Below are 70,976 nucleotides of genomic sequence, written 5' to 3' on the forward strand. Positions count from 1 at the left end.
CAGACAGGCCTGGTGGGACAAAAGGAAGCTCGTGAGCATGCCAAGGAGACAGGTCACACCAATTTTGGCGAGGTGTGAACACTTTTTTTTTTCTCCCTCTCACAAATGCAACCACCACCAACCCTGTGCCCTACGTCAATAGGGATGTAACGATATACTCATCTCCCGATTTGATATGGTTCACGATACGATTTTCTTTTTCTGAGCTCAGTTTCTTATTTAAAATGAGCTACAGTCAAATTGTGACCAAATAAAATGATCTTTTTTTTGTGGGGAAAAAACACTGTTTCAGTTTGTGCCCTCTTATAAAAAGTGCAACTTAAATGGTCATCTTAAACAACAAAATATCTCCTTTCTCTAGAAACGATCTCACCAGTTCACTGGTGTAATTCAATATCTTAATTAACAGAATATCAAATCGTGACCAAAAAAAGAGGTCCTTTCTTTACAGAAACACTGTTAAACACTGTTTTTGTGCAACTGAAGTAGTTATTCAGTCACATAACAAAGAATAACTGGATTTGTAAAACCAAATCCTGCATCAAAATAATAAAATCTCTATTGATATAACTTTGCGTGGCTCTAGATGTATCAGCCCTCCGGAGAACCTTAACCACAGGAGCTCTTACCTCTTGGTAGAGTTTTGGCACCACCAACTGACTGAAGTGCTGTCGTGACGGGATGTGGTATCTTGGCTCCAGCGTCTTCATCAACAGCCGAAAGCCCTCATTTTCAACGACGGAAAATGGCCTCAAATATTTTCCAATAAAATAACCACTTGCCCTGGTATTTTCTTGCGTTTTTATGGGGGAGAGGGTTGCAAAGCCTCTTGTCAGGGTAGTTGGGCAATTGTCGCTCAGGAGGTGGCGTAACGTTACTTTGCCTCTCATTGTGGTGGCGGCTCGTATGCTGCTGCATGTCGCCGGTATACTGTATGTTAGCAGTCTTTTGCAATATTTACATGCTGTTTTGTCTGTCCATTTCTCACCGGTTGTATTTGTGTATACATGTATGGGGAATCCAAAATGCAGCCGCACAGGTGATTTCAAAACGCTCGGTGCAACCTCTATTTCAAAGTTGTTAACTACCGTCGCCACGTCTTCCCTGGTTCTGTGCTCTGCACCCACGTAGCGACCTGAGTCATGTGACTTGGCGTTGACGTTGAACAAATTAATCACCAACCAGTGACTTTTTTTTTTTTTAAATAACGTGACCTATTTCTAAAAAAAAAATGAAGAAAAAGGACTTCTCTCACATTCGCAATTCATTTTTTCTGTCAACCGGTGCGAATCATCACACATTTGTACCGATTGTAATTCGTGTCACGATGCATCGTTACATCCCTATTTGTCAATCTGCTTGTGTGATCCTCTACCTCACATTGTCCAGTGACATCTATGGAGAATTTGCAGACACTGTGTTCAGCCTCTAACCTGTTCAGTATTTCTTTTTAACAGCTGTCAGTTCTCAAAGTCAGAAACACTACTGCAGTGCTCCGATGTCTGTAAACGGTCATTATAGTCTGTTAGGGATGGCTTAAAATCTCTAACTGGGTCGAGTAAAATATGCAAACCATTCTTCGGATTTGTGTTAAAGCTCTTTCGATTGCTGGGTTGTATTGATAACAAACCAAATAGATGTCAGTTATAAAATGCTTAAAATTGCAACCACTTACCAGTGACTGACTAAACTAATGTGATTAAACCCTGCTATCTAGCTCTCGAAAGAGTTTTAAGCAACCACTAAGAATTATTTGCACTGTGATGTGATCCTATTCACTGTTGTCTTAAGTGCAGCACACAGAGTATGACTGTTATTCATCATGTTGGTTATGTGTCATGTTTTTTTTAAAAATCTACTAATACTTAAAACGGATGATTTGATTACATTTTAATTTTCTGAATTGTTGAGCAGAGTTGGGCTGTGTTGATCCTTAGCTGGATTTATCTTTATACAAATGTGACAGATCATTGCATTTACGAAGCAGTGGCCATTGAGATTGCGGTTTGAGAATGAGATGAAGTTATGCATTTTGAAATAAAATATCATGTTGCAGTATGTGGTCAAAAATTACACTAATTACTTATGTGGGTTTTTTTTCACCTTTTTTTCCTTTTTTTTTGATGGTGCAACATGGTCAGCGATATCAGTGATCGTATTTTAGATTAGACAAAAAAATGATGGTGCTGAAAACAAAACTTTTCACAAAATCCGTAGCTTTGTTTATCTTCATGGGTACGACGGTTTTTCAGGAGTGTGATTTTACTTCCAGTGTGTAATTCTCAAATGTCCTCATGCTGTTATCATTTAAGTACAGTTTTTTTTGTTTTATATTGCTGCATATTTTGAAAAAATACTAAGCATGATGAGGTGTTTGAGCGTTATATTTCACAACACAAATGATGGTGAGAGGGGAGTGTGGTGACTAGAAATCTGAAACGAGTGAGTGCAAGACATGCTGTATGAGATAAATCATGCTCACTTAATGCATTCACTGTTCAGGTACAGTCCATACATTGTGTGTTTACTAATGAGCATTAACAATTTACCTTCAGTTCACATTTGCAGCCCAAAGGTATCTCTATTCTAGTCAGGGTGTTTTGAAAAGTTTTTTTGTTGTTGAATTTGCGCACATTGTCCAAAAAAATGCCATTACGTTCCACTGTATGTTTATCACAACTGGAGCATGTTCTCACATTTTGAGCTAAAGTCTGGCATCATCTCTTTGCCAATTCCTTTGAAACTACTTACTGCCTAGAAGGATGAAGCGTGTACACGTTTATTTTAGACCATAGCTCAAAAATGTTAAATTGAAGGAGGCTGTGGATTTTTTGTTTTGTTTATTGTGGCCTCATGTTGTACAGAACCAGTATTTCTACTTCACATATCTGTGGTGGCAATATTGGAACTGAGTTGTTGCCAAAAAAATTAAGTTGGGACAGCGGAGAACTTGACTGGTCTTTTAAAGTGATTTTTGTGTTCGGAATTAACAAAAGTCAAAGCTAAAATTTCAAATTATTCCTGTGTTTGAATGTGAATTATCTTTTTTTCCCCTCCCCTGTTATATTTAGGTAGTTTATTATTGTTTGCATAAAAGTGAAACTATGAAATGGCTTTGTTTTTTTTGCATTATCCAAGTTCTCATTACTCTTCAATGACAATAACAATGAATGTTGCACACAAAGCACTACAGAATAACTGGATTTACTTGATTATTTTTTTCAGTGTTGTGTCACAATTAAAAGTTATAGCCAACAGTGTTGTGTACGAGTCATTTTGTCCTTTTTTCAGTTTATAGTTCATGTCTGTAGTAATGGTTACAATTCTGTTCATCTTAGTTTTTATTAATTGTCTCTGCATCACCGATCTACGAATAGCTCCTGTTGACAATCCAGGGCTACTGGAAATAAAGCCCTGTTGGCTAAACAACACTGATCCTGTGCGTACACTGTAGTGGGATTACACTAGCTGCATGTTGTTTTAAAGGATCTACCCTTTCTTAATAGGATCTAAGATTTATTCACCAGCTGTTTGTAGCAGCAGTTTGTTGCTGATACTGTTGGTCAGAGAAACCATGTGAAAGATAACAGTTCACTTAACATTTGCAGTTATCCTTTAGACCTAAAGTAGTTTGGATGAAGTGTTCTTTTATATGCTGGGGAAAGTATGCTACATCTTAAGAAAAAAAACCCTCTTGAATGGAAAATGAATTATCACACTTCTTTTAAGTAAGACTTTCAATGTAGGGCTTTAACTTGGTACTTTTACTCAGATCCAATATTAATTTTCCACCTCAGGTACACTATAATGATTGGTGTGCTGACAATCAAACGCTTGTTATGAATCGTTTGGATTATTGGTCAATACAATGTTTTGTTGATCTACAGAAAATTTAGTTTTGATGATCAATTTATCTAATTTATGTATGGAGAAAACAAGCCACTCATTCTCTACTTTCAGCTTTTCATTTGTTTTGTGTTAAGGTTAGTAAATAGAATATTTGGGGGTTGGACCATTTTTCTGGCATTTTATGGACAGATCAATCGCTAATGATTTTTTTTGTTGGTTTTCCAAGACTTATTTATTTATTTACTGTTTATTTACTTATTTACTGTTTATTTATTTTGTTAGTGTAAGATTGAAGGGATCATATAATACAATATAAAATGATATTGAGTTGCAGTTGGTATAAGAGAAAATAATAGAATTTCAGCATAGATATGCTGAAATTCATTCTTATCTTCTTATTCTTATTATTATTCATATATTGTTAAGATAAGTGGTGAGTAATATATTATAAAATTATAATTATATATATACTACAACTTATTAAATACTACTAACTATGGAGAAGGGCTGGGATTAAATTAATTATACTGCTTCCCAATCTTTTTTGAATATGTTATTTGAATTTATTTATTTATCTTTTTTGCTTAAATTATTTTTTTGTCTGCAATGGTAAAACATTTTGCTTTATTATTACCCTTTTTATTTTCTTCTGTTTTAATTTTATTTCCATATTGGGAATAAACATTTCAATCAATCAATCAAACACGTCGTTGAAAGTCACACGGGTTACTATAGTAACTAACTCTTCGTTACAACAGTCGTTAATGTAACTAAAACACCGCTTACATTTCCTTTCACGGTAGTCTCGTTTACTTTGACTCAGACTGTATACAGTATTTCTGTAATACCTATATATTTAGTCTATGCCCTGACTTCACGCTGTTTTAGCAGAGAGAGAGTTTGAAACGGAGATACTGATTAGCAGATTACTGCAGTTTTGGGTACCATGGCGACGAGGGCTCGTGCGTCTTAAGGAGAATGCTGCTCTCTGATTGGCTAAAAGCTTAGGGCACAAAGTCCTTCAGGTAACAGAGCTGCTCACTCACCCGCGTCTCAACTTTCACAAGAAGCAGAAGATGGACAACTAAATACTAATGTACGGGCATTCAAACAGGTATGTCAGCAATGTAAACTATGTACAGTTTGTGGTCACTTTAATCTAGTAAAAGTTAGTTTAAACATCTCTTTATATAAGTTTAAATCGGGATTTTCTTCTGTGGTATTTATGATGGCTTATTTTTTTTCATTTCCTGACTCAACCTACAATTTTTAATAGACTCTGTTGCCACATTTATATCAACATATTTGTGTACAGTTCAATTCAATTCGACCTTTTTATAATGTAAATTTTAATTTATACGGTTATCTCAGGACACACTCCATAAACAGTAGGTCTACACTTACGTTACTGCTGCATTAATGTGTAATATACTTTCACATATAAGCTTCTGATCAGTGGATGTTTGTTATAGCCTATTTTAGTTAAGACTGCAGGGCACATCTTTATTACAAAAGACATTAAGCCTTGTTTACTTTAACCTGTATCTAAAGGCAGAGGGTTTAAGGCCAGGTGGTGAGGAACAGTGAAATGAACAGTGATGCTTTTACCCAGTTGCACAATCCTACTCAATTAAGGACAACAATAAAACATGTCCAGTTGCTCTTTTATAGCCACAATCCAAACCAAACTGCAACTATTGGAGCAAAGGTTCATGTTCCAAGGAGTTTGATATGGTACAGAAATGTATTGCCTCAACCTTTTGTGGCGGTTGCTACTGTAATGATAGCTGTAAATGGAGATAACATGATGACATATATTCATCCATGTCCTGTCACTGGAAACAGGGGTTAATGACTGACTATCTTATTAGTCAGAGGTTTTGTTATGACAAGGGGAAAAAAACGGAGATACACTTAACAGCACATGGCTTATATGTAATGCTTAATACATAGGGAAGGTACATTCGATTACCAAAAATTGCTAGCGTTATAAATACTCTATCGATATTGTTATTTGCATGTGATTGACCCAGATAGAATCAATCAATAAATGTTATATCATATCCTGATCTGCATGCAGCAGGACATATGGGGACATTTACATATTAGCCTGGAGATAGGGACTTTACTTTTCTTTTTTACAAGGGATGGGATGAAATGGCAAAGCATCAATAGTGCTTTTGTGCCTCTCTTGGCCCATCTAGCAGCCCTTCCCTCTCAGGTGTTGAAACTTATCCAAAAGTGAATTTATTTTCACCAGGATCACACAGAGGTTCCTTTATACTAAACTTCCAAGTAAAATGTATTTATTCTCTAAAAAAGTGTTTGTTCTGGTAGAAGCCAGATGCTCAAATAGCTGTTAAACTATGCCTTAAATTTCTAATCTCATTTATAGTAAAAGGTGTCTCACATTGCCGGAATAGTGCCTACATTTATGCATTCCCAGGAGGAGCTCAATTTCCTAATAATGGTATTACTGTTATCTTCTTTGTATCTCACCTCGTAAAAACTACTGATTTTCTGTTGACGAACTCAAATTAATAATATTGCAGCAAGACAACAGGGTCAAACTGGATATCGTATAGCTTTCAGGGGATCATTGCTGCTGCCCTCCACTCCCTCTGAAACGGATCCGGTTGAGGAAGATTAGGAGTGGCATGTGTGCTGTAATCTGAGTCACATGCAGTTCGAGGACTAGTTAGATATCTGTCAAAGACACACTATGCTATGATACTATGTCATTCCGTGCAGTAAACAGAAAGCTGGTGTGCATGTAAAACACACCACAAGGTTATATAAGTGTTACATGTGGATGAGATGATTATGCAGGTCTCCGTGTGAGACGGAGCAATTTAGAAATCTAGAAAATAGCATAATCAATCAAACGTTACACATCCTTCCAAAATAATTTAGTTTTTAACTACAGAGATATATCATTTACATCCCCAAGGTCTAGTTTTCTTTCAATACTTTTGAATTCTATTGCAATTTTTTTACATTCTCTTGAGATATTTCCAGAGCTCCTGCAGTGCAAACAATAATGCTGTGTCTACCACCGGATACATTTGTTGATTAAGATATTATAAATGTGTTCTGTAAGCACAGATTATTGTGCAAACACAATGTACACCGTGTTTACAGTATAGGCTAATAACATTAAAGTAACCAAGGACTAATTTAAATCTTGGCTTGACATAACCTCAGGTTATCTTAACATGTTTGACACTGTAAATATTTAATCCTGAGCTAATAGTAAAGGTGGACCAAGCCTGATCTGGAGCTTTCCAGTCTTCTGTGGTGCTGATTTCTGTTCGTTGTCCTTCCTATTCATGTCTGCATACATTCTTGGGAAACAAATGTACTGCTTACTTGGCTCCAAGCAATATTGTTAATCAGTGGCTGTGCACATTGTACTGTTGTCTTTTATTTATTAATTATAGAGGAAGCCAAAGTCTAAATTCATTTACTCACTCACTCACCTTCAACCACTTATCCGGGGTCAGGTCGCGGGGGCAGCAGCTCTAGCAGGGGACCCCAAACTTCCCTTTCCAGGGCCACATTAAACAGCTCTAACTGGGGGATCCAGAGGCGTTCCCAGGCCAGTGTGGAGATATAATCTCTCCACCCGGTCCTGGGTCTTTCCCGAGGCCTCGTCTCAGCTGGACGTGCCTGGATCACCTCCCTAGGGAGGCGCCCAGGGTTCATCTTTACTAGATGCTCGAACCACCTCAACTGGCTCCTTTCAATGGAAAGGAGCAGCGGCTCTACTCCGAGTTCCTCACGAATGGCTGAACTTCTCACCCTATCTCTAAGGGAGACTCCAGCCTCCTCCTTATAACTGCAAACTTGTTCTTTCGGTCATGACCCAGCTTTCATGACCATAGGTGAGGGTAGGAACGATGATTGACCAGTAAATCGAGAGCTTTGCCTTCCGGCTCAGCTCTGTTTTTGTCACAATGGTGCGGTAGAGCAACTGCAATACCGTCCCTGTAGCACCACCCACAGTATCTCCCGGGGGACCCGTTCATATGCCTTCTCCAGATCCACAAAGCACATGTAGACTGGATTGGCATACTCCCAGGCCCTCTCCAGGATCCTTGCGAGAGTGAAGAGCTGGTCCGTTGTTCCACGTCCAGGACGGAATCCGCATTGTTCCTCTTCAATCTGAGGTTCGACTATAGGACAAACCCTCCTTTCCAGCACCTTGGAGTAAACTTTACCAGGGAGGCTAAGTAGTTTGATACCACTGCAATTGGCAAACATCCTCTGGTCCCCTTTTTTGAATAGGGGAACCTCCACCCCAGCCCGCCACTCCCTTGGTACCGTCCCAGACTTCCACGCAACGTTGAAGAGACGTGTCAACCAAGACAGCCCCTTCCAACCCAAAGCTTTCAACATTTTGACATGCCCGGCAGGGCTCTGTGGCAAACACGGCCACCAGGCGCCTGGGCCTGGCTCCAGACGGGGGCCCAGGGCTTCCTACGGGCAGGGTCCTTGATTTTTCATGTTGTCTTTGTGAACCATTCTTAGTCGATTCCCTGGCAGGAGCACCAGGCTCCAGACAACACAGCCCTCAGGTTCACACAAATCTCTCCACCACGATAAGGTGATGGTTCCCGAATCCTTTTACAGCTAAGATATTGTCCAGTGAGAAATACTGAAAGTTAAGAATGTTGGGGTCTGCTTTATTGCAACAATTTATTAAACTTTGCTCAGTGCTTTGTTGGTCAATAAGTGCATGTCGAGCCCTGTAGAGTTTCACTGTGTAACCTGTGAGAATTCCCCACTTTGCACTAGACATCTGGCATGATGACTATCTACTTATGCTGCTAGATTCTATACAGACTATTGGTAGTGCAGGCGAGCCTCTGTTTTCTTAAACCATATCCATGCAAGTACAAGAACCAACTAATTAGCTTAATATAGCTTCCATCTCTTATTGAATTCTGCATTAAATGGACTCCAAAAAGTTATTTTACTGTTTAGCTATTTCTAAATTATCAGTGTGTTTTCTGCCTATAAAAAAAAAATCCAAAGAACAAAGTCACTTCCCGCACAAACTAATCACAAAAAAATTGACTGTCAATCAATGCAGAGGTGACAAGTGTATGCAGGAATTGTCTTCCTTCTTTGGAATAGGCTAGCACTACGTAACAAAAAAGCGATTGTAAGGTTAGATTTACTGCAAAAGTACTGCAAGAGAATGCAATAGAAAAGTATTTTGAAGAAAAATCAAGGCCTCTTTAGATTTCATACTGTACAAAAATGCATGCAAACCAATGGTTGTCTGGAAGGTAGAATGGCAAAAACCTGCGGAAAATGATCCACACAGAGACAAAGTATAAAGAATGGGGTCAAAATATGCAAAACTAGTATGGACCATTAAATAGAATGTACTTTTGATCTTACTTTGCTCTGCTCAGCTTGTAGAAGAACAATCTTAATTTTAACTCATCAAGTATTCCCTTTTCACAGGGTGAAACACAACAATCTGTACCAATAACCTTGGAAAACCTAGGGCAATAAGATGCCCAAAAGCGATACCTGGCCAGGTGGCATTGGATTTGAGAAGACGGCTGGCATGGACAGCGCTGGCAGCTGTGACAGCGTTGTCAGCGCCAATTCTGGCTTTGTAAGTCACTGAACCTTTTGAATCTAAAAAACATATTAGTTTTACAATCACCTTGTGCAATTGTTGTCAAACGTTTATGTATTACAGAGTGATGATAGTATGGAGCACCTGTCTGCTGAAGAGAAGGCCTGTCTCATGTTTTTGGAGGAGACTATTGAGTCTTTGGACACTGAGGAAGATAGTGGACTGTCCAATGAAGAACCTGACCAAATGCCCAGCCCTGGCAACCTTGCAAACAAACTGGCTCACCTGTCAGCCTCCATGAGCAAAAGCAAGCTCAACAGTAAGTTAATCTCTGGGCACAGATGCAGAATTAGCTAAACGGTTATTAATTCAATACTTTATAGTGACAGACATGTGTTTGTTTGTCTTTCAGGTTCACAGAAACCCACAACGGAAAATGTTGACACCATACCGATGCAGAGCTACCTGGTTCCTACACCTCTTGTTGTGGCAAACAGCTCTCCATCTTCTGTACCCAGCACAAAGCCAAGTGTCCCTCCAGACAAAAACCTCAGCTTTAAGTCTCACTTCACTCATTCAAGCAACAAACTTGATGAAAAACACAACCAGAAACCTGCCGCACCCCACTTCACTCCATCAAGCAACAAACCTTATCAAAAAAATAACCAGCAACCTGTTACTCCCCAAGTACCATTAGAGGTTAATGTTGTGATACCTCCTCCCACCAAACCCAGGGATTTTTCACTTGGGACAGCTGAAGGTTTGCCTAGAGGTCCTCTGTCCTATGATGCACTTGTTCATCTGCGGAGGAGTGCCTCCACAAAGAAGACACCTCTATGTCCCACAGTTGATCATACTATAGACTATGACAAGCACCTTCCTGTCACAGTGGAAGGCCCAAACCTCAGCAATCTGCAAAGATCTGACAGATGCCACTCAGAGGCTTTTAAGCCTAAGACAAGTCCTCCGGTTGTGGCCCCCAAACCCAAAAAGATTCCTGCCAACATAGCTGTGAAAACAAAAACTGAAGCAACTGTAACCTCAGAGTCTTTATATAATGTCAAGTATGCGAAAGATCCCGAAGTCGTGAGACTGGAAGCTTTGCAGAAGCTGGGTCTCTTGAAAGATCAACAGCCAGAAAATGAGACAGGAGCCCCACTGTCTCACTCTAAATCTCACTCCTCTCTGGGCCCAACACCCAACAGATTTACAGTAGGCCCATCTAATGTTAATCCATTAAGAAGTCCATCTTTTTGTTACACTCAAATGCCCTTGGAGCCCAAGAACAAGCCTCTGCAGAACAGTGCCAGTTTCCATCACTACTCCAGACGTGACCAACAGCCTGTGTCTGTATCACAGCCCACTCAATCCAATGGATTGAAGGCAGATGGTCTGGAGCGCTCTGCTATCCTGGAAAACCACAGAAACAGTGGAAAGCCCCGCAAACCCTCAAACTTAGTCAAATATACAGTGATGGTGGTGCCCGGGATGGGAGCGGATCGAAAAGAAGCACTCAGAAAGCTTGGACTGCTCAAAGACTCAACCGGGAAACAGCAGAAGACTGCCTGCTCAGAAAGAGTTCAAGACTACCATCAGCTTAAAGAGAGTTAGAGCATTAACAGGTGACTTGGCACTTGGGCAACTGAAGCAGAAGAGGATAAAGATGAGGACACATTTAAAAGGCAAGACCAGCACTTTTAATATAGGTTTTAATACAGGGGAAAGTTTTTTTTCTACATCTTCTCCTGTAGGTTTTACTCTGAAAATGCACATTCCACATTTCAAACGCCAGAGGCTCTATGTGTACATTAAATGGTATCTTAATGTAATGCTAAATCATAATCTCTTATTATGTTTGCTAATAAGTCTGTATGCGCACAGAAACAACATTTTAGATGCTGAAGTTAGCCATATTGTGATTTCCATGAATCTTGTTCCTTCCTAATTATTCTGCACATAACATGCTGCTCCACTGTACTTCTACTTAAAGGAAACATCAACCCAAATCAACAGAAATGTTACGTTACAGACTGTTTCATAATTCACAGATGTGCCTATAAGTGGATTGGTTAGTATATTCCTTGGAGCAAATCCTCAAAGAAGAAGATCATAATTATTATTAAAGTCGTTTGAGGTTTTCAGTGTTTTTTAATCTTTAGATCAGCAACACATTATTATTCAGATCTGATGCAGCTTGCTAATTTGTTTCAACTACTATTTTATACAGTATATATGGTTTAAATGGTTTTAAAAATGTGACGGACTGTGTCCATGGGGCTGCCTTCACTGTCTAAATACTGGAGATGTTCATCCAGAATGAAAAACAAAGGATACCATGATTATTTTTACCCACTTATAACCATTTCCATAAATACCAGTAAAAATAAAGTATTCATGTTATTTACTGTACTGTGTATTATTATATTAATCCTCGCAAGTATAAATACAGCATCCCACCCGATAACGCTCCATGCACTGTAATGACTTAAAATGTGATTAACTTGAGCTCTTAATGGTTTAGCTTTTCAGACTCAGCTGTGGAATAACATCCTGAAGCAAAGGCCCTTTAATTCAGTCAGACCTCCCTGTAAAACCTGAACAGTGGTTTTACGTATCTGCTCCATCCAACACTCCACTTACACAATGACTATCAGCCATAGTACTCATCTTACACGCCACTTGAGCAACGGGAAAGCCTGCTCAGCTGTTCTTCCATTATCCGATTATCCTGAGCTGCACCTCCGTGTGAACTTAGCAGAGTGGTGTTTTCCCTTCTCTGTTTTCTCAATAACCCTTTCATGTAAGGCTTCTAATTCCTACCACCTAGTTATTTGAATGCCTAGGCATTATGCAACAGTCTTGAATTAGTTTGTGGTTGCTTATGGTGAGAGACGATTACAGTTGGCTGCCGTAGTGTTATCTCTCAGTAAAGCAAGGGGCTCAGCTAATGTGCCAACTGTGTATAGTGTGTCTGCAAACAAAGGGTGTCGGATTTTTAAACTGACATGGCTCTCTGACAGTAAAGTAATATTAAACAATGGATGGAGAAATCAGGCCATAGCCAAATTTAGAAATATGATACCCAGAACGAAAACTGAGCTGCAGAAGAATAACACATTTGTCTCTAACATAAATTGAGAGTTCTCTCATTTTATAGTGGCACTAAAATCCACAATGCTGACCTCTGAGATGTAACATCAGATAACCGTCTACAACACTGCTGCCTTGACAACACCCCCCCCCCCCCCCGAGCTATATGTGACGGTGCATTTGCTGCTACACTACAAACCAGTCTGACATGTTGTTGACTGAGATCTCATTTGTTATTACTGTACAGCACACTAAGCATTTTAAGTTTAAATGGCTTATTGGAAAGTAAATGAAACTATAAATAAACTGGGTATATACATTTATTTTATTTCATGCTTATTCATTAGCAAGTGCAGAATTGTAGATGTTAGATAGGGAGCATGTAGACATTCTGGTTTACAATCAGCAACAGCATAATACATTTGCATTTAATTAGAACAGCATCATAGGACTTTGAGTCTCTGTGCACGAATCACAAGTTTTTAGGTAAAGTTCAAAAAGCAAGTATACTGTAGGTAGCATTTTGTTCAAATGAACATTCAAAATGTTATTTAAAACACAACACAACTGAAAGCACGTAAAAGAGCCTGCTGTATACATTTCTGGTTAGCAGGGGTTATCAAAGATACCATATTTAATAATTTGCTATATACTGAATAGGATCAATCACAGTGCAGCAAGTTGGTAACGGTCCTTTCAAACCCCGTCGTTGTGGGTGTGAGATTTGCTTTTCTTGCGTTTCACCTTACCATTGGACACTGGGACACCCAACGCCTCCAGGCGGAAGGGACGAGGCAGGACAGAGTCTGAGATGACAAGCGGGTTCATGGTTGAACCACTCACAGTGAGGTGGGCCGCCCCATTAACCAGGGGAGGAGAGTAGATGGCTGTAGGGGAAGAGCTCCATCAGATTGGAAAAACAAACACTTTTGTGTACTTTTTTGTGCCATTGTTGAGTGGTATCATAGTTGAATGATACCACTCAACTGAGATGACTCAGAGAGTCAGAGAGTCATCTCAGTTGTAACTTTGAGCATGCCACTGACTTTTGTGTTTTACCACTGAACCATTTAAAGTTGTACTGCTAAGTTAGTATCTACCAAAGAGTGAGTTAAAACAATGGTGATTAATCATATGACCCACTAATGAAAGAACTTCTATTTGCCTTTTTGCTGAGTATAACAATCTATGTGTCTGTGGTGACATTCCCTCCCTAGAGTTAAATAAGCCGCCATGTTAGTGACACTGCTGACAGCGGTTGGTCTGTCGGCCCAGATCGTAACTATCGATTATGTTGCGTTCACTTGTAATCGGAAATCGTGAACTTCCAACTTCTGAGTCAGGCTTGTAGTAAGGACAGAGGTGTAATAGGAGCGTGTGTGCGTGTGGATTTAAGAGGGGAACATATAGGGGAGGGACTGGAAGCAGAGAGGTGAATGTGTGTCAATAAAGTTTACAAAAGAGAAAAAAACAAATAAATAGTCAACACACATAAGCTGCGTTTCATTAGTTGTTCAACATGCCCTCCTTCACTTCCCCTCAGACCTTGGTATTTCATAGCAGCACACGTCACACGGATGCCACTTGGAGAGCAGAAGGAAATTGTGCGGGGGGAGTAGTGGAGGATGAAATGAAAAACACCTGCCCTTGTTCATTTCAACCCAAACTATCATGGATCCACCACCAGTTGTAGGTTTAGTGCTGTACCGCTTCTTACAAATAATCACAAATACCTTTACACTAATTTTTAATGAGATGGTGTTTTCTACGGCTGATTATATGTCTGCACCGTTGGCACTTTGTAAACAGCTGCATCATCTTTGATTTAGAAACTTGTTTGTGATCCGTATCATGTTTATCATTATTATTATTGCTATGATACATTTAAAATAATATTTATTCCATGCTTTAACAGATAATGTTGAGAGGAAACCACACAAGTCAAGAATAGATATACAAACTAAGTAGACTAAATATTTACTGCAACATTTCATTTTTCAGTAAAATATTAAGCAGATTTTCTTCAGAAACTATCTGTGGGTTTTCTTCTTACTGTGTCCCTTGGTAGCTTCATGTCCCAGTAGTTGGCTCGCTCTCTTTGACTTGAAGTAGCTGCTGGCGATGTTCTCACTGTCACTACGGTCCAGTATCTCCTTGTACCTGTCTTCCTCCACCTGCTGAAAACATGCAGGGGTTAAAGCTCTGTGAGTGTGTTTCAGTGTGTGTGTGTCGGTGTGTGTGTGTGTGTGTGTGTGTGTGTGAGTTATGCGATGACGCATAGAACATAAACACACTATGACTGGCTCTCCAGTATCAGCAGCGGAACCTCTCCCAGCTGAAGATTTTGGAGCCACTGCTATGAAAGGGGAAAGAGATCATATTTAAGTGAAATAATCTGCAAAACACACAGCATTACTTAAACTGATACACTTTCACATATATATCCCCTCTTCACACTTTGCACCTGAAGGCAGCGTTGTTTTCTGCACAGTCACATCTGGAACCCTCCAGGATACGCTGTCCTCGTCCCAGACAGCTTCTTTCCTTAAGCGGTCCAGGTTGCTGTAATTGCAGTCACGGCGCACCAGGGGCACCATACGCTCCAGCAAGCTGTGCAGTAACTGGCCTTCCCTCTCCAGGCGCCGAATTGTTGCCAGGTAATCATCCCTCTCTACCTCAAACTCCACCTGCAGGTCACGGATCTCCAGTTTGGCTCCTTTCAGCTGTCACAACAGGTTGATGTGGTTTTACGGTTGAATTGCAGAGCACATAATTCTGCACTGAAAGCTTAGAAACTATGCACATTTTATTTCACATTAGCTGGCAGTAAGTGCTGACCTTTTTCGTGATAAGTAAACAATAATTTCTGTGGTATTTTGTACTGCAGATTGTTGATCATTGCTCCAAACACATTGTATGTCCCATAGAACCGGTTACATTTATCCTACTGCTGGAGTGACCCACCTTGCCCTGGACCTTGCCCAGCATTTGGCTTTTGGCATGGACCTCTTCCTGAATGGAGTTATAGACGTTCAGCATCACATTTTCACTGTCCTCACTGTTCTCCGACAGAGCGCAGATAAGCTGGACTTTTCTCTGGTCAGCAAGAGTCTTCCTCTGCCTCTGTTTTTGCTGTAACTCTTCGTTCCTGGCCTGCTCTCCGCCAACCACCTCCTGTTCCAGCTGCTGCAGTCTGGGGAGAGATGGATCAATGGGAACGACTGATACTGGGATTTTGAGGATGAAACTGATATACAAATTTGAGTAGTAAAAATCTGATAATGAAACATCAGTCTGTAGTATTTTAACAAAAGTACGTACCAGGAACATGAACAGACAATCTTGATATGGATCTATTGTTTTTTTGTGACACATACTGAAATCATACTGGGCGAACTTGCTCTCGAGTGGACAAACTATTTAATCAATTCCTTCTTACTTATTGGCCAACATACACTGAAACCATTTCAAATGAACTCATATAGGCCAGTATATGAAAGCATAAAATATATGTTCTTCAACTAATTGTGCTAACAAGAACGTGTCAGGTCATAATGACACAATGCCCCACCTCATATGCACAATGGAAAGACCTTTAATGCAGGAAGTGCTGATCGTTTGCTATGTGAATAAAATGCATTCCCACAAACCTTTCCAGGACGTGTTGCTGGTCCAGAGGCCCTGCAGTGATTTCAGGTGAGTCTATGAGCCAGTCTCCATCTGTAACTTTTTGGTCAATGACTGCTGGTACAGCAGGCTTGTTCACCAACATGAGGAAATACAGTGAGTACAGAAAGTATTCAAAACCCCTTCAGTTTTCTCACTCTTTGTTAATTTGCACCCATTTGCTAAAATCATTTAAGTTGATTTTTTTCCACATTAATGTACACACAGCGCCCCATTACGACAGAAAAACACAGAATTGTTGAATTTTCAGGAAATGTATTAAAAAAAACAAAAAACTGAAATATCACATGGCCATAAGTATTCAGACCCTTTGCTGTGACACTCGTATATTTAACTCAAGACAATCCTTAAATGGATGAAGTTTGGGACGACCACAACTTTTCCTAGGGCTGGCTGTCTGGCCAAACTGAGCAATCGGGGAGAAGAGCCTTGGGGAGACAGGTAAAGAAGAATCCAAAGATATCAGTTTTTTTATTAAATTTGCAAAAAATTCTACAATTCAGCGTCCTTCTGTTAAAATGGGTGCCGTGTGTACATTAATGCAGAAAAAAATCCACTTGATGATTTTAGCGAATGGCTGCAAATTAACAGAGTGAGAAATTTGAGGTGGTCTGAATACCCACTTTCTGTACCCACTGTAACACCCAGTACGTTTTATTCATAGTTGTGTGATCATGTCAGCAATCATTTCAAGCAGTTGTTTCCTAAAGTTGTGGATACCTAATTTAGGATTGATTAGTGGTAATGGCAGAAGATATTTCTGAACAGTACCTTGGTCAGGGAGGTTTCTCCAGTTGTACTGTGGCACAGGGGACCAGTGTTATGGCGGGGCTCCTCCTCAGTGACATCTATCTTACAGCTAGAGGCCACTGATACTAAAAAGCAAGAAAATCCAAAGCAGTGTTAGTATAACGCTAAGTATTTGTTCAGACTTTCTCAGGAGTGTTGATTGACAAGTGCTTTTTGACAGAATAACCAGCCCTGAAACCAATTTATAGACTAGTTACATGGTTCTTTGTAGGGGCCTGATGATTTTCTGTTCATATTCTTTGGGACAGAGCTCCCCCTGCTGGCTTGGGCCTTCTCCAGATTATACAGCTTGGATTCATAGGAGGAACGCAGAGAAGCGATGTCCTCCTGCAGCTTTGCTCTGGATTCCTGCTCTGCATTGTACTCTGCCTGCAACTTGGCCAGCCTCTCTTCGTACTCCTGTGTCAAGAGCAGAATTATAGTCCCATAAATCACCTGGTTCTTCACAAAGCATATAGAAAAAGTGAAGTAATATATTGGTGTGGGAAAAGCCTGTCGTTGCCTCTTTAATCTTCTCCTTCTCTGCTTCTCTGGTGCTGGACTGAGGCCTTGAAGGAACAGCAGGGGATGTGTCAGACAACTGACCAGCCAGCAGAGCTGCATAATAAACAACAGTTTTCATTCCATTCCATTCCATTTAACAAAGTAGCAGATGCAAATGAAACATCTCTCAATATCTGCATTTAAATAATGAGAGCATATTCAAATTGAAAGATGTTGTTTCCCTTGTAATAAAAGGCTAATGACAAAACAAAATCACTTACACGCAAGGTTAGTGGTGCCCAGCTGGCCTGAGAGGAGGGCCTTCAACTTCTGGATCTCCTCCTGATACTCTCGGAGCAGAGCATCCTTGGGGTCCTCATTGATACGAGGCCTGTTCTGGATGCTTTTGGCCCGGTTGGCATAACGCAGCGTGCTCAGGCTTTCCTCATAGTTGTTGTCTGCAGGGGAGAGACAGGCGATCATCAAGGTGCGTGTGTTTCCTCCCAGAGAGTCCTGCAGCAGTCGGGTCAGCTTGGAGTCCCGGTAGGGGATGTATTTTGAGCGTCCGTCCACCAGAGCAGAGATGACGTTACCCAGGGCCGAGAGGGACAGGTTGATCTTGGTGGCCTCGCGGAGTCGCTCACCTGTAGCACCGGTTTTGGCCTGACGCTCACTTCCTGCCAGGTCAACAAGGTTAAGTTTACCTGCTCGTAGATGATCCTGGCCATCTGCATCTGACAATGTGGGGTGGCAAAAGGGAATGTTAAGAAATTATGACTGTTTGCAGACATAGCTGGTCACAGTTTCTTTTTTTTAAATTAATCAGTAGTTCTCTGTACAATATGCCCATTGTGTTATTATACATTCAGCCATAATGATAAATTCTCACCCTTTTTAAACATTTATTTTATCTGACAATTATTTTGTGGTTTACTTGTTTTCTCTCTGTAAAGCACGTAAGTTGCCTTTGAATGTGCTCTCTGAATAAAAAGACATAAACAATGGCACACTACGACAAGAATAACTCTTGAAACACGCAAAGCAAAACAACTCGCTGATATCTGGAGGTAGAATTGTTGAGCAGCTGGTGACATTATGAGAAATAATAAAGGATCACATTCTTACAATCACATGTTTATGCAAATAAGAAAATGCCTGTATCCCACATATTGTGATGTCTCAACATGTTACAGGTATTGCATCATTGTGTGTGTGTTAGTGTGTTCACCTATGTTGCAGATCTCCAAATGGATGGTGAAGATGGAGTGTGAGCGGGAGGAGTCCTTGTTCATCAGTGTGTAGCCCACTGCCCGGTTCCCCCAGCCTTTCTCTATGATTGTCTCGCACTCCCCCACACTGTGCACAGTGTGCATGGAGAGGTCCCGCACATACACCCCACGCTCTGGATGCTCTTTCAGCTTAGCATTCAACAACAAATACACACAGAATACAAATGTGTCACCTTGTTCAAACACCTTGACCTTCAGTCAAAAGCAACCTCCACATTGGGGTATACAGAAAACCCACTCACACAGATCAATATCTACTGTTTGACTCCCACCACCCCCTGGAACACAAGCTTGGAGTTATCAGAACACTGCAACACAGAGCTGATAACGTACCCACCAGCTCACAGGCCCAAGGGGAAGAACGCAAGCACCTGCGAGGCGCCCTCACAACTTGTAGCTACCCGAGCTGGACCTTTGTGAAAACGGCAGCTGCTCCCAGAAAGAAAACCAAAGATAAAAAACAAGATAAACCACATAGTCATCCTGTATGTGGCTGGGGTATCAGAGAAACTCAGGAGGATCTTCAACAAACACTGCATCCCTGTGTATTTCAAACCCAGTAACACACTCAGACAGAGACTAGTACATCCCAAGGACAGAACACCACACACCCACAAAAGCAATCTGGTTTATGCTGTTAATGCAACGAGGAATGCAAAGATCTCTACATTGGAAAAACAAAACAACCACTGCATAAACACATGGCCCTTTCATCCCTTCCCAGGAGATTCAACAATCTAACCTCAAAGAAGAACTGTTCACAAATGGCCTCCTGTGACTCCAACGACTTGTTGTTAAGTCTCAGTAGAACACTAACAAAGTCGAAACCTTCTTCCCTCCAACGACTGTCACTCTAACGAGGGTGGTTGGCACTTGGAGCACATAGGGTCCATGTGACATCATCGGCCTTGTGAGGGGTTAAATAACTGGATCTCCACACCAGTTAGTTGGACCAGTCCCAGCCTGGTCAGATGCGTACATGAACTGATGAAGCCTCTTGGATGAGAGGTGAAATGTCTTCCAAGACAAACAACCAAGTCCAGTTAATTTTGACTGAAATTGCTTTGAGGATAACGATGACCTGGACAAATGAGAATATTCACAGGCACCTTGACCTTCAAAAAATCATGTTACTACTCTGCTTTTGAATCGGCATGGCAACTTGCATAGTATTGTCCACAAAACACAAGAACAGTGTTCACTTTCAGAGAAAGGTCTGAGACACAAGTTTCATAATGACTGTACTCACAAAAGAAAAATAATTGTTTTGGCTCATGTTAGACAGTGTTGTGCTTCAAGAGACTTACCTCCAATCTCTGTTTGGTGTCGTTTCCCAAAAGGTCTCGGACTTCTTCATTGTAGATCTCCAAGTAGGAGGCCCTAACCAGGAATTTTGTATTTTCTGCACACTAGCTTGCACACAAAAAACACACACACATACAATTATTCTCTCTGAGCACACAAACCATCACAAGTCTGGACAGAGATTAGAATCATCAGACTGAAGCAGATAAACATACCCCCCAACAACAGTAAAAACATAAGTTACAGCAAGTAAGTGGGATATTGTGCACGATTCGAAACAGTTTGCCCAACCTACCTGAATACTCTCAAAAATGTGCTCAAAGGCTCGTGGAATGACGCCCCTCTGGGCTGCAGGATGGGTCACTCCCTGCATGGTGAAAGACTTCCCACTTCCCGTTTGCCCATAGGCAAATATTGTGCCATTGTATCCCTCAGTGACACCCTGTAAAAAATAACAAAAACAAATGTGGTTATTAATTATCTTTTGCATCAGGCGTCTTTAAAAAAGGGACCAACACCCAGCTGACATTTGTAAGTTAAGTGACCAAGGGGAGACTCTTAAGTAAATAATTGAGGTCTGCAGTCATTAGCAATAAGATATGTGATACTGCTGTTGGACTGTGGGTGTCCACTTACTAGTGTGCTACTTTTGCAATGCCTGGATCTCAAGACTATATGTACTGGAACTGAAAACAGACACAAAATAAAGGAATCAAAGGTGGTTTCCTGGGCTTACCTCGACCAAAGGATAAGCAATCTCATTGTACATCTGCTCAGTGGTTTGATCGATAAAGTAGGTCCCATCAAAGGTGAACTGTTTAGGCGGCTCATCCACGGCCCCAGGCTTCTCTATGAAACACTGGCAGCGGTGCAGGTCAATGGAGATCACCATCTTAGAGCCCAGAGCCTCCTCCCTGTCATCCAGGGGCCTGCACCTGACCACCACCTTCACTGACTCAGACCCCATGTCTCAACAGTCACTCCGCAACCGCTTGAACAGTTGTAGATAGCATATACGGTAAGAGCAAGGGAAATTCGTCAATTCTGCTTTATAAATACACATTTATCGAGCCGAGTTGCCGATGGATCCTCATTAGCTAACCGAACTAATGCTAAATAACCAGACAAGCTCTCCCAACTAACTGCTATCAAACCTGGTACGAAAATACTCAAAGTAGCCTAGATTAACAAGTAAAAGTAGAGACGGATTGATATTTCTCGACACAGTGGATAGGTTGCGGTATGTCACAGTTACCGGTTCCCTGCCACCCTGCTCTTATTACCACGGCGTTTTGAAGTTGCGTAGCAACCATAAACAACCGTTGAGGGATGGAACCAGGTCCCCAGAAGGGCGGCCATTTTGGTGAGGTCGAAGTTTAGCAGGCTAACGGTAAGTGCAAAAATATATTTTCTTAAACTTACATATTACTACACAATCATGTTTGCTAAAAAATAAAACAACATTCCCTTCATGAATATGTGGTGTCTCCATTGACCTCTTAATCCAGTCTCATTAAAGGCTCTTGAACGCAGTTCATATTAAAAAATAAAATAAAGTTTTCCTTCCAGCCATCTCTTGACACGTTATTTTTTATTATTACACTATACCAATTTTGTCCGTTTAGCCCAGTCTGTCCTTGCCAGTTCTTATTTTGTGCCATGAATTTTTTAAAACAGTTCAGCCACAGCTAAATTACGACTCTTCTTTTGTTTTCAGAGGAAAACATGTTAAACTATACAACAAGTCATTACACCAGTTTAAGGGTTCACTGCAGAGGGCACTCCAAATATATGAAATAAATTAAATAGGTTTCAAATGTATATTATGTTTTTTAAATATATTCAACAAATTCAATCAGATGCTGGTAGCTACAACTAATGTAGTCTATGCAACATTCCTGTAATAATCTCTACATTCATAAAGGTTATTATGTTCAGTAATGTAAGATGTTGATTCAACTCTATGATCATTTTGGAGCTTGTGGTGCTGTTAAAGTGCATTACATTACACAGAGGCGTTTTGTTCTGTTATTTAGTCTACCCTCATTGATATGAATGGGTTGCACAAAATAAGGGCCACATCAGTATTAATGCAATTCAATTCAACAGCACCACACACTGCAGCCTCAATAGTTATCATAATTCAACACCTCTGTAAAAGTTTCAATAAAATATTTACAATAATAATGTAAAAATACAAGTTTTTCAGGATGTGGGTTGAAAACAGAGAACACCTGTTGTTTAATCTCAAACAGGGGTGAACAATACGAAAACTGTTTGTTGAAAAAGATGGTACAAAGTACTAAAATTGGTTACATAAATTGTAATGCATCCACTTGGACCAGAAAACAATACCACAGACAAAGATGTAGTTTCATATGCACTGTTAAAATCAATGTGCAAGGTATTTTAAACTACATGCAAACATTACCAGTTAAAAAATTACGAGCAAACTATGACCTTGCACAAACTTGAAAAAAAAAGAAAAAAGAAATTCACAAAAACAAACAGAAAATGTGTCCCTTCTTAGTGACCATGGTGTACACCAATAGAAGATGTAGAAAATATTTGGTGTCAGTCATATATATTTTTTTTTTTACCAGGACACATCATTGTGTTCAGGATTACGGCTTACATATCCTCCAGGTCCAATGTATAAAAACAAAAAGAGTATCTTGTAAGCAAGATTAAAATCAAGGAAAAAGACAATTTGATCAAATATGTGCGCAACATCTTTACAATGTAAGAAAAAAGAAAAAAAAAAAAGGTATGGCTCTGCCATCTCCACTCCAGTTTCAATTTGTTAGGTTCAATGTCTTAAAAACGCAAATAAACTCCTCTGATGCCTTATAGGCACAAATAAAAAATATATATTTTAAAATATTACATTAAAAAAACATGAAAATAGGCTAGCATACAATATTGCACCATTACAAATAAGTACCCTTGTATGAAATGTCTTGCATAGTATATCGATTAAGTGCCAACACTGTAGATAGGTGCATTGTGCTATACAGTTTGTGAAGCCTCCCAAAAACACCAAATTGGATTTAAAGGTAAGAGATGATATAGTTGTGAAGGGAAAAAAAGCTGTCACTTATTCTGAGGTTGGCAATCCACAAGTTCCAGTGTCCAGGGTTTAAACCCAGCCCTTTGTGTGGGTACTTTTAATTTTGGCTTTGTTCAGGCTCTTGTGCGGCTTTACAGCCTGCTGCTTGCTGGTGTTTTCCTCCCACTCGTAACAGTGGTTTACCCGTGCACAGCTCAGCAGACACGCCAGCTCGTCCTGGGTCTCTGTGTAGTGTTCAATCAGCTCTGCTAACGAACTGAATTCTGTCTTGCATTTCTGCCAAAGAAACAGAAACAAAATACTGTAAAATCAGAAGTCACAACTATGGTTACACAGAATTCGCCATGATATTTATAATCAACTTTAAAAAACTTAAATCAGTTTTGGTTTCAGTGGTGATTTAGAATTAATATGGTTGTCTCTGATTTTGCACACTTAATAAGCCCAAACACTTTGTTGGCACATAAGTTTAACAATATTTTTCTTCTGACATTGCCCTTACACCCAATAGAGATCTCTCAGATTCTAAATATAACCCTTTAGACACGTATTTATTTACAAGGACTCTTTATATTAATATGGTTACGGCTATGCCTCTAAAACAAATCTGTGTCTTAGGCTTATGTTTTACTTCATATTAGCCTGATGCATTCCCAGAAGTAGATACAAAATACATATGTAACTTTGTGGATATAATACTTTTTCAAACTTTGAATCTACCAAAGAGGAAATTTATGAAAAGATCACATTTTAAGGCTTTAATATTTGTGTGACACATCAGATAGGTGCCTTTGATACAGATATACCTTTTCTCAGCCATAAAAAAAACATTATCACAGTTTTGTTTCACTGTTTGCGATTAAACCTTGACAAAACCCTTACCTCAAGCAGGAGCTTCCCTTTCCGAGTGTTTTCTATGATGTGGGTGATCAGGCCAGCGGGGAAGCGAATGATGAGAGAGCCGCATTTGGGTTTTTTAGGGTGTGGGCAAAGGAGGTACGATCCCAGAACATCGTCTGCAAGCAGGGAATAGCTGCTGTCACTGAAATACCAGAAGACATGCTTTTAGAAAACCACTCACAGAGTCTGGGAAAAAATGAGGACCAGACAAGGTATCTATGTAAATGCAAGAGTGCCACTCACGTTGCGATACCAGCCCAACACCAAACTGCTTGAGCCAATGCTTCTTCTGTTTCGGCTAAGCTTGGAGTGCGGGATCTCCTCACCAGCAACTTGTCTTGGTCCTTTCCTGTTTATCATACGAGAACAGAAATCATTGTGAATAATGGAGATGTTTACATGACAAAAAGAGTCTAAAAGTGAAATTATTAATCCCAACTCAGTGAAGGAAATATCTGGTTTAAAATGTAACAAGACTGAAAAAGCAAGTGGTGATAAAATAACCCGTGTCAGTGTTTCAACTAGGGGTGACCCCGAATAGTTGATTATTCGATGATTTGCGCCGGGGAGCCGGATTCCACTGCCAACCTCAGTCGAATTTTAGTATCGTAATGGCCGACCATCCACACGCATTTTGAAACCAGGTCCCAGAGTGGGAAGATTTGAGAACGCCCCCCGTGGTGTTGACTTCTGGACGGTGAAACCGTATACTTTGCAGTCATCTCCCCACCTCGGACCTCTAACCCTCGCAGTGTCACATAACAACAACAGCGCTGCTGCGTGGAGAGAGAGAGACAGACCCACAGACTGAACTGTACTCTGAGCCACATGCATGGGAATGAATTAGGCCGCCAGATATTTCTCCCGTTTCCCTGATGGTCTGAATTAGTCGCCAAGTTGGTCGCTAGTAGCTTTTTATAAATAAAGTTGCCAAGAAGGTGTGAAAAGTTGCTTAAAGTAGCAAGACAGTGCCTGCCTGTGAGTGCTTTGGGACAGGGAAAGGGCTCCCAGCAGCACCCGCTGCTTAGGGACAGTAACTACAGAGTGATTCGTCTCCACTAACACCAGAAACAGTCAACAGATTTCTCTCTAGGATGGATGAGGATTTGTCTCCAGATTTGTTGAGAAAGTCTCGGGTGTTTGTGTTGTGATTATACACAACAGTGTCTCTTCTTCTCTGTTGTTGGTGTATTTCTGTGGCAGTTATAGCCCCACATCCAGGCCCGGCGTGTGTACTACAGCTTTTTTAGAACATAAGATTTAAAAAATGTCGTTTTCGATCGTGTGGACGTACCCTAAGTTGTACTATCCAGGATCCGGCACCATCAAAGCGCATCTTGGATGGGCTTTAAATCTATATGGGTGCCAGATAGATACAACAGTCTGCTCCTGTTTTATCATCAGCATCATTTCATTTGAATATTTGCCCATTTGTTGTTTTTCATTATAGACGTTAAATCCGACACAGTCTGACACAGAAAGTGAAACTACAGTTCTAAATTTACCGTCAGCTATTGTCAAAGAAAGATACAAACAAAACACATTTAAGTTATAAAAACAAATACTTTTAATAAGATGGTACTATAAGAAATCACATCTCTTATTAGTAACCCTCTGCCTGACACGTTTGACCGCATAGCTCTGGACTCACATGCAGCCGCCGCTGTCTGCTTCATGTCTATGGATTGCCACCCCGGATCAGAGTTTTAAAAAAAAACTAAAAAAAAAAACTGATTCAACGATTGGTCGACTTTAAGATTTGACTATGAACATTTTTAGTCGGGGACACCTCTAGTTTCAAAGCTAAGAAAATGTACATCCAAATGACCCACGTGAGACCAGATCACATCACCTTATCAAGTAGTACAATTCACAAAAACTACCTTCTGACACCACAGCAGACAGTGAGTGGCTGCCCATCACCTAAACACCGAAAGGTTTTCTTTACCTAATCAACTCTTTGACTCTCGAAAGCGCTCTGTGAACACTTGGCCCACCTTGTGACGCATTCAGTCGCTCCTGAACGCTGCGCTGTTTGAGTGGTGTGAAAGTGAAGGAGCGGTAAGCCCCAGAGCTCAGCATTTTGGTGCGGATGGCTTTCTTGCGCACTAGGGAGGGAGAGGAGGTGGGGAAGACTTCATCTTGGCTGCCATGCGGGTCATCATGAGACTTGTGATTTTTCTACAGATAGGTGGGAAATAAAATTAAAACACATTAAAATAAAAGTAAAATACTATGCTGTAAGAGTAAGAGGACATTTAAATCCAAACCTTAGTCCCTGGCAACAACCCTCGAAAAGGGGCTCTTCTGAAGGACACCAGCGCACTGACACTAAGAGGGAAGCCGTGGTTGAGCAGGGAGGGGTTGCGACGAGGCGCTGAGCCAACAGAGTCTTCTTGGGCCTCCTCTGGGTGCTTCTCCAAATAACACAGCTGGAAACAGCGGCAGAGCAGCAGGTTCAGGAATTGTGCCTACAGGAGAGAATGTGGAGACAGAAAATTCAACAGTTATACAAATGGTAGGCATCCATTTTGGAGCAATGCAATATCTAACATTTTATGGTTGTACTGTTGAACATTGCTTCTTGATCAATCGATTTTTTACGCACTTTTTGTTTGCATAAACATTCAAATAATGACATAATAATGTAAAAATCCCAAATACTGTGTTCCACATTTGCACTAAAAAAAACTGTGTGTAAATCGGACACATCAGAGCTTTTACCTCTCTCTAAATAATAGCAGACCCAAATCTTGAGATGCATGTTGTAATGAATGACACAGATTATTTTTTACCGCTCTTGAATGCCTGGCTTGAAAGACATGGCAGTAGAGCTGGGCATCAGTGCTGCCTGGGTTGTGGGAAACAAAGGCAAACTGGGCATCGCTGGGCCGGGCAGTGGACAGAGAGACTCTACGTAAAGCGTGAGCCATCAGGAGTGTCTGCAGAGAGACGATGAGACGGGTGAGACACAAGAAATACATCCAGGTTTAAACACACTCATCAGACTAAGCTGTGCATGTATGAGCATAATGTTTTCACTTGTTTTACTTACAGTTTCATCCTCATCATACATTTTCACGCCTTTGATTGAGAATTTGAGGGATACAGGCTTCCTCCTTTTGCATGTCTGATTGAAGACAACCAATGTATTAGATATATAGTAGTACTCTCCGAAAGGTACAAGCTGTTGCTTTTTTTGAGATACTCATCATTCAAGGACTTACTTTAAGGGACTTCAGCTGAGTGTGCAGTTGCTCTATCTGGTCGTCCAAGCAGCGGTCATCCACAGGAAACGAGCCCACATACTGTAAAAGGTAAAGAAATAACATTAGGATAAACACAAGCACACATAAAAATACACAAATTTTATCTAAAAATCACATTTGTAGAGTTACCTCTGCTGATCGAGTCACTATACCATCTTCGCTGACTGGTACCTCGCCCATGCTGCCTGTTTATCTCTGTAAAACCAGAAACGGAGAGAACATAATAAAAATAAAAAACAAAACTTATTTAAAGACTTTGAAAACATACACCATTTTAGGAATCTAAGTCACAACAATCACAATAGTAGTACAGGAGATTGATAATATTAATACATTTCATCAATAGGCCCCTATCAGCATACTCAAAGACACCTAACATATACAAAAAAACAGACCAAACATAAATACAAAGCAATAAACAATAACATACTAATAGAAGAACAAGTAAATCCAAAGAGTTGTAAAAAAGAGTCAAGGTTTAGCACTGCATTGTCGACTATTAGGTCCATCTTAAAATATTACAGGTATACAGGAGGGTGATTTAGGACTATTACCTGTGAGGTAGGCCTTGTTAGAATTGTGTATTTGTTTTGCAGGTCATTTCCTAATTTTATCCATTTTTGCCCCAGCGCCGTAAATGCGTCACGGTCGCTGCTAACACACGGGGAAGTTTTGATTTTTGTTACTAAGCTCCTACAGTAAAACAAATCCAAAACTCAACCCTCGGTGGACAAAACCTTTGCACTTTTTCCGCCCCGTGTGTGTGTGTGTGTGTAAGTGTGTGTGTGTGTGTGTGTGTAGTCGGAGGGTTAGGAAATTACAGACTTACTTTTTCAGAGTCAGAGAGCCTCCACCACCTCCTCCTCCTCCGCGTCCTCTACAGACTTTGACACGGACGTGCTCCTCACCTTTACCTGCTGCTGCGGGTGCCCGAGGCGGGGCTCGAAGGAACCGGGGACGGAGGAGGAACAGGAGGAGAAACGGGTGGAAATGAACACTTCGGCTGCTAAAGTATGAACGTCGGCGTGAGATAACACACTGAATCACTCCACCCTCCTGCTGCAGTTGTCTCTATATCCATTTTTTCCTTCAGCTCCACATTCCTGTGTGTCATTGCGCAATTCATCCCGCTGACGTCACACGCCCATTGGTGGGAAAGTCAAGTTTCTGTGGTAAAAAAAAGTTTCTATCCTCTATCTAAATTATATATAACAAGAAAAGTATTCATACAGCTGAAAAACTATAAGAGTTTTAAGGAAATGTGATTATATACCTATGCCTACCTCTCAATTTCTTTATTTATTTTATATTTATTATTGTATTTTTTCTTATTGTGTATTTAAGAACTCTCTTTTTAACCGTGCCATATCATTTTGATAAAGCATGATGCCGACATGTTCTATGGTTGTGTCACATATTGTGAGTTTGTTTTTTTGGTAAGAGGAAATGAGGAGGAGTCAAAGTCTGACAAGATGGCGCTCCCAGAGGTGACTATGATTGGATCAAATTAAGAGAACGGGCCGGCGGAGTCTGAAAATTATGCAGAATGTAAAAAGCAAAAAACAACTGCATTTGAAGCAGAGTGAGACCTCTTCCTGCAGCTCTCCTCTTTCCTCCTGAGCCAATAGGAACGCCCTCTGAAATGACCTGTGATTGGCCAAAGTCTCCCGTCACGGGCAGATTTTCTGAAGCCTAAAAAAAAACAAAGAGGTGAAGAAGTGTAGTTTTCTCTAAACATCTCATCTCATCTCATCTCATCTTCATCCGCTTATCCGGGGTCGGGTCGCGGGGGCAGCAGTTTTAGCAGGGGACCCCAAACTTCCCTTTCCCGGGCCACATTAACCAGCTCTAACTGGGGGATCCAGAGGCGTTCCCAGGCCAGTGTGGAGATATAATCTCTCCACCTAGTCCTTGGTCTTCCCCGAGGCCTCCTCCCAGCTGGACGTGCCTGGAACACCTCCCTAGGGAGGCGCCCAGGGGGCATCCTTACTAGATGCCCGAACCACCTCAACTGGCTCCTTTCAACGCTAAGGAGCAGCGGCTCTACTCCGAGTTCCTCACGGATGCTGAACTTCTCACCCTCTCTCTAAGGGAGACTCCAGCCACCCTCCTGAGAAAACCCATTTCGGCCGCTTGTACTCGCGACCTCGTTCTTTCGGTCATGACCCAGCTTTCATGACCATAGGTGAGGGTAGGAACGAAGATTGACCAGTAGATCGAGAGCTTTGCCTTCCGGCTCAGCTCTCTTTTCATCACAACGGTGTGGTAGAGCGACTGCAACACCGCCCCCGCTGCTCCGATTCTCCGGCCAAACTCACGCTCCATCGTCCCCTCACTCGTGAACATGATCCCGAGGTACTTGAACTCCTTCACTTGGGGTAAGGACTCATTCCCTACCTGGAGTAAGCAATCCACCGACATTTAAAAAAAATGTAATTCCATTGCTAGACAACAGCCTGGGTCCTTCTTATAGAAATTAAATTGGATAGAAAGGACATGCTCAGGGTGGCGGCCATTTTTATGTGCAACGTTGCCTTGCAGTGATCTAACTTCGGCATACACTTCTGTCACATTTAGCAACTTCTGCTTCAACCACACACTCCTGACACACGTATCTTAAGCTGCATCAGTCAACTCTCTTCCCAGCGAGGTGCAATAAATGTCCTTCCTATTGAATTGAATTTCTATGGTCCATGGTAACTTCCTGTTGGTGATGTCATTCACATACATAGCAACAGGAAATAAACTGGGAAACATTCAGACTATTTGTTTACAACTGAAATGGCCTATACGACATCTTGATACTACTGATGATGCATCAGTGTGAGCAGAATTTTACTGTTGCAGCTGGTTGAGGTGATGTTAGATCACTACTTTAGATCATTTATTTAATGTTTTCTAACTTTGAAACCTGCTGTAAGGGGTCACATGGTAAATTTGGGGGTCATGAGATGATTAATGGGGCATTTTGCACTATACAAATTTGCATTTCTTATTTTTACATCATCTTTCTGAATTAAATATCAGATGCTTAGATATTTAATTAAACCCTCTGAGAACTTTAGAGAGAAATTGTTTGATACAGCAGACAAGAATCTTAAAGTTGTAGCCTGCTACTGCACACACCCTGAGAACCGCTCTCCCACACTGAAACAATATACTATTTAGTCTACAAATATGCAAACGAATAAATTACATTCCCATTGCGGCATGGTGGAGTGGTGGTTAGCACTGTCGCCTCACAGTTACTGGTTCGGAGCCCGGCTGGGGCCCTTATGCGTGGAGTTTGCATGTTCTCTGTCTGCGTGGGTTTTCTCCGGGTTCTCCGGTGTCCTCCCACAGTCCAAAGACATGCATGTGTTAATTGAGGACTCTAAATTGCCCGTAGATGTGAATGATTTTATCTGTTTGTCTCTAAGTGCCCTGGTGTCCTGTCCAGGGTGCCCCCGACCCCGATAGAGACAAGCGGTCGAAGATGGATGGATGACAAAATGTGGCCTGAACAAACTTTAAAAAAAAAATACAATTCAAAACATAACTTTAAACAATAACCCGAATAACAACCATCAGGGAGTGAAATGGTGAATCATTATACAATATCACATAGTTCTGTGCAGAACGAAGAAAACCTGTAAACTAATAATTAATGACCAAAGTGCAATACCTAATTCTACTTTATGTGCTGTGCAGTTTTTTTTTTTTTTTTTAAATCCTTCCTGTACACTAAATTAAAAATTAATTTAAAAGAAAACAGCAGCAGTTTGCAAATATAGCCATTTTATTAATGACTTGGAAAAAAGCTTAACAACACAAGGAATACATGCATGCAGGGTACGTAAGAGCCATTATCCTCCTTTATCTTATTCACAACACACATTTCTTACAGTTTGGTACTGAATTACAGCCGTGAAACAACAAAATCAATCTATGTATATGCTTGTTTACACACACATCAAAAAATAAATTTTCCCCAAACTGGTTTCAAATGAATACTAACAGGGTTTCATCATCTGTCTCTCCTGCATGCTTAATTTTTTTCATTTTTAAATAAACAATTGTTGGTTCCAATAATTAATAAAATTCTAATTATCAGGAAAATATAGATACAAATTAAGATTCTGATGCATTACTGCATGGCCAATTTGCAATTTAATCATAGGACCCGACAACAAATTTAGCAACAGTTTTAACTGTTCAATACAATTTTGAAGTTGAATCTATTGGACATTTAAAAAACAAACAGACAAAAAAAAACAACATCTAAATCACTGGTAACCCATTTGATTTGATATTAAGAAAATGTGCTACCAACGTCTAAAAAGTGAGTGATGAACATTTATAAAAGTCCCTACATGGCTTCTAGTTACAGTTTGTCGGATCCCTCTAATGCTTTTACTGATCGGGCAGCTGGTCACACATCTGTTTTAAACAGCAACACTAACTGAGGTTTTCTACACAGGGCAATTAAAAAGGAAATTCAGAAACTCTTAATGTACAGTAAACTTGGTAGGATAATGTTCTTATTCTACAATAGAAATAAAAAAAAAACTACTGCCCTGTGAAAAAGGGAGAAAATGATAAAAAGAAAGAAAGATCACTGAAAGAAAGCGGCAGACTGCTGCATATTCAGAGTGGCCCACTTCATGGAAGCTGCTCCTTGGTTCAGTATTTACCTCTCTTTGACTTACGAGTGGACTGCTTGCTGCTCTTGGCCCCCCTTTTAACCGCAGGCTCTTCTGGGGATGACTCTTTAGGGGTGGGCCGCCTGGAACCACTTTTGGTCACCGCCATTTTAACTGCAGGCTCCTTGGGAGACGACTCTTGAGGCTTAGAACGCTTGGACCTCGGCGTCTCCGTTGTGACTACAGCCTCCTTGGGGGATGACTCTCTGGACACCAGCCGCTTGGACCCTCTTTTTTTGACAGCCGATGTTTTGGGCTTTCTCGTGGGAGTTCCTCTCTTGACAGGCGTGGCTTTAGATGGCCGTGTGGATTCCTTCTTTGAGGCTGCTGGTTTCCGTCCCCCAGCTGAAGACACCGCTTTCTTGGCTGGAGACTTATGGACAGGGCGGCGTCCCCTTCCTTTAGGTTTTGATTGAGTAGCGCTCTGGGATTTCTTGGCCAGTGGGGGGGGGCGAGCGTTGGGTGGAGGCTTCTTCACAGATTTTCTAAAAGTAAGTTGAACATGGAGTGGTCACTAAAGCAGTAGGAGTGTAATGATGAACACATCCCATGTGGGTGCATGGCTAAAGGAAAACGGCATCAATTAAAAGAGTAACACCTGCATGCTGACTCCAAATCACACCTATATTTAGATGGACAACATTTCATCACAGCTGGATCTTTGTCAGGTCAAAGTATTTTAAAATGGTTGTGGACATTAATACTCTCTCCAAAAGGGGAGATTTCTCCATCTTTTAATTTCCTTGCATTCATATTTAGTTTTTTGAAGGTTATAGTCTCTGTTACTCTTTGAGGTCTTGATAGATTTTTCACTGTGTACTACTTGAATTAACAACTGTTCTTAGGCTGGAACCATCTTCAAACATTTTGACCTGACAAAGCTGGGAATAGGCCTGTTGCGATAAGCAATTAATTGCAAACATGCATGATAACTTTTAATGAGCTCTGTAACTCTGCCGGCCGCGATCATTTCCATTTTTCTTGTGTCTTTCCACCAGAGAGAAAAGAGTTTTCACTCCAGTGCATCATTTTCAGTTTCTACTGACCCCTCTTAACCCTCGTCACATGTTTGACAGAGACGGACCCCTGGCGTTACAATCAGAGCTTGTGAGGAGCAAACACGCTAGTTGGGATTTGGAGTTTTAAAAAGATGAAATGGTTTTCAAAGCCGAACGCGACAGCTGCCGTGTGGCAACACTCCGGTTTCAAACAGAATGACCGCGGTGAAACACTGCACCTGAATGCGCCGGTATGTCGCATTTGTTCGAAAACAGTATCAACTAAACGCGCCAATACAACAAACCTGCATCTCCACCTGAAGCAGAACCATCCGATGCATTTTGGTTGCATCCATTTGATTGATTGTTTCAGTTGTGTGTGATTTTTATTGACACGGCTGTTTGCATGACATCTTCTAGCAGTTTAACAGGAACGGAGGCGCAGTTCGTAGGCAGGGTTCACTGTGTGCACGTTGTGCTTTAACACAGTTGGTTCTGCAGGTTTGTAAGCTGTTTACAAAAGGTCCTAACTGGCAGTTTTGCCTGTTAAGGGATATATCACTATTCATTTCTAAGCCTAATGTTTTATAAATTTATATATATTTTTAGTTCAATTTAGTTAATATCCAATTTATCTATTGTTTCGGTTGTGTGTATTTTTATTCAAGTGCATTTTTTTGTTAAAATAGACCGAGAGTCCATATTATTTATTGTTTTTTGGTTGTTTTGTTTATTTATTTTGGATATTTCAAATATCTTCCAGTTCTCGAGTTAAATATTCTTTAGAAATAAACGTTTATTGATCCTTGAAAGGGTGTACTTGCATTATTATGCCATTATCATTATATCAGTCTAAAATGGTCTCAAACAGCAATATTGAATTTTCAATCGCCCAGCAATATTTGTTATCGTGACAGGCCTAACTGGGATCGAACTGTCCACTTCCATACATTTGTGTTTCTGAGAAGAGCAGTTAATGAGCACAGATCCAATTTTTTACACCGACCTCTTTCGTGAGGGAGCTTTGTCCTCAGACTCTTCTTCCTCCTCGTCAGAAGTTTCAACCGTCCGCCTTCGCTTGGATGTAGACGGAGCTTCTTCCTTCTGAAACTTGTTTGGGTACAGGATGGTAGGGCTAAAAGATAAAATAAATAAAGCGCTGAAAAGCTGAGATGTAATTTTTTGTGAATGTTGTGTCTAAAGCAAGCTACTAAATAATCAACCTGGCCTGAAACTGAGGAAATACACTACACATTTACTTTGTCAAACTAAAGTGGATACTGTGGAAAGCACATTGCATCTAAAAAGAAAAGAAGTTGGAGACATTTTCTTTAAACGATTACGTCTATATCTTAGAATACACTTAGAACTTCTCTATAATTACAAGATCTTTATCCCATAAGTAGGAGAACAGTCTTTGACTCCAGGTGTTTGTGTGCTTTACCATGTCATGTGTTTGACATCAACCGTGTGTTTTTTTTTATACTGAGGGGCTCCAAAGCCAGAAATGTTGAGATTGTTAAACCTTGAGACAAAGTATTAAAAAGGTACGGTATTTTGAGTATTAAGCAATTAAATAACAAAACCCTTTCCTGTAAATGAAGTTGACGTACCTCGGGTAGAAAGGGAACGAGAGCTGGTAGGTCCCTGTGAAGCCATGACCGGTGATCTGGTCCATCCAGCCGAGTGCTTTACACTTTGTCAGGGTCCTCCTCAGATTAGCCACTAAAGAAAAGAGTTTCCCTTTTTAGTGACACCACTTTGGATGCACAAACCTTGTAAAACAGAAGCTCACAGTGTGATTGATTTTCAGGTTACAAAACAAGGAGAAAACAAGCCCCGAAGGGTGACACAAAATCTTCCTTTTAAGCATCCAACGCCCACCTCCCATAGGATCAAAACATGGGTCTAAAAGTTTGTACAAGTTTGTTCAAGAAACAATGCATGCACCAAAACTCGACTTGATTGTATGTAAAGGCTAAATTAAAGCCTACAATAAAGCTTGTGTGGGGTAGAGGTGTTCAGTCGAATTGAACTGAATATAGTAAATCACCAATTTCACCAAGCAGCTTTCAAGAGTGGGGCTACTCACTGGCGAACAATGCTGAAAACACACCACGCTTCAACTGGAAACCATTAATTTGAAAATATTTTTACCACCTGAGAAAGAAGGCATGAAAGCAAGAGAGAGATTCTCACCTAAATTGTACTCCTTTACGTCCTTGTTTGTGTCCACTAAGAATCTGCGTAGAGTGGTGGTGCTGCAGGTTTTAGGTTCATTCATGGCTGTGATCGCGACTATGATGGCGTCCTCTATGGTGCTGCCCTTGAGCAGGACCTGGTTGCCGGTGCGCTTCAGCTGTGACAGTCAGATATAAACATTTTTAGAATGTGAGGTCATTTGTCCTTCACCAAATTGTTTGTTTTGTTTTTTTTAAATGCCGCCAGCAAGAGAAAGAGAAAGTATGCATATTGTTTACTGGCATTTAGACAAACAATGTTCTATAGGGAATAATACCTGGCAATATATTTATCTCATAATATCTCAATTCTACTGACAAAGTATAATACAGCAATCAGTCCCCGGCTGGTAGATTGATTGGAACTGCATGTCTATCTTGCCTGGAAACAAAACAGATCCTGTAAATAAAATATATAATTTGTGACACAAGACAGTGGTGCTCATGAAAAACACCACATCTTTGTCTACCATAGTGGCTTTAGTTTCACCAGCAGACGGAGGACACCTTCCTGATGCCAATAGCTCTTCACCAAAATTAAACATTTTATGTGCTAGCGGTAATTTTTGATGACAGATGGGACTCATTTTGGAACACATTAACAACCTTACCTGGAAAGTCCCTCTGGCTCCTTTCCCAGTGATTTGCTCCAGTTGTCCTTTCTCTACTGCCTTCACCAGGGCTGTCTTCAGGACGTCTGGCCTGAGGATGAACCAGGCAGGAAATTATTAATATATTCATATTAAGTGTGTAGTCTCACAGACTTTTTTTGATAAGGAACTAAGCCACTAATACCCAGTGTGTGGCTGTGTCATCATCTTTAAAGTTGAATTTCTGAAAACCCATCTATTATAGCAGTTTTTTAAGCTTTTATCATTTTGTTGTTCTGTTTTTTAAATAGTAACCTGGAGCTTAGTTTTAGTGAGCATCAATGATTTTGTCTGTTGTCCTGAAGAACTTCAAGTTTAGATAAGAGATATTTATATTGAAAATATTTAACTTTTGCAGGTTACAGCCTCCCACATCATCAATGTCAATATATATACTTTTTTTTAAACTTGACACTTAAAAGACTTGTTAAAATTACAAATAACAGATGAATCAACAATGAAAATAATTGTTAATTGCAGCCCTGGTTGTCTGAAATGCTACATACCTGTTCTCTATGTTGAAGTTGGGGAAGTGCTGCCCCAGGTATTTCTTGATCAGGTTGTAGGAGGCCTCTTTGGGCTCACAGAGCCGAGTGATGATGAGAGGGAGAGCGTCTCCCAGAGCCTCTGTCTTCTGAGCAGCTTTCTAAAACACCATCCGTTTACAGACACGGCGATTACAACCAAACACAGCCCAGTCTTATAGGGGAAAATGGATAAAGGAAACTGTTGACACTACGTCATTAACATAGGGATTAGATGTGTGAGATATTGTACTATGAACTCCTACTACAGGTATTCTGCTGCTGAGAACAACCTCTGTCGATCCACTTAGACATCAATAAATAAACATTGCAGTCCAAACTATAATGACTTAACTTGACTCATGACTTAAAGAAATAGTTCCACATTTTGGGAAATATGCTCATGTACTTTCTTGCCAAGAGTTACATCATCAATACCACTCCTACATCTCTTAACCTAGCACAGAGCCTGGAAACAGGGCTTTGTCCAATTGTAACAGATCACACACAAATCCACAAAGTTGCTGTTCTGTGCTAAGAAATAGTCCGACATAACTATGGCACATCATTTCACTTCAAACCATTATACCTTAGACACGTAGGGCGTCTTCCCAATGGCAAAAGTTCCTGAAAGACCTTTACCCTTCAGCTGTGGGAGAGAAGTATAAAAACCAGAATTAGCAGACCTGACACGTTCCCTGTGTTCCTCCACATTGTAAAGAACATCTGCTGAAAAATATATTTTAATTGATCTTTTTTGCAAGAATCTGTACAAAACCAATATAAATAAATAAATCAGAAGTATTTGTCATTGTGGAAGAGCAAACAACGAAATCAGAGATGCAACTCTGCTTTGTGTATCGTAAATTTTTTAAATTTAAAACAACACAACAGATAACACTGTAAATAATAGGCCTGTTGCGATAAGCAATTAATTGCAAACATGCATGATAACTTTTAATGAGCTCTGTAACTCTGCCGGCCGCGATCATTTCCATTTTTCTTGTGTCTTTCCACCAGAGAGAAAAGAGTTTTCACTCCAGTGCATCATTTTCAGTTTCTACTGACCCCTCTTAACCCTCGTCACATGTTTGACGGAGACCGACCCCTGGCGTTACAATCAGAGCTTGTGAGGAGCAAACACGCTAGTTGAGATTTGGAGTTTTAAAAAGATGAAATGGTTTTCAAAGCCGAACGCGACAGCTGCCGTGTGGCGACAGCTGCCGTGTGGCAACACTCCGGTTTCAAACAGAATGACCGCGGTGAAACACTGCACCTGAATGCGCCGGTATGTCGCATTTGTTCGAAAACAGTATCAACTAAACCAAAACCACTAAACTTAACCATTTGATTGATTGTTTCAGTTGTGTGTGATTTTTATGTTAACAGTTAAACAGGAACGGAGGCGCAGTGTTCGTAGGCAGGGTTCACTGTGTGCACGTTGGTTTTGCAGGTTTGTAAGCTGTTTACAAAAGGTGGGACGCACACTTCGCCCAATGAGCTAGAGGCTAGATTTTTTCTTAAGTTTGACGAATACGACTTGTAGGCTGGGACATTTTTAATTTTAATTTACTCTTTTCTCGTACACACATTTGATAATGTTCGTGTTGAAAATGTAGCTTTCTTTACCCATGAGATAATGCTTTTGTTTGTATCCTTCCAAGCGATAAGTAGTATTAAAGATGTTTTCTCCCCAATTATCGTTTGTTACCTGTTTGATGGTGCCCTTCTCCAAATGTTTCTTCAATGCTTTCTTGATGAGAAACTTCTTCCTGTCGAGCTCCATCGCTGGGTATTTTTTCAGAATAAATTTCATGACGGACTGATATGAGACCCCAGACCTATCATTAAAAGGCTGTAAAGACAGTGGACAAGAAATCACAGGTTTTTTTTAAACATAAAGGGGAAAGAAATCCAACTTAACTGGATGGGTTGGGGGATATACAGAGCATGTACACACCGAAATAGCTTCGATGAGGATATCATTCACTTTGTTCGTAGTGCCTGCAAAGTTGCTTGCGGGAACCTTTTTGTTGGCAGAGAAGCTAGCCCATGCAGGGATCGTCCTTTTCACCTTCTTGGCTTTGGGTTTCTCGTACTTGTAGCCATCCTTCAACCTGCCACCAAAGAGGAACAGCAAGACACAAGTTCAGTGAAGCGGTTCATTTCTTTGGAAGCGATATTTCACAGTGATCGTTACCACCCTTATCTTTATCCCATCCTCACCTTTGAAGGAGAACATAGCAGTGTGTTGCACACTGTCCAGCCGCGCAGTCCTTGCATTTGTCACTTTGTCCATTTGTCACCGGTGGGAAAGACAAAATGAAATTTGAGAACATCTGTCTTAATGATCACCATGGTAGTTTGAGCCTCGATGATTTGCTACGCTAGTGTACTACGTGCAGAAAAAGTGTCATGGTCTAGGAGAAGAAAGGGAGGAGAAATTATCAGTTATTAATGTAATAAGCCAGGTTAAATTTCACTATTACTTCATCACCTGCAGCTAAATGTGAGGTTTTCCCCCACGCGTGTTTCCTTATAATGTCCGATAACCTATTTTGGAAAATTATCGCGTCATTACTTTTTCCTGAAGTAAATGTGTCCATGAGGCTTTATAAATGTCCTAACAGTTTGATTCCCTACAGCTAAACTGTGGGTCTTCCCCAAAAACAAATCATGAACATATTTTCCTTATTTTATTTTTGAAACGGTCGACAAAACATAAATATATTTATCAGCCTTACTCTCAATGTTTGTAGCTCGTGGTAGCTAAAGCTGCCCTTTCATGGAGTTTCCCCGATATGGACTGAACAGCTAAAAAGTCATCAGACTCTTATGACGCTTACTTCCTCTCCTCCTGGACTCCTCCGAGACTGCGGACAAAGGGGCTGATACATTTGTCCCCTAGCCATCTACTGGATGTGGCTGTGACAGGTCACATCCTTTGGAAATGCAACACTGCCACCATGAGAGGAGCAGGCAGCCGTTTTCCAGCAGAGGTAAGGATAATATAAACAGATAAAAGTGCCATCAAAGTGAAATATCGCAGCATTCAGAGTTGCCCACTAGCTCTCTGGTGAAACTCACTCTTTCTTCCCTGTCCCTTCTCCTCCCTTCTCTTCCTCCGCTGCTTCCGCCTTCTCTCCATTCTCCTTGGGCTCCATATCTGCTGTGGTGTCGCCTTCCTCAACTGCGGCAGCCGAAGAGGCGGCCTGCTCATCGTCAGCGGCAGGCGACTCTTCTGAGGACGCTTCAGGCTCTGTGAAGAGGAAACCATCTAACTTAAGAGCTAAAACAAATGTGCAATAAGATCATGGCTAGCACCAACTTTAGTGTAGTGGTTGTCGAAACAGAAAATATTTTTAATCACCTTATATTTGAAGTAATTTCGATACTAAACAGGTATATGTCAGTTTAATAATGAGAATGTGACATAAAAGAATAAAAGCTTTATTATAGTAACCTCTCCCAAGCGGTCCGTGGACAGCAAACGTGCCGCTCCTAAGCGCGGTATGGTTGCACTCACACAGGTCAAACAAACTAAACTTAAGCCTTGAAACGTGCTTGGGCACGGTACGGATGGAGAGTGTGAGTGCACCCCGAGTGACCACATCTGCTCCTGTTAGTGGTCCAGCATTACTTTCGTTTAATAACGCACATCACTTGCTACGTTTCACCTAGCGTCCACACTACTCCGGCGTTTCTGAGCCCCTAAAATGAAGAACAGTAAAATGGTTTGGAAACGCTGCGGCTGAACCTGTTTAAGTTTTAAATCACCGGGGTTGTGTTTAAATCTGGACATGCCTAAATGGAGATCTTTAGATACCATGATGTCTGTTTTCTACCCCCAAAATACTCATGCACTACTCTCTGTCACAGCTCCACCTTGTAGTTGAAACAAGCAACTAAAACTAAAGAGGTCTTACTTTTCCTGACATTCTTGTTCTACCCCTGCAGTGTCTTCAACTTCAACCACAGAGTAACTTCCAGTTTACATCCGCGTGTGCATGCCCAGTGTACACAAATACTCACGTGATGTGTGTTTTCAGGCGTGTTAATATGGACGGAGATTAATTTTGATACGGCGCGACACGCTTGTGTGGACGCAGATAGTTGTAGTTTCAAAAGCCCGTTTTAGAAATATCAATGTTTTGATGACAGGTGGGATGTTTGTTATCACAACGTAAATATATTTTACCTCATTTTAAAGGCTTTGTATTCTAAACGTATTTGACCGTTGTGGGCGATACGAGCAAAACACGTCTGTTCTTATTTTTCAAACAAATCAACTGTATAGTTTTTTTCTCCTCAAATGTATTATATAATTTAAGTGTGCATGTTAGCACCAAAAATAATGCACTGATTGATTTCTCAGGTATAGAGACATGATGAAAGGGTTGTAAAAACCAACTGTGCATGCCCACCAATGTGCAAATGTAAATATATATATAACTTGTGAACTCTGCTTCATGTGTAATTGCTTTATCCTAATTTCTTCTGTATAACGTTATATTTAGTGTATTATTTTATGTGTATCTTCCTGTATGTCTCTGCATCCGCTATGCACAAAAAGACTAGTCAAATCCCTGGTATGTAATCTGATTACATACTTGGTAATAAAGTTAATTCCGATATTCAGGGATGTGACCCACACACACTGCAATTACAGACTGTGGTGTATGACTGGGCTGTAATTATAATAATAATAATAATAATAATAATAATTATTATAATTATTAGAAGTGATGTCGGTTTGTTAAGGGTCTTTATTGACGGACGACCCAAGCCTCACCTTTATCTGCAGCTGCCTTCTCCGGGGTCTGAGTCGCTGCTGCTCGGCGTATCGGCATCACACGAGATTTGAACTGTCTTGAGGAAAATAAACACGATCAGACCAGAAAAAGCACGTCAAGCACACAACACTTGTGGGGGTACAATTATGTGTGCGTGCCTGGTTGAGCATGGGGACACTGCTGCCAAACCCACTTCATTCATTGAGGCCCAAAATCAAACACAAGAAAGGGTGCGCTTGTGTGTTTCACAAAAACGCAACCATCTTCAAAGACGGGGCTTGCTCTGCTTACGCTCTAAGACATTTAGATCTTTTTGCACACGAGACAGACAATGAGGTGCCAGAAATTTTCGGTCAATTTCGCCATTTTGTCCCTTTGGTTAATACACACACATACACAGTAATGGCGTCGCACCAGGCAGATAAAATTCATTTCAGTTGCATGGAGTCAAAAAACACTGAACTACGTGTTTTCTCCAGCATCGCATTCGTGCAACTACACATTAAGCTAGTAATGTATCATAACGCGAGTCAAACTTACCTTCTACTTGTGGAGAAAAAGTCAGATACTTTGGAGTAAAATTTCTGCACGATCCTTTCCTTTCCTTTCCTTTATTTGGATTTCGCTGTTTACAAGCCCCGCCCCATTTAGGACCGTTGGTGACGTCGCCTCGTCACACAAGAGCACGTCGAAGGATTCCCAACTGTCATGGCCGCCGACACCAACCGTTCAATTTTTTTTTGAAAATATTCACGAAACCGAATAATCTTTCAATACTCTAATATAAAGTCTGACAAGATGGTGACTCCTGGAGGCAAATATGATTGGATCGAATTAAGAGAACGGGCCCCAGCGGAGAGGCTACGTCCATTTTTTTTTATACAGTCTATGGTTTTTTTATGGACCAGATATTTCTCCCGTTTCCCTGATGGTCTGAATTAGTCGCCAAGTTGGTCGCTAGTAGCTTTTTATAAATAAAGTTGCCAAGAAGGTGTGAAAAGTTGCTTAAAGTAGCAAGACAGTGCCTGCCTGTGAGTGCTTTGGGACAGGGAAAGGGCTCCCAGCAGCACCCGCTGCTTAGGGACAGTAACTACAGAGTGATTCGTCTCCACTAACACCAGAAACAGTCAACAGATTTCTCTCTAGGATGGATGAGGATTTGTCTCCAGATTTGTTGAGAAAGTCTCGGGTGTTTGTGTTGTGATTATACACAACAGTGTCTCTTCTTCTCTGTTGTTGGTGTATTTCTGTGGCAGTTATAGCCCCACATCCAGGCCCGGCGTGTGTACTACAGCTTTTTTAGCCGGTTTCACTGGTTCCCTGTGGACGCAGATATGTCTTGAGCAGAGTCCGTGTGGACGAAAAACTTTAAGAACGATGGAGAAAAAAAGTTTGTTGGATGTACCATTAAGGCTAACAAAGCTAACTTTTCATAATTAGTACAGTTTTAGCAGGGGCGCAGTAACAGGGGGAAAGGTTAGGACGATTCTAAGGGCCCATGACTGACAGGGGCCCTAAAATATTAAAACATGAGGACATTTTATTAAATTAACCTGTCATCGTTAATCAATAATTTCTATTAACAAACCGTTTTTGTAGAGTGAAATCAATAAAACGGTTAATTGAACTGTTTTCTGACTAAAAGTAACAATTTCAACCCTCTGTACACCCCTGTATTTAGAAGTAATGGTTTAGTCCTGTTCCCTACGTAGCGCGACCCGCGAAACCGTTTGAATGAGCGCGAGGGACAGACGGAGATAGAGTAGGAAGAAAGTATGTGTAGGGCTTGTTATCATGGATATAAGAGCGTTTTTCAAAAACGAAAAGTATTGAAACGAGGCGCAGATGAGGTGAGACGAGAGACTTAACACATCCTGAGCCATGAGACATGGCTCAGGATGTGTTAAGGTCCTCCTGCTAATAAAACGGAATACAGCTTCACATTAAGAGTGTGTAACTGCAAAAAGTGACTTGACTTTTATTTTGAAGCAGACACAGGACGTAGCACTTTACACAGACTGCGGATCACATACCAGCCCTGTTTACTTTACACTAAATATTCATACTCACTCTATTGTTTAGTTTACACAGAACAGATTTTTTAAAAACAATCATTCATGCTGACTTGACCAGACTTCTCTTTATTAATCCTTTGGGATGACTCTTGCAAGAGTTTCCAGCCGCTTACAAAAAACACAATGGAGGTATAAAAAATACAGTATAAGATAACCAATAAACTCTTAGCTAAATAAATATAGAAAGTATAATATAAACAGTAAACAACAAACTCTTAAATATAGTTAAATATGTATGAAGTATATTTAAGAATACAGGTCAAATAAAATTCACAGAAAGTTAAATCAGATAAGTTAAATGTGGAGGAAATGTATAAGATAAAACATGTATGAATATATATGACAGAAATGAGCAGTAAGATTAAATCATTGCACTTAAGTGGTGGATAAAGTTCTTGCACAAAGAAAAGAAGATAAGTGTCCAGGTATGTAAGAGTAGATTATTAATTATTAATGTCACAGTGTGTGGCTCCCACTCCTCTTTATTTCCTCCTCCACCCGAGTGAGGAGTTGTTGAGGATGATGGCCTGACGGACAAAGGAGTTCTTGAGTCCTGTCAGTCCTACACTTGGGCAGGAGCAGCCTTCCACTGAACAGGCCCCTAGTTTAGGAGTAGTTTTTCCAGTGTCCTCCTTTACGCCACCATAACCAGCGAGTCCAGTTTCATGCCAACCACAAAGCCTTCTTGGATATGCTGCCCCCCCCCCGGCACATCACAGTGTAGAAGAGGACACTGGTGACCACAGACTGTTAAAACATCCACAGCAGTTTGCTGCAGATGTTGAAAGACCGCAGTCTTCTCAGGAAGTACAACCTGCTTTGTGTCTTCCTGTACAGGTGGCTGCTGTGGGTTGTCCAGTCCAGTTTATTGTCCAGCCACAGCCCATGGTATTTGTCCACCGACTCCACCTTTGCTCCCTCTAGCACAGGGGTCGGGAACCTTTTTGACTCAGAGAGCCATGAAAGCAAAATATTCTGAAATTTATTTCAGTGAGAGCCATATGATATATTTTAAGACTGATTTCTACTACATGTGAGTATAATAAGCCTCTGAATTTATTCTTTTAAATAATGTTGTGATAACACTCACCATTAATGCGACTTCTGGTGCTGCATGGATTTGCTGATAGCTTTGTAGTCTGGTTGGTACTTGGTGAGGTTAAGCTTCATGCAGGCGTTGAGGCTTTCATCCGTTAAACGTGATCGTAGGTTTGACTTGATGTTTTTAAGATGTGAAAATGACTGCTCACATGAATACGTAGATCCAAACATGGTCAATACAGCAATACTCACACGCTTCAGTGTGTCGTATGTGACAGGAAGCGTGTTCCAAGTTTTGATAATCAGCTGGTCTTCGGGTTGAAGTTTTTTCATTTCTGTCCACATGTGCTTGCTCGCCAACTCCGCTTTCTGTCTTGCGATTGTTTCCAAATCTTCATTCAGTGACTTGAACTTATTCACCCACATGTCTGAGGCCTTTAGGTCAGCCACTTCTGCTTCAAAATCTCTGAGGGAGACATCCGGAATGTAACTCAGGTCGGCTGTGTTCAGGGAACACTCGTTTGGATGTGTGATGAACTTAAAAAGAAGAGTGTGCTCACGAAATTCTCCAAAGCGTGCTTTGAACGACTGTAGGAGACTGGATGTGAAGCCAGCTAGCTGGTGGAGATCAAAGTTTTGAGTGGGCTCACTTGCTGTGCATGCATCTTTAAATTGTCTCAGTTTTACAAAATGTAGTAAACGACCTGTTTCAAGATCCTTGATGAAGAGCTCCAGCTTGTTTTCAAAAGCAAACACGGCGTGTTGAAGTGATAACACTGTATTTCCAATGCCTTGCATTTTCACGTTGAGCTGGTTTAGATGTTCAGTCATATCCACGAGATAGTAAAACTTGAGGAGCCACTCAGTTTCACCTAGCTCAGGATGCTCGATGACTTTCATTTCAAGGAAAGTCCGGATTTCGTTCAGGCAAGCCGCAAAACGGCTGAGCACCTTCCCTCTTGACAACCAACGGACATTGCTGTGCAAAAGGAGACCGTGATAGTTATTTCCAACTTCATCCAGCAGTGTTTTAAACTGGCGATCATTTAAGGCTCGGGCAACAATAAAGTTGATCACTCGAATGACCAGCGACATCACTTCGCCAAGCTGCCCGTCACACATCTGAGCACAAAGTGCCTCCTGGTGTAGAATGCAATGGAAACCTAGAATGGGTCTGTTTTCATGTTCACGGAGAAGCGCCACAAATCCTTTGTTTTTCCCCACCATACACGGAGCACCATCAGTACACACTGAGAGAAGTTTATCCATAGGCAGATTTTTTTCATGAGCGAACTCAATGAAAGACTTGAATAAATCTTCACCTCTTGTGGACCCTTTTATTGGCAGAACAGCAAGACTTTCTTCGCGAAATGTGTCACCAGCAGCATATCTTGCAATCACACTGAACTGCGACAAATGACTTACGTCTGTTGACTCATCCAAAGCCAGGGAAAAGAACGGCGCTGCATGTATGTCCTTCACTTGCGTTTCCTCCACTTGGTTTGCCATCATGATGGTACGATCATGAACAGTTCTTGCCGACAGAGGCATGTCTTGTATCCGTTTGATTATCTTGTCTTTGTTCGGAAGATCATCAAAAAGTTCATTAGCTACATCCAGCATGAAGGTTTTAGCATACTCGCCATCTGTGAATGGTTTTCCGTTCCTCACTATTGCTAAAGATCCAGCAAAACTAGCAGAATTATAGTCACCTTGGCGGGTCCATACGCGGAGTTGCTGCTGGCTAGCTTGCACCCTGCTCAGTAACTCTTGGCACGCTTTCTTCCTGCTGTCTCCCGCAGGGTATTTTGATGCAAAGGTAGCATGGCGTGTGTCGAAGTGCCGCTTTACATTCGACCGTTTCATCGATGCAATTTTGTCATTGCAAATTAGGCACACCGCAGAACCAGCTCTCTCCACAAAGGCGAATTCTTCAGTCCATTCATCCTGAAATGCACGATACTCATCATCTTTTTTTCTTTTCGCCATCTTCTTCGTCGAAGGGTTAGCTTTGAGCTAATGAGTGAGCAGACTGATTCAAAAGGGGGCGTTTACCTGTTTACCCAGCAACGGCCAACGTCGGCTATTATCATCCAATTAAAATAATGGGCAATTGCTCCTGCAGCCAACTGCAGCCCTGAACAGGACGTGAGTAGTGGAAAATCGATGGATGGACTAAAACAAGTGATAATATTTTATGTTTAATCTGAAAAGCCAAAATCTGCGAGCCAGATGTAATCATCAAAAGAGCCACACCTGGCTCGCGAGCCATAGGTTCCCGACCCCTGCTCTAGCAGGACTGGTCCCGGTCTTGGTTTGGACCTCCCAAAATCAATGACGAGGTCCTTCGTCTTGGAGGTGTTGAGCTGTAGGTGGTTAGTGTGGCACCATAGAGCAAAGTCCCCCACCAGACTCACCGATACTTCTCCTCTCTGTCACCCCTGATACATCCCACGATGGCTGTGTCATCAGCGTACTTCTGTATGTGACACAGCTCCGAGTTGTAGCAGCAGTCAGAGGTGTACAGGGTGAAGAGAACAGGGGCCAGCACTGTGCCCTGAGGGGCTCCATTGCTGCTGACCACAGTGTCAGACGTGGCCTGTCAGCGAGGTAGTCTCTGACCCAGTCCACCAGATAGGGGTCCACTCCCACCCTGTTCAGTTTGTCCTGAAGTATAGGGGGCTAGATGGTGTTAAAGGCACTGGAGAAGTCCAGGAAGAGAATCCTAACTGCACCGCTTCCCTTATCCAGATGGGAGTGGACTCAGTGCAGCATGTAGAGGATGGCATCCTCCACACCAACATCTGGCTGGTATTCAAACTGCAGGCGGTCCTGGGTGGGGTTGGGGGGACAAGAGCTGGTTAAACCTCTTGAAGAAGTCATTCAGCTTGCTGGGCCTCTCCATTGTCCCCCCCTGTAGCTCTGCTCTTTGTGTTGTGATCTGTGATGGTCCTCACACCTTCCCAGACCTCCCTCATGTTGTTTTCCCTCAGCTTCTGCTCCACCTTTCATATAATACACAGGTCACTTTAGACCAGGGGTGTCCAATCCTGCTCCTGGAAGGCCATTCTCAGGAGTTTATCCAGATGCCCCTGGATCAGGGATTTGTTTGGTCAGGTCTGGTCCAACATTTACAAAAAAAAAGATTAAAGCTGTTAACTTAATCCTCCATATTATAATTTCCTTTGTCCCTAATAAAATACCAAGTGGTTGAAAAAGAAAAAGAAAACAAGATAAACCACATAGTCATTCCGTATGTAGCTGGGGTATCAGAGAAACTCAGGAGGATCTTCAACAAACACTGCATCCCTGTGTATTTCAAACCCAGTAACACACTCAGACAGAGACTAGTACATCCCAAGGACAGAACACCACACACCCACAAAAGCAATTTGGTTTATGTTGTCCAATGCAACGAGGAATGCAAAGATCTCTACATTGGAGAAACAAAACAACCACTGCATAAACGCATGGCCCAACACAGGAGAGCTTAACTCCTCAGGCCTGGACTCTGCTGTCCACTTACATCTCAAGGAGAAAGCCCACTCCTTTGATGACAACAATGTCCACATCCTGGACAGAGAGGACGGATGGTTTGAAAGAGGAGTAAAAGAAGCCATCTATGTAAAAGGGGAGAAACCATCACTAAACAGAGGAAGAGGTCTGAGACACCACTTATCTCCAATTTACAATGCTGCCCTTGCATCCCTTCCCAGGAGATTCAACAATCTAACCTCAAAGAACAACTGTTCACACAGGGCCTCCTGTGACTCAAACGACTGTTGTTAAGACTCAATAGAGCACTAACAAAGTCGAAACCTACTTCCCACCAACGACTGTCACTTTCACGACGGTGGTTGGCCCTTGGAGCACAAAGGGTTCCAGTGACATCATCGGCCTTGTGAGAGGTTAAATACCTGGATCTCCACACCAGTTAGATGGACCAGTCCCAGCCTGGTCAGATGCGTACATGAACTGATGAAGCCTCTTGGATGAGAGGTGAAACGTCTTCAAAGACAAACAACCAAGTCCAGTTAATTTTGACTGAAATTTCTTTGGGGATATCTATGTCTATGAGCAACCATAACTGGGAGGGATATTGAATTTAATTTATTATAAAACCTCCTTTGCGTTGAAAGGAGCCAGTTGAGGTGGTTTGGGCATATAGTAAGGATGCTCCCATGGCTCCCAAGACTTTAAAAAACAAAACGCACATATTAAGCGTGAAAAATCATCCCATGGCGCCTCCCGAAGGAAGGTGTTCCAGGCACGTCCAGCTGGTAGGAGGCCTCGGGTAAGACCCAGGACTAGGTGGAGAGATTATATGTAAGAAAAGGGGAAGTTTGGGGTCCCCTGCTAAAGCTGCTGCCCCCGCGACCCGACCCCGGATAAGCGGCTGAAGATGAGATGAGATGAGATGACAGTAAAATGTCTTAATATTTAACGTACGATGCCGTTAGGAAAAAAAGTACTGCACAGATTGTATTTTCTTATGGCGGGGAAAAAGCAAAAGGGGTTTTTGTTTTTGATTTGTAATACAAACTTGAAACTGTAAAAGAACAAGAAGTTTCATTAAGTCATCTAATATATGGGGGAAAATGTTTTGAGATGCACCTGTACATGATTGCTGCTTAGATATCCTGTATATTGAGAAATTACTAAGGCTTTCAATTACAAACATTTGAATGTCCTATGTTTTATGAGTTGTATGTATTTGAATTGCATTAGGCTTCAGTGTTATTGTTGTTTTAGATTAATTATGTTGTTAATAAATGCTGTATTTAAATAGACAGTATTCATCTTGCTATGTTTTTTTCAGTAGAGTTATCGCTCTAATTAATCTTCTAAATCCCTGCACCTTTTTTTTCTCTCGATAAGATCCAAATATATATACATTTGTAGCTAGTGAGAAGCTAAGTGGCTAGTAACTTTTGATAAACTACAGTGGCTGGTGAGCAATGATGGAGGGTGATTGCATCAGAATCAGAAGTCATTCAGTCTACGCATGCGCAGTGTCGCTAGATTTTGCTGGATTCCCCGCCACTTCAGCCCTGGAAAATATTGTTTTTAACACAGTTTCTCGTTTTTATATTTGGAATCACTCGTGCCCAGCTTCTTTTGTATTTATTTTTTCAAAACATGGACCGAAGCTTTTAACCATCAGCTTTTTTAAACAGACCCAGACTTTTTAAACACGGCGGCCTGCACCCTAACCAGGAGGGGTCAAAACTTTTATCTGTCAACAATGATCTGACTGTCCGGTCCTGCTCCACCACCACCTCCTGACAACAACCCAGTGTTGGGATCAGGAAGTCACGAGTCACAGTTTAATACACCTCTCTGCGATGCCCTGTGTCCTGAAGAATATGTTAGCCTAAATGAATCCACTCCTCCCAGTCATATTAATACTCATATTCCTCGAGGCAGTGGCCGAGGAGGAGGCGTTGCAGCTATTTATGACTCAGACCTATTAATCAACCTTAAACCTAAACTAAATTATAACTAATTTGAAAGTCTTGTTCTTTATCTTTTACATTCAACCTGGAAAACCATGCAGCCAATTAAACTTGTTATAGTGTACCGTGCTCCTGGTCCGTACTCTGAATTTCTATCTGAATTCTCAGAGTTTCTGTCAAATTTAGTCCTTAAATCTGATAAAGTAATCATTGTAGGAGATTTTAATATTCCCATGGACGTTGATAACAATAGCCTTAGTATTGCGTTTATCTCTCTATTAGATTCGATTGGTTTTAGTCAGAGTGACCATTAACCTACTCACTGTTTTAATCACACCCTCGACCTTGTTTTGGATTATGGTGTGGAAATCAATGACTTCATAGTCTTTCCACAGAATACTATTTTATCAGACCATTATTTCATAACTTTTGAATTCATATTACAGGACTACTACTACGACTACTACTTTACTTTAATGCCTTATCCTAATATTCCAGAATCCTTTTATTTTGATCCTGCTGATATTTTATTTTTAATTATTTGTATTTATCAAGTATTTATGATTTATTTAATTTTTCTTTGATCAGTTATAAAGTTTGTTTCACATGTTATTATTTATTTACAATTTCTATGCCAATTGCATTATGTATTTACTTCTTATTTGGCAATATTTTGACCGTAACGTGTGTAACAAGTGGGCTTGTTATCAGTTTCAGAAACTGATTGTTATGTGTACAGTATTTGTATTGCTGAATATGTGTTTTTCTTGTATGACAGTCGAGCCAGTATCAGTACCTCAAGACAGAGTGTCTCTACTGGAAAAAGTACTGACACAGAAAATATAAAAAAACAATAAAAACAGAAAATACAATTATAATTACTGTTAGTACCACTTATATTTGCTCATAATTGTGTTTGATCCCAAACCAATATTCAACTCATCTCATATTCAACCACTTATCCGGGGTCGGGTTGCGAGGGCAGCAGCATTTAGTTTTCAGTCAAATATTAGGCTAATTTTTAGAAATGCTATGCAATTAATAAGAATCTTAATGTTTAAATAAACTATTCAACCAAATAATATGTGAGTTACATCAACTTACCATGGTTAGTTATGCTGTTATTACTATATCTGTGGGAGGAGCCAGGTTCAGAGATGGCTGTGTTTGAAGGGCTCCAGGCCACTGCTGATTGGTCAGATGCCAATGATGTCACTATCTGTCAGTTAGCTTGATCTCCCCTGATTGGCTGAGAGAAACAACATGACTCCACAAGTCCAAATGGAAGCAGGGGGAGGGTATTTGAACGTGTGTGGAAGTGACTGAATATGGTTACTTGCCCCATCGTACCCAGATACAATAGTGCTACTTTCTGATTGGCCATTGTGTAGCCCTTGTCTTTTTTTTGTTTAGCTGGTGGCAGTTACACTGAGCTCCAGAGGAGATGCGCATGATTCCTACCGGTTCCATAGTGAGAGCAGCGCTACTGCACTGCAGCGTATTATAAAATGTTTTTCTGCTTGAGAAATACAATGTGTGGCTGGACAGACAGAAATGCCATTTGAGAGCCTTGAATATTGTTCTCCTGCTCTGGAAACCTACATCATCACCTGCAAACCCCCCAGACAGCAAAAAAGACGCAGGTCAGCTTAACAGTTCTGGGCCGGTCTCTTTCTTTTCAGCAGCCCAATACCGGAACAGGTTGGAATTACGGATCAGGAACCGATCTGGGCCAAGTACAGTTATTAATGCCATTACCTGTGGTGCAGATCTGTTCCTGATCCGTAATAAACATCTGGGGCTCATCTTGCCCTGGTCTGTGATTCAAATTGAGGCTATCAGACAATTAAGGCCCCGATTCTTCCTCACGGCTCCTGTAAGACATACAAAAAGCACACAAGGCAAATAAACAAAGAGTAAATATTAGATTCAATAGTCAAAGATCTGTATTAGCCTACATGACATTTAAGTAAAACGCTTGCACAAATAAAAAATAATGAATATGTGACTAAAGTAGTGTGGAGTGAATGAGTGAGTGAGTTAATGAATGAGAAAAATCTATAGCTAATACTTACGAGCCAGAATGGCCTTGGTTCCCATTTCGCTGAATTTTCTCATATTGTTTAATCTGGCTACACTGTTTGCAAACATATGTGCAAAAATGTTAAAAAGGATGTGGTTTGTGTCTCTCCCACCAATAGAGGCCAGCATCGCCACCTGTGCAAACACGAGACTAAATTAGCAAGAAGTAAGAGATTGATAAATGATAGAGAGGTAGAGGTCAATCGGGACATATAAAGGGGGGGTATGAGATGCTTTTCTGATGCCACTGTTGCAAAATTAGCCAGCCTTTTATTCATACACAAAGCTTTTTTGTATTGCAAGATTTTTTTTAATTGTATGTTTTAATATGGAAATGAGGCATTAACTACTTAAATATACTCATGTTTGCATGCATTTCAGATAAAGAATTCTGAACACAGGATGCAGGTGTAATAATATGAGGGTGGGACGTCAAAACCCACGTTGGATCTCATCCTGAGGGTATGCTTTCAGAAAAAGAAATGGCTTAGATGTTTTTTAGTTTTAATCAGTTTTCCCTTAATGGTGCAGGCATTAATGAATCAAATTTAAATACAATTTACCAAACACCATATTATGTGCAACAAAGTAAAGGATATCACAACTCGGGGTATATATATGCTTTCAAGAAATATATGGTTTAAATGGTTATGTTAGTTTTTAATCAATGACACATGCCCAAAGGTAAAATCAATACACCCGGTTTACCTATACACAGTGCATGGACAGCGAAGGAAGGGGAGAGCAAGTATATGGTTTATATGGTTGAATCAGAGATACCTTAATGGGACAGGCTATAATATATATTAGCTGTAAAACTTTACTGCCTAAATCCATAGAATCCCATTCATTCCAATGGCAAAATCTACTTTGAAGACAAATACCTATATTAAATTGCCTAAGGGATATCACCAGGCACCTTCCGAAATTCTATTGAGGAGCCAAGCATAAATACCATGCTGTTTTTTTCAAAGTGGTGGACTTAATAAATATATATGTGCTGTTTTCCAACCTCAACCTTGGTAAACACTGACACCTACTGTCAGAATTCTATATGTATATATGTATGTATGTGTATATGTATATATATATAATAGCTAGTATTTACTGCTAAGTTTGTCACACTTAAGGGGCCTTGTAGTGTCGCGCCAATATAGTTGTGGTGCATCAAGTTACAACAACTTCCTGTTTTATGGTAAAAGGCCAAACTTTGGTGCCATGCCACGAGCACCGAGCAAAAAAAAGAAAATGTGCTGAGTACTCAGACATGTCCTTAGATGATACTGGCTTATTTTAAAGTTTGTTAAAGTACTACACGTGCAAAAGTGCGAAAAGGGGCATAGAGTTAAAAATGGCCAACTTCCTGTTGAGTTAAGTATATGCCTTTTTTGGTACGTCTCAATGAGTTATATATGCCTCGGTATCGGTTTTTAGAATTGTATGTCAATCCTGGGGGAGGGGCTGTAACTTAATGTTTGCCAAAAAGGCGCGCTATCATTGTGAGTCAAAATAGAAATGTAGGTGTATTCAGGCTGGGACTCAGGTCATGTATGACAAATTTGGTTAAAAATGTTTGGTCAGGTTAAAACAACTTTCTCTTGTTTGGCAGTAGGGCTGAATTTGGCACCACACCCATAAACACAAACACAGTTAAAACACAAACGCCGAGTACCGTTTGGTCACACATGTCTTGAAATGCTACTGACTGATTTTGAAGTCGATTGTGTTAAATCTCTAGGAGGAGTTTGTTAAATTATAAAGACATGTAAAAACGAGAGACTTCCTGTCGCCAGCAGGGGGCGCTATGACTGTGAGTCAATATTAAGATGGGGTTGTGTTCAGGGCTGGACTCTTCATGAGAAGATCATGAGAAGTTTGAAAGAGATTGGACTATGTATGGTGAAGTTACAGCAACTTCCTGTTTTCATGGTGAAAGGCGTAACTTTGGCGCCCTGCATCAACCACACGGTAAAGTTGGAAGCCATACATAAGACATTTGAAAAGTAAGCTGGCCAGTGTGTCCATACTTTGGGGAAGGCACAAAAACTATTAAATCAGAAAGCACTTTACCTGCTGTATTGTGCACTAGTCTCTGCACACCTACAATACTGTGCAGAGGCACACTTATAAAGGGAACACACACACGCTGCTAATACTCCAAAAGGAGCTTTGATACTTCTACATCATGCCAATTATAGGGCACATACAAATCAATTAATTATCAAATCAAAAATACTCAAATTATATGATTTAATTCACTATCGCTCAGGACAGTTGATGTGATCTAAATGAGGAGGTCAAAAAAAATCAGCAAAACTAAGTGTCTTCAAAAAGAAGTATGTAAATATGACTATTAATCGTTACAGAATGACCCAGGATGAGGGTTGATAAAGGTCAAAGGCAGGAGTCAGCAGACACTGTGTTGAGATGGGACAGGAGTAAAAAAAAAAACCCACTTGTACCCAAACAATGGCTGACACTGAAAAGCACAGTACAAGGAAAATGCAAACTTTTGCGTGAGCAATATGCTTTTTGTCTTCTTTTTTTTTTAACTTTTCTTTATAACATGTAACAACAATGAGCAGATAAAAGAGGAGATTGTTGTTCACTCATGATGGACTAATATGGACACTTGTGCAGACACACTCATAGTCTGTTTGACTGTCTAGAGCTGGCTACCTGCTGTTGAAACATGTTATGTTGTAACGGGTATGGTTGGGACCCAATAGCAGCACAAATACAGGCAGGTATCGTTGGTAACAAACTTTATTGGCTTGATGCAGGGTATAATCAGAGTCACGCCGCTGCAGGTAGCCACAGAGGAGACTTGAGTTACACTCACTCTGAAGAGCTGAACCAGGTAACCGCCAGTTAGCCACAGGAGCCGACAGGCAGAATCCAGAAGGGGACAGGCAAGGATCGTGGTCAGGGACGGAAGGCTGAGGTGGTTTCCAGGAGATCGGTCAGGCAGGATAGTCAGAGGCAGGCTGGGTCGAAACCGGGAGATCAGGCAGAGTAATGCTGGAGAGTCTGGTGCAAGCATCGGGAACAATCTGGCAATGAGTGAGTGTGGAGTTGGGGCTTAAATGCAGCCAGAGCAGAGAGCACAGGTGAGTGGAGTTTGCTTGATGAGGGGTGTGTGTCTGATTGACAGATTGAAGCAGGTGCAGAGTGTGAGGCAGAGATGAGCTGTGACAGAACCCCCCCCCCCCCCCCCCTTAAGGGGCGACTCCTGGCGACCCAAACAAACCAATGCAGAGCCGGGTGGATGGAGGGGGTCCGGAGGAGGGTTAATATTCGTCAGAGACGTCCACCTCCATCCCCTCACCCCTGACTGTAGGGAATGCGTCATCTGCATCCGAGGGTGGGTTATCGGACTCATCATCCAATTGTTCAGATCGATGGAGTGGCCGGGAAGGTGGAGTCCGTGGTCTGGGGATGTAACTGGTTCTGGCGGGTTGATCGGGGTGACGCTGATGAAAGTCCCTGACAAGGTGGCGAAGGAACCCAGGATCTCTCCTCGGGGCCGTATCCCTCCCAATCCACCAGGTATTGGAGGCCCCTCCCACGTCGGCGGGACTGCAGGAGAAGACGGACCGTGTAGGTGAGGCCTCCGTCAATGAAACGACGAGGTGGAGGAGACGGGATGGCGGGCACCAGGGCACTCTCTCGGACCGGTTTGATTCTGGAGACGTGGAAAGTGGGATGAACAAGCATAGATCTGGGGAGTTTGAGTCTCACTGCTGCGGGATTGATGATCTTGATCACCTCGAAGGGACCAATGAAGCGAGGAGCCAGCTTCTTTGACTCCACCCTCAGGGGAAGGTCACGGGTGGAGAGCCAAACCCTTTGACCAAGCTGATATTCTGGAGCCTGGGAGCGGTGGCGGTTAGAGGCAGAGGCATAGCGTCCAGCGGCTTTGAGGAGGGCAGCTCGAGCTCGGATACAGGTCCTGCGGCAGCGGTGGATGAAGGCCTGGATGGACGGACAAGAAGTCTCTCTCTCCAGGGTCGGGAACAGAGTTGGTTGGTAGCCATAGACGCACTGGAAGGGAGAGAGGCCTGTGGCGGAACTGGTCAAGGTGTTGTGCGAGTATTCCACCCACAGGAGCTGTTCGGACCAAGATGAGGGGGATTGGGATGACATGCAGCGGAGTGCCGTCTCCATCTCCTGATTTTTGCGTTCCGTCTGACCGTTAAACTGGGGATGGTATCCTGATGAGAGACTGGCCGTGGCCCCCAGGAGTGAGCAGAATTCTCTCCAGAAAACAGAGGCGAACTCGGGGCCCCGATCAGAAACCACGTCTACTGGGATGCCATGGAGGCGGACAACATGTTTAAGCAACAGTCTTGCAGTCCCTTTGGCAGAAGGGAGTTTGGGCAGGGGCACGAAGTGGGCCATCTTGCTGAACCGGTCCACCACCGTCAAAATGGTGGTGTTGCCGCTGGACGGTGGTAGACCGGTGACGAAGTCCACAGGGATGTGTGACCATGGACGATGAGGTATCGGTAGTGGGTGCAGAAGACCAGCAGGAGCTTTGAGTGTGGTTTGTGTTGGTTGCAGGTGGGGCAGGCGTTGACGAAGCTCCGTGTATCTTCAGCCAGAGTGGACCACCAGAAGCGACGCTGCACAACTTCCTTCGTCCGCTGGATCCCAGGGTGACAGGTGAGGTTGGAGCTGTGAGCCCACTGGAGGACCTCGGACCGGAGGTCAGGTGGAACATACAGACGTCCTGGTGGACAGGAACTGGGTCCAGGCTGGTCCTGGATGGCAGCTCTGACCCTCTCTTCCACCTCCCAGGTAAGTGTGGCGATGAGGCATGAAGCTGGGAGAATGTTTTCAGGCTCTCGAGCCTCCTTCTCCTCCTCCTGAAACTGCCGAGACAAGGCATCAGGTTTGACATTGCGGGACCCCGGCCGATATGAGAGGGAGAAGTTGAATCTGGTGAGGAAGAGAGACCATTGGGCCTGGCGGGAGTTCAGTCTCTTGGCTGACTGGATGTACTCCAGGTTCTTGTGGTCCGTCCACACCAGGAACGGCAGTTTGGTCCCCTCTAACCAATGACGCCACTCCTCCAGAGCCAACTTCACTGCTAGTAGCTCCCTGTTACCAATATCATAGTTTCTTTCGGCCGGGGTCAACCGCCTGGAGAAGAAGGCACAGGGGTGAAGCTTCTGGTCGATGGTGGCCTTCTGAGACAGGACAGCCCCTACTCCCACGTCGGAGGCGTCCACCTCAACCACGAATTGTCGTTCGGTGTCAGGCATTACGAGGATGGGGGCTGTTGTAAAACGTGTCTTCAGGGACCGGAAAGCCTCATTGGCGGCCGAAGACCACTGGAAGGGCACCTTGGAGGAGGTGAGGGCTGTGAGAGGGGCTGCCACCGTGCTGTACCCTCTGATGAACCTCCGGTAAAAGTTGGCAAAGCCCAGAAATCGTTGAAGCTGCTTACGGGAGTCTGGAGTGGGCCAGGAGGTGACAGCAGAGACCTTGGCAGAGTCCATCTGGATGGCCCCCCTCCCTATGACGTACCCCAGGAAGGAGACGGACGTAGCGTGGAATTCACACTTCTCAGCCTTTACAAAGAGAGAATTCTCCAGAAGGCGTTGGAGAACCCTCTGGACATGGTGGATGTGTTCATCTATGGAACGGGAGAAGATCAGGATGTCGTCGAGGTAGACGAAGACAAACTTATTGAGCATGTCCCTGAGTACGTCATTCACCAGGGCCTGGAAGACAGCAGGAGCATTTGTGAGGCCCAAAGGCATCACCAGGTACTCGTAGTGGCCGGTAGGGGTGTTGAATGCCTTCTTCCATTCGTCTCCCTCTCGGACCCGGACCAGGTGGTAGGCATTGCGTAGGTCGAGCTTAGTGAAGATGGTGGCTCCCTCCAGGAGCTTGAACGCTGAGGCGATGAGGGGCAGGGGATAACGGTTCTTCACCGTAATGTCATTTAGTCCTCAATAATCAATACAGGGGCGGGGCGTCTTGTCCTTCTTAGCCACAAAGAAGAAACCCGCCCCTGCTGGAGATGAGGGTCGGATGATGCCTGCGGCCAAGGAGTCATTGATGCAAGTGTCCATGGCTTCTCTCTCAGAGGCGGATATAGAGTACAGGCAACCCCTGGGTGGAACAGAACCAGGCTGGAGGTCGATGCCGCAGTCGTAGGGTCTATGCGGGGGAAGAGAGGTTGCCTTTGCTTTGCTGAAGACCTCTCGGAAGTCTAGGTATTCAGCGGGGACCCCCGACATATCTGGAGCAGGGCTGGAGCAGGTAGATGACTGAGGAGCGGTGGCTTGTTTAAGGCAGACTTGATGACACGTAGAACTCCAACCTAGGATCGCCCCTGTGGTCCAGTCAATGTGTGGATTATGACACCGGAGCCAAGGAAATCCCAGGAGGAGTGGATGACGAGGAGAGGGCAGGATATGGAGCTGGATAGTCTCATGGTGGTTGCCAGACAGGAGCATGTGGATGGGCACTGTCTGGTGGGTGACCGTCCAGGGCATTGACGGGAGCAGGGACTGGCAGGCGAATTCGACCAACGCCTAGCTGAAGTGCTAGGTTGTTATCGATGATGTTGGCGTCTGAACCAGAGTCTATGAGTGTGGCAAGAGTCTGAGAGCCTTGGGGTAGCAGTAGTTGAACCTGGCACAGGGGGACGTGAAGCGAAGTAGGGTCTAGAAGTGTGACTCACCAGGACCTCCTTCCTCACTGGTGAGCCTGACCTTTTACTGGACAGCTGGAAACGAAGTGTCCGGGCTGCCCACAGTAGAGGCAGAGGTTTCCTATGCATCACCTCTCTCCCTCTTGTGGGGTTAGGCTGGCCCGGCCAATCTGCATGGGTTCAGAATCCCTCCCCAGTGTGCTGGGGAGCGGAGTTAGTGATCTGGCAGGAGCTGGAGAACGAGGAGTCGGAAGCCCCTCCCCTCGTCCCTGACGTCTCTCTCGGTGTCTGGCTTGAATCCGTCTGTCCACACGGGAAGCCAGCTCGATGATATTGTCGTGAGAGGCAGGAAGGTCGTAGGACACCAGCTCATCTTTGATGTAGTCGGCCAGTCCAAGCAGGAAAGTGTCCACCTGAGCCGCCTGGTTCCACTCGCTCCGCCGAGCCCAGATGCGGAAGTCAATGGCGTAGTCAGTCACCGAGCAGCCTCCCTGTCTGAGACCCAGAAGACCCCCAGAAGCGTTGGGATCTCTGGATGCTACACCAAATACCTTGCGGAGCTCGGTGGAGAAGGCGTTGAAGGATAGGCAAGCAGGTGTGTGGCGTTCCCACTCGGCTGTTCCCCACAGCCGAGCGCGACCAGTCAGGTTATTTATCGTGAACGCCACCCTTGCTTCCTCTGAGGCGAAGGTGTGAGGTTGCAGAGCAAAGAGGATTGAACAGTTTGTGATGAATGGATTGCACCCCTCTGGATCCCCGGCGTAGCGTTCTGGGACGCCCACTCGAGGCTCAAGGACGGGACCAGGATATACCGGAGCTGGTGGAGGAGGATGACTCGCGGGAGCTGGCAGAGGGATGGACTGGGCGAGTGTAACGGTGAGTTGTTGAACCTGGGCGGATAGCGTGGCTAGCGCTTGCTCTTGGTTAGCTGCTGCTACCTGAATGTTAGCCGTGGTGGAGGCTAACATTACCTCTTGGTGCTGGAGCTGGGTCTCCACCCGGTCTAGGCGAGCCAGTGGATCTGGGTTGTGCGCTGGGTCCACACTCATGGCCAGATTGTACTGTAACGGGTATGGTTGGGACCCAATAGCAGCACAAATACAGGCAGGTATTGTGGTAACAAACTTTATTGGCTTGATGCAGGGAATAATCAGAGTCACGCCGCTGCAGGTAGCCACAGAGGAGACTTGAGTTACACTCACTCTGAAGAGCTGAACCAGGTAACCGCCAGTTAGCCACAGGAGCCGACAGGCAGAATCCAGAAGGGGACAGGCAAGGATCGTGGTCAGGGACGGAAGGCTGAGGTGGTTTCCAGGAGATCGGTCAGGCAGGATAGTCAGAGGCAGGCTGGGTCGAAACCGGGAGATCAGGCAGAGTAATGCTGGAGAGTCTGGTGCAAGCATCGGGAACAATCTGGCAATGAGTGAGTGTGGAGTTGGGGCTTAAATGCAGCCAGAGCAGAGAGCACAGGTGAGTGGAGTTTGCTTGATGAGGGGGGTGTGTCTGATTGACAGATTGAAGCAGGTGCAGAGTGTGAGGCAGAGATGAGCTGTGACATACGTCAATGTCATATGAAAAATAGTATGATGAAGATAATGCATTCTGTGGGTAACGGGGGGGGGGGGGACTAGATAAGCTTTTGCTTCTCCCGCTTTCCCTTTCGGACTTAAAACAAGATAATGTGTGATGATGATTGATCTAACTGACATGCCCAAAATAAACAAATAAATAAATATATAAAGTCAAAACACAAACGCAGTGTATCATTTTATCAGACATGTGTTTAGATGTAACTGACTGATTGTGAAGTCGATGGTGTTAATTGTCTAGGAGGAGTTTGTTAAATTATGACACGTGCAAAAGTGGAAAAATGGCCACATAATTCAAAATTGACGACTTCCTGTTGACTTTAGGATGTTGCTCCAAGAGGCTTTTTTGTAAGTCTGGATGAGATATCTCTGCCTACTGGTTTTCATAAATTTACGCCAATCTGGGAGTTGGGGCTGTTTTATAGGGGGCACACGCCTATTTCCGAAAACAAGGAAATCCGTACATTTTCACCAAGCTTGAATTTTCTGGGAAGTTTGGTGAGTTTTGGAATATGATAAAGCCTTGTAAATGGCAAATTAAGTATATGGCTTTTAGAGCCTATTATATGAGTTATATGTTCCTACCGGTTTTCAGAATTTTATGTCAATACTGGGGGACTGGCTGACATTGAGTGTTTCCTAAAAGAGGGCGCTATCACTATGAGTCAATATTCAGATACAAGTGTCTTCAGGCCTTGACTAAAATAAATTTAGTGAAATTCGGACAATGTATGGGCAGATGTCAACAACTTTGACTTGTTTGGCAATACAGCTGACTTTGGCGCCACACCACGCCCACACAGTGCAGTGAAAACTTAAAGTTTTCAGTATTATTTGATCTGACATGTGTTTAGATTTTGGAGTCAGTCGTGAAAAATTTGTAGGAGTTCGTTAAGGTCTAAAGACATGTAAAAACATGTGATTTCCTGTCGCCAACAGGGGGCACTATGACTGTGAGTCAATATTAAGATTGGTTTGTGTTCAGGGCGTGACTTTTATGGATCATGAGAAATTTGAGGGAAATTGGACTATGCATGGTGAATTTACAGCAATGTCCGGTTTTATGGCGAGAGGTGTAACTTTGGCGCCACGCCACGGCAACACGGGCCATAAAAAAAGTGTTGAGTATCATTTGGTCTTTGGATGATTCTGGATCATTTTGAAGAGGATCGTGTCAAATCTGTAGTTTGTTAAACTAGACACGTGTAAAAGTGGAAAAATTAACACAAAATTAAAAATGGCCGACTTCCTGTTGAGTTTACGATGTGGCTCCAAGAGGCTATTTTGTTTGTCTGGAAGAGTTCCACATTTGCTCAATTTTTTTTTCACATTCCTACATTTTTCAATTGGAAATGTCATATGAACTACTACTTTTAGTGTTCAAATATTACAGGTATGTTATGGATAAACAAGTATGTTCTGAATGGTATATGGAATTGTTGATTAAAGGAACGATGATCAAGAACTGTATCAATCAAGTTGAAATCAAATAAACATGAGCACAGAAAATGTTCATCTTTCAGTGTTTGTTTATTCAACAAGTCCCAATGAGAATGAAAGCTCCAACTAGAGGTGATGATACATCACAGCAACAACAACTTGTAGATCTCTACAAGACACACTGTACTCAGAGAGAGTAAAGGAACAACTATCTTTATAAAAGACAAAAGATTTACAGTATGTGAGGACACAATACTCACTGTACTTTGAAATGTTTTTACAAATGGATTCAAACATTTGAACTTAATGAACAAAACACAAATGAGTGAAAACTGACCTTACAACAGGTCATATTGTTCTTGATAACCACTGAACTCAATCAATTATCAGAATGTCAAAATAACATTGTCACTGGAAAACTGTGACAGTGTGACTAAACAAACCTTTTACAATCAAAAGATAAACATATTGATCTAAAAACAGATCATTTTTCAATAATCACATAAAGTGAGGCAAAGTCCATTATGACAATTCAAAGTAACCAATACTTATCAAGAGAGGATAAACATTTCCATGCACTATATTGTACCAACACACGACGTGCAGCGAGGCATTAAAGTGTCACAGGAAAATTGTGACATTAAGCAAATCTTTTACAAAAAAAAAGGTAAACATTTGGATCTAATAGCACTTCAGTTTTGAGTAATAAAGATTAAAGTCCATTATGACAATATGTCCATGAAAAAGGACAGTTAATATTTCTGATCAAAATGATCAATAACATCAGAAGATAACAAATGTTACCAGAGCGTTTACCACCAACACATGAAGTACAGTGAGGTATGATAAGAATGGCTGATGCAATCAGATTTGGTTCATGCAACATGCATGACAAGACGTTCTCTTTCTTAACTTGAAAGATATTGTTGCTGTCATTTCCTCAGGAGACGTCGTCTTTCACAACAGAAGAACAAACTACAAAATACAACCTTCTGTACAAGCAGAAGAACAAGTCCATCACATTCAAATGATTCAGTTTCAGTAATCTTTGACCTTTATGGTCATGTCACTTTGTCTGCTAGTAACTCCAGTCTGTAGGTGTCTACCACGGCCTCCAGAGGGCGCTGTTGACCGGACTCTTGTCTTTGGTGACGCTGCTCTGGACTGTGGAGCTCAGAAGAGAGAAGTCAGCCTCTCTCAGGTTGTTATCAGAGGAAGACTGCAGCTTGTTGAAGTGGTTCAATCTTCTCTGCTGCTGCAGTCGTCTCAGGACACAAACGGTCATCTCCAGGATGTCTGCTTTCTCCATCTTGGAGTCTGGCTCCTGTTTGAGGAACTCTGGACCCAGGAGAGACTTGAGCCGCTCAATGCTGCTGTTGATTCGCTCTCTGCGTAACTTCTCCACCAGAGGCTTTCTGAGCTACAGAAAGAAGAACAAAGTCATGAATAAACTTATTCCGCAGGATAGTGTTAGCAGAAACAATGACGACGTCTCGCTGACAATATTTCAGTCTTCTTGAAGCTTCAGTTTACCTTGTGGGTCAGAGTCAGATGCTCCTCAGAATGGGTCATTGCTGCAGTGAGTGTAGGTGCCATGTCTGGGTCTCTGTGCTGTAGAGGTCTCTGCAGAGAGAGTCTGAGCTCTGCTGGCTTCACACCTCATATTTATAGACCCACATCTCCATATGAATGTGTGGGTCTCGGTCTGGTTGGAGTTTCTCACAGTCTCAGCCAATCAGAGAGCTCGGTGAGACAATAAGGGATGTGGCACACATAGTGCTGGGGGATAATGGTTAGATCTCAGGGGAACAGGTGGAGGACTGGGGGGGGGGGGGGGGGGTGATGTAGAGAGACTCACAGAGCTCTGTTTGAATCTGGGAAAGTGGTGACCCTGTAGAGAGCAGATCTGCTGCCTGATGCTGGGATCAACGACTTTGACTGAGCACACGCCCATCCTCCCATCACACACGTGAGGGAAGAACACTCGTGGTGTAATATAATTAATGACACGCAGGCTGAAACAAAAATAGAAAAAACTAAGTTGATTGTTTTATTTACTAGCACTTTATTTGAGCCAAAAAGTAAAATGTAGGAGATCAAGTCCCTCTCTGTAACTGACAATTTAGTAAAAAAAAAAAAAATCCTAAATTTTGTTTCATCAAAAATGCTCCATTGTGGAAAACTACATTGTAAGATGTTATAAACAGTGTGATGCCCATGCATGGCACTTGAAACAAAGTCAAGAGCATAATCACACTGCTGTCCAGATGTAGCAGAGTCTTTTGACACGTGCCCTGTAGCCAGTGTGAGTAACAAGTGGAGCTCAGTTTCCCACACTGCCTCCCTGCATGGTGTGTTCAATGAAGCACAAAGGGACTCCTGTGACAGATGCTGGCTGTGTGTTGTCATAGAAACAGAGTCTGACATCATCAGCCATCTGGAGGGAAAGGACGCCATTGGCTGACTCTGGACAGTTTGCAATATTGAAATTTTGATGAAAAATGTATTATTAAGTGTCACCAAAATGATGCATTATGTCATTTTTCAGTTCCCAATCATCATCACCTCCAGTCATAATCATGCCTCATTACTCACCATCAACTGGATCAAAACTTCCGCTCTCATGAGGGGCAGCTTTTTCCTGGAGTGTGCCAATTCCCTTTGGAGAATTACTCCATTGCTGCTGGTGGGAGGGATGTTATTCACACTGAACTCTTCCCTCCGAGAGCTTTCCTCGCACCTCCGTCTATTAGCACTAAGTAGGCATGTGCCCCTCTACACATGGACCTTTGAAGGGTCCTGTTCACAAGCAGTGTGCACCACCAAGGGTAAGAGGTAAGGCCTCCTCAAAAATAATTGCCTTGTACCTTACTTACAGGTGAAAAAAAAGAGATTGTGTTTCCTGAAGACATTTTTGAAAGAATTGGGATATGCTTCAATTAAGATTTTTGATTGAGGGAATATAGTATTAATGTTTTGTCACCTTATTTTTATGTAGTGAGTGAAGTCATCAAACTTATATGTTAATGTAAAAAGTTTAAATGTAACCATTTTCCTCTTTAAGGACACCAGATAGTGTATCTAATGAGATGCATGATAAGACTCACTTCTATCCTCCAGTGAAATCAGTGAAAGGGCAGAGTCTGGGAAACCAGAGGAAACTCACTCACAGGGCCCTGTGGGACAATTGATCCAGACCTTTGCCCTGAAGGGACAGAGATTAAAAGACACTCTTAAAACCGGAACTAGTTTTAAGGAAGGTATTTGATTCCAACTGTTCCTCTGATATAGTAAACCAGCATCAACACCTTTAATCAGAGAGTCAATCTATGTAGTGGGAGCGAATATTCTAGCACCATAGGTTAACCTGAGAATTTGGTTAATTGGTGTGAAAGACGAAAGAAAGTGACAGAGCTGAGCCGGAAGGCAAAGCTCTCGATCTACCCGTCGATCTTCGCTCCTATCCTCACCTATGATCATGAAAGCTGGGTCATGACCGAAAGAACAGAGTCGCGGGTAGGGAAGAGTTCAGTGTGAATAACATCCCTCCCACCAGCAGCAATGGAGTAATTCTCCAAAGGGAATTGGCACACTCCAGGAAAAAGCTGCCCCTCATGAGAGCTGAAGTTTTGATCCAGTTGATGGTGAGTAATGAGGCATGATTATGACTGGAGGTGATGATGATTGGGAACTGAAAAATGACATAATGCATCATTTTGGTGACACTTAATAATACATTTTTCATCAAAATTTCAATATTGCAAACTGTCCAGAGTCAGCCAATGGCGTCCTTTCCCTCCAGATGGCTGATGATGTCAGACTCTGTTTCTATGACAACACACAGCCAGCATCTGTCACAGGAGTCCCTTTGTGCTTCATTGAACACACCATGCAGGGAGGCAGTGTGGGAAACTGAGCTCCACTTGTTACTCACACTGGCTACAGGGCACGTGTCAAAAGACTCTGCTACATCTGGACAGCAGTGTGATTATGCTCTTGACTTTGTTTCAAGTGCCATGCATGGGCATCACACTGTTTATAACATCTTACAATGTAGTTTTCCACAATGGAGCATTTTTGATGAAACAAAATTTAGGATTTTTTTTTTTTTACTAAATTGTCAGTTACAGAGAGGGACTTGATCTCCTACATTTTACTTTTTGGCTCAAATAAAGTGCTAGTAAATAAAACAATCAACTTAGTTTTTTCTATTTTTGTTTCAGCCTGCGTGTCATTAATTATATTACACCACGAGTGTTCTTCCCTCACGTGTGTGATGGGAGGATGGGCGTGTGCTCAGTCAAAGTCGTTGATCCCAGCATCAGGCAGCAGATCTGCTCTCTACAGGGTCACCACTTTCCCAGATTCAAACAGAGCTCTGTGAGTCTCTCTACATCACCCCCCCCCCCCCCCCCCAGTCCTCCACCTGTTCCCCTGAGATCTAACCATTATCCCCCAGCACTATGTGTGCCACATCCCTTATTGTCTCACCGAGCTCTCTGATTGGCTGAGACTGTGAGAAACTCCAACCAGACCGAGACCCACACATTCATATGGAGATGTGGGTCTATAAATATGAGGTGTGAAGCCAGCAGAGCTCAGACTCTCTCTGCAGAGACCTCTACAGCACAGAGACCCAGACATGGCACCTACACTCACTGCAGCAATGACCCATTCTGAGGAGCATCTGACTCTGACCCACAAGGTAAACTGAAGCTTCAAGAAGACTGAAATATTGTCAGCGAGACGTCGTCATTGTTTCTGCTAACACTATCCTGCGGAATAAGTTTATTCATGACTTTGTTCTTCTTTCTGTAGCTCAGAAAGCCTCTGGTGGAGAAGTTACGCAGAGAGCGAATCAACAGCAGCATTGAGCGGCTCAAGTCTCTCCTGGGTCCAGAGTTCCTCAAACAGGAGCCAGACTCCAAGATGGAGAAAGCAGACATCCTGGAGATGACCGTTTGTGTCCTGAGACGACTGCAGCAGCAGAGAAGATTGAACCACTTCAACAAGCTGCAGTCTTCCTCTGATAACAACCTGAGAGAGGCTGACTTCTCTCTTCTGAGCTCCACAGTCCAGAGCAGCGTCACCAAAGACAAGAGTCCGGTCAACAGCGCCCTCTGGAGGCCGTGGTAGACACCTACAGACTGGAGTTACTAGCAGACAAAGTGACATGACCATAAAGGTCAAAGATTACTGAAACTGAATCATTTGAATGTGATGGACTTGTTCTTCTGCTTGTACAGAAGGTTGTATTTTGTAGTTTGTTCTTCTGTTGTGAAAGACGACGTCTCCTGAGGAAATGACAGCAACAATATCTTTCAAGTTAAGAAAGAGAACGTCTTGTCATGCATGTTGCATGAACCAAATCTGATTGCATCAGCCATTCTTATCATACCTCACTGTACTTCATGTGTTGGTGGTAAACGCTCTGGTAACATTTGTTATCTTCTGATGTTATTGATCATTTTGATCAGAAATATTAACTGTCCTTTTTCATGGACATATTGTCATAATGGACTTTAATCTTTATTACTCAAAACTGAAGTGCTATTAGATCCAAATGTTTACCTTTTTTTTTGTAAAAGATTTGCTTAATGTCACAATTTTCCTGTGACACTTTAATGCCTCGCTGCACGTCGTGTGTTGGTACAATATAGTGCATGGAAATGTTTATCCTCTCTTGATAAGTATTGGTTACTTTGAATTGTCATAATGGACTTTGCCTCACTTTATGTGATTATTGAAAAATGATCTGTTTTTAGATCAATATGTTTATCTTTTGATTGTAAAAGGTTTGTTTAGTCACACTGTCACAGTTTTCCAGTGACAATGTTATTTTGACATTCTGATAATTGATTGAGTTCAGTGGTTATCAAGAACAATATGACCTGTTGTAAGGTCAGTTTTCACTCATTTGTGTTTTGTTCATTAAGTTCAAATGTTTGAATCCATTTGTAAAAACATTTCAAAGTACAGTGAGTATTGTGTCCTCACATACTGTAAATCTTTTGTCTTTTATAAAGATAGTTGTTCCTTTACTCTCTCTGAGTACAGTGTGTCTTGTAGAGATCTACAAGTTGTTGTTGCTGTGATGTATCATCACCTCTAGTTGGAGCTTTCATACTTCATGTGGCTCATTGTGACTTGTTGAATAAACAAACACTGAAAGATGAACCTGTGAATGTTCTCATTCGTCCAGGTCATCGTTATCCTCAAAGCAATTTCAGTCAAAAACAACTGGACTGGTTGTTTGTCTAGGAAGACGTTTCACCTGTCATCCAAGAGGCTTCATCAGTTCATGTACGCATCTGACCAGGCTGGGACTGGTCCAACTAACTGGTTGGTCTTCCTAGACAAACAACCAGTCCAGTTGTTTTTGACTGAAATTGCTTTGAGGATACTGAAAGATGAACGTTTTCTGTGCTCATGTTTATTTGTTGTCACTCTGCACTCTTCATGTCAGTTTTACTATAACTACATATTGGCCGTATCACACTTCTTTCCTTTAATTATGAGATGCTGACAGAACCATAAATACAAACGGAAATCTCAAACAAATTTAACTGACTTAAAGAGTTTGAGTGTGACACACAGAGATCAGATCAATAATGATCCTTTAAATGTATTATTTGTAAGATCATTACAAATAATAACTATTATTAGGGGTCCAAGCCCGAGGGGGACATCTATTAACCCTTAATACCAGCAGGGATCCCTATTGTTCACAAGGATTTTAATTTTATTTATTTATTTACCCCCCCCCCCAAAATAAAATAAAATAAAATAAATAAAACTCATACTGCAGCCTACACCATACGAGTTATAGAGGTGGAAGTTTAAACTTTGGTTCAGACCCCTGCACGTACGGAAGACACCAACAATGACACATGTTCACCAGCAGGTGGCGCTGTAATCAAGTTGAACGCGTCTTTGCCTGTAACTCCCAAATCGTACCGCACACATTAAAAATTCTTACATTTAGGCGTTCCCTGAACCTACGTGATTCTCTGGAAATAGGCCACGCCCATTTTTGCCAGAACTTTTTTTCACAATATATTCAAAAGCTACTTTTTCGAACTTCTCCTAGGCCGTGTGTCCGATCAAGATGAAACTTGGCACAAGTAATGTTCGGATGGTCCTGACCAAAAGTTATCAAAAGAATTTTGATACTCTTATAAATGCCGAAGTTATAAAGGAACAACTTCCTTTAGATTACAGTCAAAACAGGAAGTGCTAAGTATCTTCTTCAAATTGTGTCGGATCGACACAAAACTTGGTAATTAGGTTTATTATGTCTTACTGAGGCCTTCTACAAATGTTTACACACCAACCAACCACTAGGTGGCGCTGTTATTCAGAATTCATCATATTTTAGCAATTATAAGTCAGATTGACAAGAAACTTAAAACAATATTTTCTGATGCTCGTCTGAGGCTTTGAGGAAAATATGACATCAATCATCCAGGAGGGGGCACTGTTTTGAATATCACTCATACTCGAGCATTAACCGTACAAGTAATGGAAACAAAACTTTCAGGGGAGGTAAAAACTTGTGCCTCCACAGAACACACTAAAAATGACACATGTCCACAACAAGGTGGTGTTATACTCAAGGAAAAGGCTTTTTGGCTTCCTACTACCACATCGTATATTGCAAATTTAGATTTCTCACATCCCCATTTTTCCCGAAAGGCACTGAATCTTGGGATACAGACCACAGCACATTTCTGCCGACTATTTTTGCACATAATTGCAAAAAAATTAAAAACCCATTTTTCCAATCACCTCCTAGGCTGAGTCCGATTACCACAAAACTTTGCAGGAATTATACTTTAATCATCTTGATGAAAAGTTATCAAAAGAATTTAAATAGTCCGAAACATGTGTATTTTATGAAGAAAAAACTTCCTTTATGTTGTACTCATAACAGAAAGTACTGTATATCTTTGCATTAATTAGTCCGAATAAAATCAAACCTCAGGCTCTGTGCAAAATTTGGGATGAATCGGAAATTACTTGGCGCTGTTACACAAAATTGAAAAATACACAAATATGTGAAAAATATTCCAAACCTACTTTTGTGAACTCGTCTTAGGCTAAGAGTCTGATCAGCACAAAAGTTTGCAAACATAATCTTTCTAACGCTACGATTAAAAGTTATCAACAGATTTTTTCATAATCCAAACAATATGAAAGTTATAGAGGAAAGACTTGGTGCACTGTAGTCACAACAGGAAGTGGTGCCTTACTTTGAAGTAGTTTCTTTGATTATCACACAACTTGGAAAAGTTATTTCCCGAGACGTACTGAAGGTCTGTGCATAATCTGACATCAATCGGCCACAAGCTGGGGCTGTTATGCAAAACGGAGTAATGCATGCATTATGCGAACAAATGCAATATCTACTAACTCAAATACCTACACTTTCTTTTTCAAACTACAATCTGTGCCTCGTTCAAGCTGTGACTTGCGTTGGGCCCATGGACCTGCAGGTCTGAATTGCATCAACAGATACCTGCTTGCCGGTCTAGTTGATTATTGTTCTTCCAAGCAGAATCATAAGAAGTTCATACAATACTATCACAGACATGTTATATTTTCTCTTTTTACTTTTATTTAATCCTTTTGATATGAGTTCATGGACTTTGAGAGAGGGATATACATCTTTACCAGCCACAACAGCAACGCTGGTGTTCTTTGTTGTGTAGTTGATATGAAAATCCAATTTGAAAATGGGGTTGTTTAGAGCAAGGGGGCCTGAAGTAGCAGTTTGTGCCCTGGCCCAATTTAACGATAGCATCACACCTGTGCAAGATGCAGTCACGAAAGGTTACAGGTGTATATTGAAGGCCGAGTTCAAAGATGGTTGTGGTCTGAGCATGGGAGGCAGAAGTAGGTGGGTAGGAAGTAGGGAAGCGACGTTACCTCACCACTTAACGATGCTGCCAGTGTTATCCCATCACAAGATGGTTTCTAGTGGTTTCTATATAGTGGAGGAAGACACACTCAGAGCCTTAATTTAAGTAAAACTAAATACTTTAATCTAAAAATACTCAATTACAAGTAAAAGTCCTGAATCCAAATGTTACTTCAGTAAAAGCACAGAATATCAGCACAATGTACTTAAAGTATCAAAAGTAAAAGTACTCATTATGCAGAATGGCTTCTTTCAAAGTATTTTGTTTTATAGAATACTGTATTCAGTCACTAAAAAATACATGCATTTTGTGCATTTAAATGTTGTAGTTCTTCAATGTGTGGAGCCATGTTTAGAGACCTCATATGGTGCTGCATCCTTTCATATAAGCATAATGTTTTTTTTAAATGGAAAAAGAAACTAGTATCAAATAAATGTAGTGAGTAATAGTATAGCATAGCGTAAAACGGA

At 41.9% G+C, this 70,976-nt stretch overlaps 8 protein-coding genes across 9 annotated transcripts in view; 3 read left to right on the top strand and 5 right to left on the bottom strand.

Annotated features, from left to right (window-relative positions):
• Nucleotides 1–301, top strand: part of yod1 (YOD1 deubiquitinase) — a 3,002-nt gene extending 2,701 nt beyond the window's left edge. The window contains exon 3 of the mRNA XM_083939418.1: nt 1–301. This exon is cut by the window's left edge and continues 623 nt beyond it. Coding sequence (XP_083795544.1) covers nt 1–78 — 78 coding nt within the window. The 3' untranslated portion in view covers nt 79–301.
• Nucleotides 302–9,376: 9,075 nt separating this feature from the next.
• On the top strand, nt 9,377–11,056 carry LOC310965771 (specifically androgen-regulated gene protein; the record flags this gene model as incomplete). The annotated part of the gene is made up of 3 exons (XM_083939524.1): nt 9,377–9,481; nt 9,569–9,764; nt 9,858–11,056. 3 exons carry the CDS (start codon nt 9,377–9,379, stop codon nt 11,054–11,056), a joined length of 1,500 nt encoding a protein of 499 aa, XP_083795650.1.
• Nucleotides 11,057–13,231: 2,175 nt separating this feature from the next.
• Nucleotides 13,232–21,076, bottom strand: kif17 (kinesin family member 17; the record flags this gene model as incomplete). Its single annotated transcript, XM_083939525.1, has 14 exons — nt 13,232–13,422; nt 14,589–14,709; nt 14,830–14,891; nt 15,000–15,258; nt 15,500–15,728; nt 16,186–16,292; nt 16,994–17,097; nt 17,230–17,431; nt 17,535–17,629; nt 17,797–18,249; nt 18,744–18,933; nt 20,112–20,213; nt 20,405–20,551; nt 20,846–21,076. 14 exons carry the CDS (start codon nt 21,074–21,076, stop codon nt 13,232–13,234), a joined length of 2,493 nt encoding a protein of 830 aa, XP_083795651.1.
• A 1,252-nt stretch (nt 21,077–22,328) lies between these two features.
• On the bottom strand, nt 22,329–28,440 carry sh2d5 (SH2 domain containing 5). Its single transcript, XM_083938502.1, has 10 exons — nt 28,178–28,440; nt 27,478–27,543; nt 27,307–27,387; nt 27,135–27,209; nt 26,875–27,021; nt 26,350–26,550; nt 26,077–26,260; nt 24,323–24,428; nt 24,062–24,221; nt 22,329–23,455 (listed from the first exon to the last, which is right to left on the bottom strand). The coding sequence occupies exons 2-10, from the start codon at nt 27,526–27,528 to the stop codon at nt 23,249–23,251; spliced, it is 1,212 nt and encodes a 403-aa protein (XP_083794628.1). The 5' UTR covers nt 27,529–27,543; nt 28,178–28,440; the 3' UTR covers nt 22,329–23,248.
• Nucleotides 28,441–31,153: 2,713 nt separating this feature from the next.
• Nucleotides 31,154–41,878, bottom strand: hp1bp3 (heterochromatin protein 1, binding protein 3). Of its 2 annotated transcripts, none has more exons than XM_083938814.1 (13): nt 41,776–41,878; nt 41,235–41,307; nt 39,530–39,701; nt 38,669–38,731; nt 38,403–38,559; nt 38,154–38,297; nt 37,032–37,091; nt 36,425–36,564; nt 35,880–35,970; nt 35,228–35,387; nt 34,642–34,753; nt 34,035–34,163; nt 31,154–32,515 (listed from the first exon to the last, which is right to left on the bottom strand). In XM_083938814.1, the coding sequence occupies exons 2-13, from the start codon at nt 41,290–41,292 to the stop codon at nt 32,011–32,013; spliced, it is 1,791 nt and encodes a 596-aa protein (XP_083794940.1). In that variant the 5' UTR covers nt 41,293–41,307; nt 41,776–41,878; the 3' UTR covers nt 31,154–32,010. The 2 variants fall into 2 exon arrangements, with proteins under 2 accessions (XP_083794940.1, XP_083794939.1); XM_083938813.1 differs by having other exon boundaries at nt 41,235–41,311; nt 41,776–41,839.
• A 2,524-nt stretch (nt 41,879–44,402) lies between these two features.
• Nucleotides 44,403–46,340, bottom strand: LOC310965773 (protein FAM200C; the record flags this gene model as incomplete). Its single annotated transcript, XM_083939526.1, has 1 exon — nt 44,403–46,340. One exon carries the CDS (start codon nt 46,338–46,340, stop codon nt 44,403–44,405), a length of 1,938 nt encoding a protein of 645 aa, XP_083795652.1.
• Nucleotides 46,341–62,687: 16,347 nt separating this feature from the next.
• Nucleotides 62,688–63,232, bottom strand: LOC310965740 (transcription factor HES-4-like; the record flags this gene model as incomplete). Its single annotated transcript, XM_083939486.1, has 2 exons — nt 63,119–63,232; nt 62,688–63,005 (listed from the first exon to the last, which is right to left on the bottom strand). The coding sequence occupies exons 1-2, from the start codon at nt 63,179–63,181 to the stop codon at nt 62,688–62,690; spliced, it is 381 nt and encodes a 126-aa protein (XP_083795612.1). The 5' UTR covers nt 63,182–63,232.
• A 2,944-nt stretch (nt 63,233–66,176) lies between these two features.
• Nucleotides 66,177–66,721, top strand: LOC310966018 (transcription factor HES-4-like; the record flags this gene model as incomplete). Its single annotated transcript, XM_083939805.1, has 2 exons — nt 66,177–66,290; nt 66,404–66,721. The coding sequence occupies exons 1-2, from the start codon at nt 66,228–66,230 to the stop codon at nt 66,719–66,721; spliced, it is 381 nt and encodes a 126-aa protein (XP_083795931.1). The 5' UTR covers nt 66,177–66,227.
• Between the last annotated feature and the right edge of the window lie 4,255 nt (nt 66,722–70,976).

This window comes from Echiichthys vipera, assembly GCF_963691815.1.
Source record: "Echiichthys vipera genome assembly, chromosome: X".
Classification (NCBI taxonomy): domain Eukaryota; kingdom Metazoa; phylum Chordata; class Actinopteri; order Perciformes; family Trachinidae; genus Echiichthys; species Echiichthys vipera.

Bases quoted from the DNA above. Each gene is read 5' to 3' on its own strand.
- sh2d5 (XM_083938502.1), bottom strand. From the start codon at position 27,528: ATGGGCGAGGTACCAGTCAGCGAAGATGGTATAGTGACTCGATCAGCA. The intron at 27,210-27,306 runs GTAAGTCCTTGA...GTCTTCAATCAG, and splicing joins CTCAGCTGAAGTCCCTTAAA to ACATGCAAAAGGAGGAAGCC. The intron at 24,429-26,076 runs GTGGGCCAAGTG...TATGATAAACAG, and splicing joins GCGACTGAATGCGTCACAAG to GAAAGGACCAAGACAAGTTG.
- hp1bp3 (XM_083938814.1), bottom strand. From the start codon at position 41,292: ATGCCGATACGCCGAGCAGCAGCGACTCAGACCCCGGAGAAGGCAGCT. The intron at 37,092-38,153 runs GTAACAAACGAT...TCTCTCCCACAG, and splicing joins AGAAGGGCACCATCAAACAG to CTGAAGGGTAAAGGTCTTTC. The intron at 36,565-37,031 runs GTATAATGGTTT...ATGGTGTTTTAG, and splicing joins AGACGCCCTACGTGTCTAAG to AAAGCTGCTCAGAAGACAGA.